This window comes from Rhopalosiphum padi, chromosome 3, assembly GCF_020882245.1.
Source record: "Rhopalosiphum padi isolate XX-2018 chromosome 3, ASM2088224v1, whole genome shotgun sequence".
NCBI classification, from domain to species: domain Eukaryota; kingdom Metazoa; phylum Arthropoda; class Insecta; order Hemiptera; family Aphididae; genus Rhopalosiphum; species Rhopalosiphum padi.
Window position 1 is genome coordinate 13,682,737 of NC_083599.1, and position 72,089 is coordinate 13,754,825.

A 72,089-nucleotide genomic window follows, 5' to 3' on the forward strand; every position below is an offset into this window, starting at 1 on the left:
CAAACAGATAACCTTTCTTAAAGCTAATAATTCAGCTATAATTATAATATTTTTATTAAAATACTTAACTTTTTTTATTCTTTTACAAATTATTTTCATAATTATTCTATTGAATTGACCGAAAGGTTTTGAGTCTAGAATAATTTTAAATTTCATATAAACATTTTACATTAACATTAATATTTATATATTTTACAAATAATTAATTATATTTATAATAATATTATTCTATTGAATTGACCGAAAGGTTTTGAGTCTAGAATAATTTTTAACTTTATATTAACATTTTACACTGAAATTAAAAAAAACTTGCTTATTAAATTATTATATTTAAATTTAAAATAAAATTTATAAATTAAAATATTTTTATAAATATTGGAACAATAAAGTGTTAATAAAATAATAAATAATTGTATATTAAATATAATTAAAGTATTAGAAAACTAAATTAAATTAATATTCGATGATACAAAATTTAATGTAAAACAATCAAACACCGAAATCAATTTAAATCCACAACATTTGCAGTCTTATAGGTGAGACTATAATGTAAATAATTTACATTTTTGTATATACAAACGTGTAAAAGGAAAAAATTGAAAGTTAATAACATATTAGTTTAATATTTAATTTTTATCCATAAAAAAACTAACAATTAATTATCAATGTAACTACTAATATATAATTTTAACTAACAAACATGATATTGAATAGTATTGGATAGAGGTCATTGCTGGTAGGAACGAGTTATGATGGAAAAAAGATAGAAAATAAAATATTGCGCAGACATCATCCATTTAAGTCTCTCGACTTTATCAACCACTGCTAATTTTTTCAATTTCGATAAACTAAAAATATTAACATTCAATAGACATACATAATAATCTGGCCGTATGATAATTCTGTAAAACTTTTGTCAAAATCTCAGTTCCAAAGAAAAATGTTATTATTCCAAAACCATTTCTCACAGTTCAAAAATGTATTTGATATATATTTTTCAACTACAGTGTCACAATATTCACAAAACATGTTTTCCAGTACAGTCGTTTAGAAAAAAAGTGTGTTATTCAATTTAAATACACTGATTTTTGTATTTTGTATGATGTAGAACTGTCATTGGTTTAGGCATGACCTTTCGATTCAAAGAGTTTTTCGAATAAAATAAAACACCCAACTCAATCATATACAAATGACTTTCCAACTCACAGAATCCAAAATCTACATAATTTTCTTCTTTTCAAATATCAAAATGAAACGGATTGGACGAAAGAGATTTTAAAATATATACAAAAGTAAAATTGTATGAACGCCAAAATCAATGGCGTATTTTGACGTGAGCTTTAGGGCAGTGGTAAAATGTATAAATTGATTAAAGTCACCCAAACAAATATATTAAAAAAAAAAAATTCCAAATCTAAAAATGTTCGGGAGAGTTGTATTCCTTTTTCTCCTCTACTTACACGATTAGTACGTCACTGGAGGCTTGGTATTTTTTTTTCTTCAAAAACCTATGTTCCTAACATTCTTGTACGCCACTAATCGTGGATATGGTTATTAATATATTAATTTAACGCTTGTCAAACACCGAAATTGTAAATGCCTTTTCGCTAAGTATTAATTTTGGTTAGGTAACCTGAATAAACTAATCTAGACATTTCTGAGCTTCGAACAGTCATTAAATTAAACGTGAATGTTGATAACATGGTGCAATATCCCTAGATTTCAGCCATTCATTACTTTTGGTAATTTCCTCATAATAGATCATCAAGCGCGTCTATAAATAGAGTGGTCGAGCATTTAATGACGTATAACTTGATCAATGCACGAAGCGCACGGACGCTGTTAATTACCAGTTACCACATTGATATTAATTTTGATCCCTTATATCTTTACAAGAGGTGTGTCGAATAATTTTCAATTAGTTCCTCACGGGATTAGAAATTAGTATGCATTTTTTATACTTTGATACCGAACATAAAACTAACTCCATAAGAAAATATTCACATGTTTTACAGAATATTATCATCATTTAATTGACTGAATTATAACTTACATATTTTATAACAATTTATTGTTATAAAAAAATCATTTGCTTCTAGTAGTTCAATAAACGTGTATGGTATTTATCGTTTGTGAACAAGTGAATTTATAAAATAGTAGATCCATGATGTTTAACGCAGATTTATAATCATCCAAGCACATTATTGTATACAACCACCGGAGATAATGAAAAACCGCATAAAATATATAATATATATATATATATATATATGTGTTGACTATTATTTTTGAGTATTTTTCTTTTTTAAATTTGAACACAAAATAAATATTATATATTTTTTAATTTTGTATTCCAAATTTTATTTCTGTGAATTATTATGTATCAAAATGCTCAAAATATTATTTTTAGTAATATATTGTTATGTTTATACTGATAACGGTTGCGTATAACTTATATTATATTATTATCATTTTAAGCACGATCACCAATTTATACGATTGACGCTGTGAACATCAACAAATATTTGTACATGATTTTCAAATGTGTTTACCAAATCATTGAAAAATGTACAAGTTAGTTTATAATTTGTTTTTCGGTTCAAAAAAAAAAAAACTACCTACTTTGTAGTATTTTTTTTGGTTAAGACGGCACAAAATCCAAAGAAATTCCCACCGGAGCTCCCTTTGGCAATAGTATAAACAGTTTTAGGAAATTGCTAGCTGTCACTAGGGATTAAACATGTACATTTCACGGTGAATACAAATAAAATAAAATCGAAAAATATATTAACGTCAGTATTTTCACTGAAAGGATTATTTTAATTCACTTTTTCTTTACACCAAACAACTTAAGTCAACTATTGCAATATTTCGGAGACTTTCACATATCAAACGGCCATAAGATAAAAAAAATATATATTATAGATTTTTCCTTTAAATATATATATAATATATTTCATATACGATATAGGTACATATAGGTTATCGGTAGTTTTATTTTTCTTAATAATAATAAAATATTAGCTCCAAAATGTAAAATTAAATTTAAATTATCGTCGATTATTGGAAACTACTCTAAAATACAAATATTTTAGTTAGTTAATACTATAATATGTACAATGTACATACAACATTGTACATATAATATTATAATACAAATAATTACCTATGGGTAATGGTAAGTAAAAGATTAAGCTAATTACTATGAAAATAAAATATTTTTATATTGTTTGATTTATTCTTGATTTAAAAATTCAAATCTTTTAAATTGACATTTAAATATTATTATTATTATTATTAGTAGTATAGTCAAAATACACGTAAGTAATATTATTTTAGCACATGATTTGGCAGAAAAATTATTCCTTGGATTGTCATCTCATTAATTTAAAAATTTTACATAGATTAAGTTGATTGCAGTTGATTGATCCGTAGATGTATAATACTTTAATAATAAGTATAAAAACAAATAATGTAAGAATGTAGCAAGGTGATCCGGTAAAATGTTATAGGTACAGCAATGTAGTTAGGTACCTAGTTTATGTTAACCATTTAATACCTACCAAAATTGAATTACTCAAACGTTAAAAATTTCAAATGCATCTCGTAATTTTGAAAATGGTCGCGAACTATTTCGCGCAGATACATATGTTTTGACCAAAGTCCTTTTTAGTCGCTTTAAAATTAAATTGACAATGGTTTTCAAATAATATAATATATCATTATTTTTTACTAGTCATAATAGTTTTTTTTTTTTAATACATTTCCAATTATAAATTATTTCATTTATAATATAAATTATTATTTATTTAAATTTCTCCACATGATTTTTACAAACTCATACATATAAGTGATTTTGATGGATCTATTTAAACGTACACGTTTTTGTTACATCCTTGTCTTCCTTCCTTTTTTTTTTAACTTTTGATTTTTTTGGGGAATTTCAACGCTAGTCATTTTGATATACTTTTAATCACATTAAAGTATTTTGAAGTTAAACCATTAGCAAATTGAATGTTTTCTGATGACTCTTTTAAAATAATTACTTTCGGCTGTAGGTACGAGTATGTACAGATTTCCAGTAGCTTTTCCTTTACATGAAACATTTGCTATTTGACGATTTAATTTTGTATTGCTACACTAATTATATAATTATATCAAAGCTGGTCAGTGTTTAATATATACTCTTCATTCACCACCTTAGAATTGGACGTGTATATAATGTAGCTGAGCACGTACGTTTCACGCATCGCCAATGAATTTCATCCATGCTTAAATTTTGTTGAAGCGAAATCGTATTTATATTTATTAAAAGCCACCATTTCTTTATCTCGCTCAATTTTTTTTTATAAACATAGCTATCGTTAAATATTCTTAATTAAAACTGTCTACAACTCGAAACTAGAAACTGCTAACTTATACGTCGTGTAGGCATAACTGTTGTATTAATGTGGAAACTCCTTCATAATAGCCGACTAGCATATCATTAATTTGATAGAGAAATAAAAAGGTATATATTATGTTATCAGAAGTTATAGTATGTGATCGCAACAACTATACGAGTCGGTATTATAAGTTTCACCCCCTTGAGTTTTTCTCCGGATAACGACGAACAAAACACAAATATTATTTTAAAACCATTGCCGACTTAATTTTAAAACAACTAAAATGGCAGCTCTGGTCTAAACGGATATCTGGCCAAAACGAGAAAGGTCGATTTTGGGCGAAACTGATACCGTCCTTGAAAATGACCATACTGATGTGTTAAATTTGAATTTAACGATAAATCATTGCACGAGAAAAATGATTCCAAGCGGGCGCTATGTGTCAGCCACCATTTCTAAAAATAATTTATAATATATTTGGGTATACATAATACCTATATAAGTACGTAATTTATTTTTCTAATATTAAATAACTATTATAATAATGATTATTGCAATTAAGTGTGTCGTTTTAGTTTTTCAATTGGGAGGCAAACATAACATTTTATTAGAAGCTAATTTTAAAAGTGGCGCTAAATGATGCATGACCGCTATGTAGAAATATTTAAGGCATATAATGTGTGTACCTAGAGGCCCATACAATGGTGGTGGAATCGTTCGCGGAACGCTTGTTTAGAGCTATCGCCTATCATACAGCACTTGCAATAAAGTTAATGGTAGATTTAATAATACTACCGTGGTATCATATAACAATTTTTTTTTCATTTTTGAGTTGAAAAGGTTTCAACGTCCGAGGTCATTAGCTATTAGTTTTTTTTATATAAGTACTAATCTTAATTCTACAAAAGTGCTTATTTTATAGCGAATAAGTTCTCAATAATTCGTTCGGAGTTGTTGAACTTTGGGCATTTTAGTACGACGTGTTTTATGGAAAGTACAAACAACGCGTTTGTTACAGAGTTCGCAGATTGGGCGTTCTTCTTTGATTATAAGATACAGATATGTTAACCGAGAGTCTAATCCGGGTCCTTGTAATAACTATACATTTTCGTGTCTGGTTGAAGTAGGGAGAGATTATTTCAATGGGGTGATTGATGTTTTGATTACTCCGAGTTTTTTTGTAACTGGTGTCTCCTCCAATATGTCTTTCCAGCATGTTTTGGTTAGATTATTAATTTTTTGAGTGCGTCTTGAAGTCATAATATTACTATTATATACAATCATAGCGGACATCAAAGTGTATATAGTCACATTACTACCAATACCATACCACGTATATTTTATAGTTCATTTAGACGTAAAAAGTATTTAATATAGATTGATACTCAATTACACCACAGTACTATTAGTGGTAAATAACTTGTTTATACAATTGTATCACTAGTTCCTGCCAAAAATGAATTTTCCATTTTGCACCAATACCCTTTTCCGACTAATCAGAAAAAACTGCATTCATTTTTGCGTCAGTTATAAATTGTATAGAATTTTAAAGTTGGGGAAACCTTACGTAAACATTTAATAATATTTAATAAATCGAGTGACTATAATGTGTATAATATTATGTACAGTATACATTGTACACATTATACAGTTAAATAGTGATTGTATACCTACAACTATTTAAATTATTACGCACTATTTTTTTCAAGTTATTGTATAATTACAATAATACTATAGAAATATTATTTAAATAATTTAAAAAATGACCAAGACAAAAGATATAAAAAAACACCAACAAAATTAGTCTTTCGAAAAACATTTTATTCCTATGAAATGAATTCTTTCGAGTAATCACTAATTTAAATCTAATTATTCAAAAATAATAAATAACCTACATTTACTATAATGTAGTTGTAAGAACTATTAAGTAGTATATATAAAAAAAAATAATAAATATATTAGATATAATATAATATTATTATTGTATTTACTTATTATTATACTGAATACAGTGTAATATTTGCACTATTTTCATTGGTTTGAATTGACATTTAAACATTTTACATTCTAAAAAACTGAAACATAGTCGTAAATCGTAACACAATATTAAATATAATATGTTACCTATATAGTTATATATATATTATATTTTAAATACCTATTGTATTTAAACCTTATTTAGCATAATGTTTAGATAAAAAAATTTACGAATTCGTATCTACTGATTTTATTAGGTTGGTATTTTAAAATTAATTCTTCATCTCGTTTACGTTTGTCATTCATATTTTTTCTCGGCGTTTTATATTCATTAATAATTTTTAAAGTAACATACACGTTGGTTTGAGTATTCTCTATAACTACAGTAATCGCCATGGTATTATACGTATACGGTTTTCGTTTATAAAAATAATCATTGAATATATAGTGTAATTATTATTCAGAAGCATTCGTTGTCCTAAATAAACTTGCCGACACAGCAGCCCATAGTGATGGAGATAGTGTGTGCAATCGTCTTCTAAATTATCTACCAAGTAGTCTGAGTATTTTCATTGACAGGGCAATCGTCCATAAAATCATATAAAAAGCAATCTTGCAATCAAAAAACCAAAGACCAAAATATATGTGTCGTGACCATTAACCGAAATCGGCATCATTTTTTCTTAGTGTTCGTTCAATAAACCAAAAGGTTGTATTTTCCTCCATCATGAATTATTAAAATAAAATAAAATTTACAACCAATGATATTACTTTTTGGCCAATCTTCAGTAAACCGCATTTATAATAGCTTTTGAGTACCTAATCAATAGCCACATTTTCCGGGGAAAAAAATCAAACAAATATCTCTGCTTTTTCGACAAATAGAACAATATAACGAAGTGGAAAAACATAATAGAAATAAATTAATTTATTCGATTACAAGCAAAATACGAATGGAACAGATAGTGGCCGTTTTGGAATACATGAATAGTAAACATTTTCATAAACAAAAGCGTGTATTATAATTAATAATCAAATGTTTCATCCGTATAAACAGTATCTAACGAAGTCAAAAATTTTAAATTTGTGTAATACAAAAACGTTATTATAATATTTTCTTTTTCATTTTTTAATAGTAAGAAATTTTTTTTCTTGTTTTGTTTCAATATTTAAAATATTTAAAGCTTAGAGTACTTCAGAAATGGATATTGGATTTTCTGAGAGAGTTTTGCATCTTTTTTCTTCATCTATTAATGTCGTTTTCTGTTATTTATTTAGCACACTCATTATGTCTTAATTCTTGTGAAACGATTTTTTTTTTTTTTTGGTCTTCTAGCGCTTTTCTTTTGCATAAAATATTAACCGATGGTGCCTATGGTACCTATTTTAATTTACAGCATCGTGATTGTGTTCATTTTACGTGTTTCTATATTTCACTATTGAAATTTGTTTTTGTGAATACTTTTGCCTTACATAATTTGTTAATACATCTCAAACGTACTTTATTTTTACCTTTGTACGCTTTACTGTATTTAAAATTATTAACTACAATTTGTGGATTTTTGCGTTTATTACTTATTATTTTTACTTAAAAACACATCACACACTGTTTGCGGATCGGTGATCCCTACTAAATACTTTAAGTTTAGACAAATTAAACAAGTTTCAGTATTGTATATGATATCAAAGACAGGTTAAATAATAAAATATAATATTTTCTACGTATAGATAAAGACGCGTGGATATTAAAACCTATTATATAAGATATATATTATATCTCAAAATAAACCATAATGAACTTAAGTGTATGAACAGTATAAAATAACTAATAATAGTGTTATGATAAAATTGTATTTTTTGACTTACTTTGTCGGTACAATAATATCTTTATAACATACTTATATTATAACTGGAAAAAATCATGCGTAATTATTTAAATAATAGTTGTTGTAAATGTACAATTATTATTTAACTGTATAATGTGTAGTGTGTAACTGGGTAAATTTTTACCGCGTAAATTTATCTATTATTTTTTACCGAAAAAATTAGCATGTGACACCTCAAATTAAACGTCTTAACGAGGTGAATATTCATAACATATCAATAGAACGGAATAGCTAATAATATTAAATTTAAAACGTAAAAGTTCAACATGCCCACAACTACTGATAGTGTATTACCATAATATATAATATATATCTACACCTATTATGCTATTAATGCATTTTTTTTTTATTATTAAATTATAATTGTAACTATTTATATAAGTATAACTAGGAAAAAAGACAAATAAAACTAAAAACTAGAATTTATTTTGTAGGTACATTTTTAATATTTATGTACATATAAAATAACTTAAAATAAAAATATAAATGTCAATAATACACTACAAGGTACTTATATAAAGTCATTCATTAAATTTATAGTACCATGAGCATCTTACTATTCAGCGAATAATAAAAATAAGCGGTACAATAATTATAAGTTCATGAAAGAGGCTGCAGTGAAGAGTTTCTAGGGATGTCCCTATCGTGATATATAAGAATTATCAAAATTTACCAAATTTACAGAATTATCAAAATTTACTAAATTTACAGAATTTACGGTAAATTTACGTAAAATTTTCTTGGTAAATTACCCCAAAAAAAATTTACGTAATTTTTAGATCTCTAACCTAGATAACCTTAATTGGTAATATTGATTACTTATTTTTAGTTTATAACTTAATGTCCTCAATTTTTTTTTTTGGTTAATTATTTTCATTAACTTATCAATCTTAGAAAATTAATTGGAATGAATGGTACTTAGATTGCTTATGTTTATTTAAAATTTAAATCCAATTACTTATTTAAGATTAGAGTAATATGTGACCTTCAAGCACATGAATATTTGAATAAAAAATAATTTGGACACTTTTTGTTAACAAAAGGCAGTATTCTAATTTCATTATATTCAAACACGTGCAACAATAATAATTGCTGTTATACCGGAATATTTGTATTATTGGTTTTTAGTATTTTTATCAATAAAGAATATCTAAAATTATTTTTAGCCCGTTGATCAATATTATTTAAACCAGATAATTAAAATCATGAATGTGTATTCACCTATACGAATATTTAAGCATATCAATAATTATAAATAGATGGCTATAGGTATAACATGATAACTAAAACATAAAAATACTAAAATAGAAAAGAAAACAGAAAAAAAGGAATATATGAACAATTTTGTTTGAAAGCTTAAAATAATAAGGAATTTCAAGAATTTTTAAAGTATTAAACAAAGATCATTTGTATTCATTCTGTTTTTTTTTTCAATTGATAAAAACACGTAGGTATATCTATTTTTTTTTTTTTATTACTAATGCAAATATTAACATTTAAATTATATAATTTTATTGAAAGTATAATATATAAATAATAATATGATATATTTATAGTATGGTATAAAAACAAATATACTTCGTTGAAGCGTGAGTTTTATTATATTATACTTATTTTATTTTCATGATGCGAGTGATTTATTTACTATTGAATAACATCGATAACGTTTTAGTATTTTACTTTAAATAAATAAACATAACGAGAGTAATGGATATTATTGGTTAATCAGAAATATGCCACTAATCAATGACGATGTTATGGATATTATTTCTTAACAGTGAGTTATCATAATGTTATGTTTACGCCAACGCGGTCAATACTGTAATATAAACATAGAGGAATAACAACACGATCGAATTTAGTGTCCCACTGATCATAGCCCAAAGCTATGTAGTGGTTATTATCATAATAGCGACACGGTGAAATTAATTAAAAGTACTTCCAACAAAAATAAAGCCGCAATTAATTTTATTCACAAACAGTAATAATTTATTGATAGGTAGATATATAACCTGCAGAGGAAGTGATTTTTATATTGGTTTTTATACATAAATATTCGCTATATTACTATAACCTATAGGTACGTATTAATGATATTTTAAAAAATATCGGTACATTCTACCGTATTACTTAAAAATATTTACGAAACTTCATTAGAAGTATATATATAGGCTGTCGACCGTCACCACTCAGAATCGTTTTTTGTGAACAACGATCACACAGCGATGTAGCTGGTACTCGATTATACCGCCGATGGCGTCTCATTATTATTACTCTTGAATATATGTATAGTAATGCGCAAACAGCTAAAATCTCTAGTTCGATAGTTTAATTACTTTTTCGGAAAAACGTGATCAAACTTCAATAATTGTTATTGTGTGTCCGAATTAATTTTTAAACCAATCTGTATAACGAAACGCCTATAGGTGTTTTCGGATTTTCGGTCTATCGGTTAATGTTGTTTCACAAGACAAACAAATACAAAATTAATAAATAAATAAATACGTTAAAATGTATAGAAGCTAAAATATCGTTTCTCGTTGGTAGGTACGCCATGTTTCAAACACTTTATTAACAAAACAAACAATTATAGAATACAAAAATGTATAATGGTATGTATAAACCGCAAAGTCCAATTTATTTTGATATAGTGTTTTAGATTTATTGAAATCTAATTTTATTGTCTCGTACTGTCGTACATATCAAAAGGATATGGACATGGTAATAAGTTAAAGCAATTTCCTTTAAAGACAAACATTATAAAGAACCTTAAATGTTTAATAAATGTACGAATTGTATTAGATTTTATACATTATTAGGAGTTAAAACAGACATGTCAATTATTTGGATAGAACACATGTCGAGTCTTTGATGCAATAAAGCAAAAGGCAGTTTTATCAAAGGAAATTGTTTCCTTTCTCAAATTAAACAAGTATCTAAAACTCTATTATTTACTGTAAACCACATTCGACTATAATTTAATTTAAATGCAAAATTTAACTTTAGAAAATATAACGTTATTTACTACAGACAGACATTAGATTTTTATTTTATTTTTATCTAAATGTCTTAAAACGTTGTATTATTGCTGTACAAAATATATAATACATACAGTATGTGTATCGTGATTAACGTAATTATTCCGTTTTATTTTTTATTTTTTCAGAACTTGTAAATGAAAAATTTAAGCGACATGAAATTTTAACACAGTTATATTATTCTTTTGCTTTCAATTAGGCCAAATATTTGTTTGAAATTATTACTAAAAAAAAAAAAATACATACTTCATGTTATAGGCAGATTATTTTTATAAATTAGCGTTTCAATTTACTTATGAGATCTTAGACCACGATACGTCAGTAACGTCACTCGTCTTCATTCGAAACACTATTCGGATGATATTCAATATTTAAATATTTGTACATACAATAATTCTTAAAAGAAACCATTATTTTTCAGTACAGATATACAGGCCAACAGAAAATATAAGAGAGAGAACGAAACAATGGTGATATTAAAGATTAGAATGGTATGCGATCTATGTATATATATAAAAATTATCAAAAAAATGCCATGCCATACATTTTTTATACATGACACGTTTTCTTATGGAAATAGTGCTCCAAAAAAAACATAAAACATTGCAATAAATTGAAAATTCGACGCAGGTGGTATTGTTCGAAAATCGAAAAGTACCTATTTATAGTAACTATATATAGTTTTGAAGTAAAATACGTCTCTTTTGAATATAAGTAAGAAAAACTTGACTGATTTTACAAAATGTAGTCATTTTAGATTTTGATCAAAGTTAATAAAAAAGTAATAGCTGTAAGGACTTTGATTATTTGATGTTTTTTGTTTGTTTTGTACAATAATATATAATGTATAATAAAGTGTTATCATAATTTTATGATAAAATAATTATTAAATTCATAAAATTTCAATAATTGATTGTTAACATTTTGATTTTCTGAATGAAATAGGATATGAGTATAATATGACGTAAAACGCAATGGTATTTACAAAGATTATTTTTTCTAAAATTTTTTCAGATTTTAAAAAGTACTATATACTTTAATATACTTATATACTCAACTACTATTTATAATTTTCACATAGCCTAATATTTCGATTGAAAATTAAATCTAATTATTTGAAATTGTTATTTTTCTCATTATGAGACAGTATTAACCATGATGAACTGAGGAAAAACGATCGAACATTTTCGATGTTAATTGTAAATAATATACAATATATTACAATAATAAATATGTAAATATTTTAGATTTTTGATGAAAGATCCTGGAGAAAAATTTCAAAATTATCAAGAAAAATAATTGTATAAAAACTAAAATATTTAAATAATACTTAATGTCCGTATTGTTAACATGTGTTCGAAAAAAAAACATAGACATTTTAAATGATTTTTTCGTTTGTAAATATTTATAGTATCATTTTGTAAACACGATATATCATTTTCAATATATTTTAGCTCTCTATTATGTTCTATTAAAAAATGTTTTTTCCAATTTGTGTATAATAATAATAAATATTACTTTAAAAGTCCAAAAGGATGTAGTTTATAAAATGGTAACTATTGTAAATATCGTGAGAAAACATTTTTTAATAGTATTGAAGTTCAAATTTAAATAAACTTTGTGAAAATCATGAAAATTCCTAAATTATTTTGTAAATAAAAATATGTAGTGCTCAATTTTTATAACTAAAGCTTAAAAATATAATACAAGGTTCCTACAATAAGTCCATACTAATATTAAAAATAAAAATATAAAAATATAATATAAGATTAATTTTTTTAATACATACTTGAAATTCAAATTTAAATGAAATTCAATATTTAAACAAATAATAACGATTTTATTTATTTAATCTTTCTTTCCATAAAATTTAGTTTAATATCATAATGTTGCATAGTTCATACTATATTACTAATAGTACCATATAATATCAGCATGTACTAGTTTAAAAGTATTAAAAATAAATACTTTTGAGAAATGAAAAGATAAACATACAAGAATATCAAAATATAATTTATAATAAACGTATTCGAAGTAATGTAATAAGAACTTTTTCCTTAAAAGCTTATAAATTATTGATTATACCTAGTTAACTTCTAATTTAAATTTCAGAAACTTTTTTAGCTTATAAATAAAAAATCAACGCAAGAACTCGTTCATCCATATATAATAGGTTTCGACTGCACCTTGATTTTGAGTAATGAAAACAAAATCGTTGTACGAAAAACGAAAAACGATTCCGATAGCGAAGGACACGATTATATCAGTACCAATAGTTTTCAAAAGATAGTTTATGTACCTAATATTATTATTATTAATTATTTCTCGATATGGATGGTTGAGCTAATTTTAAGCGAAAACATTGCAAAGGTACAAATGCTACAGTGGTATAATGTATACGCTATTATACCAACGTAGCGTAGAATAGTGTCAATAGCGCTTTGTGTTATAAATAGCTTAAGATATTAAACACATTTCATTGTTTGTAGAAAATAATAATAATATACCAACTTAGTGTCGAATCGCTACAATTAGTTTTTTTTAATAACAATAACATATAATATCTAAAACCAATAACCATTTAAATGGAAAATTAATCTTCATTTTCCATTTATAATAATATCCTATTTTGTCAAAAATATAATTTTAAATGTATTTAAAAACAATTTCACATACTGTGTAATTTTTACTTTTTGGAAATCATTTAAGATCAACTTCATAAAAACTTTGAAATAAATATTCAATCTTTAAAGCTATTAACATTGAAAATGTTATGAATTTTGAACTACAAAACCAATTGCAAAATGTAGTGATTTTGACGAGTTTGGTGAAACTTTAAGCTTAAGGAAATTTAAGAAAGGAAGAGGAAACTTCCTCTTTGATGTTGCGATAAGTTGAATTGAGTTTCTGTGTCTTACAGAAATGGATCTGTCTTCTATATACGATTTAAGTATGAAAGTTAATAATATGTAGTGGTTAAAAAGTATTTTAGTTTAAATAATAAGCAATCTTGCCATAGTACTATATTAAATGCTTTGGACACACGTCAAGTAAAATATCCTATAGCAATATTATTTTGTTACCAATGATGAGGAAATACAGTTTGTAATCCTACGCACTGGATAGATTGTAAAAAGAATCGTAAGCCCAATTTGATTGTCGGGTATTTTTTTATTTTCAAACCTAATATTATAAGATTTTAGTTAGAATATACAGACTTGCAGTAGATTAGTATGGACAGGTTTTTCATATAAGTAGCTTTAAATTAGTCAAAATATTTCAAAAATTCTGTTGTGTTTAGAAAATTTTAAGTATGTAAAAATTAATAATTGAATTGAATGATTCTAGTTTGTACAAATAGTATTTTTCAATTATTAACAGAACAAAAGATATAATAATTATTTTATGATTTTTAATTACAAAATAATTTACATATTTTTTTGAGTTTTATGAATAAATTTTGTAAAAATATTTAAATTTAAACACTTAGAAAAAAACTATGCCTATGAGTTTTCTGTATTTGGATATATATTTTTTTAATTTGAATTTTAAAATACTCAACAATACTACTTGATCAGAAGCTTGTAGTAATTTTTTTTATTTATTAATTTTCTGGGGTATTTATTTTTAACAATTTATGACAATGAACATTATTGATTAATAGTATATGCACAAAAACTAATATTACAAAATATTACGTGATTAATGAGATTAAAAAAATAATTAGGAAATTACTACTTTTGATCCTTTAAATTGTCGCTTATAGTATAGTTACTAAATTTGTCTTAAAAAACTTCACGTCGTCTGACAAATAAAATATTTAAAATTGTAACACCAATACATTTTTATAAAAGTAAAAATTGATAATTTTAAAGGTTAGGTTATTATTCTTTAGAATATATTATTTATAATCTAAAATTTAAACATTGTTATGATATGTTGATAATCATTTCCATTTGGACAAACTTAAATGTTTTATATTAAATTATATTATATTATATAATATAATTACATTACATATTTTGCAGAACCGTGACTTGTTTAAATAATGTTTTATAAATAAATAATAATCATAATTTGTTTATACACAGTAAACTAAATTTTATTTTCTGTGTATTTTGCTTAATAGTATAATAAATGACAATCCGTTTTTGAATTTCTTATCGATTCACAAATCGGTACTTAAAAAATTATATATTTAAATTTTATTTACATTAGATATCTATTCATATTTTTTAAATTATTTAAAATTATTTATAATTTTAATAACATTGAAATGGCCATTGGCCAACGTTTTGTTTTAATATTTTGCTGAATAATTTATTTAGAAACAATATTTGTTGTCGTGATAATTATTGATCTTATTGGGCAATATAACGAGTAAAGTATATGCTTAAATGATCTATAGTAGTTAATACATTTAGTTACAGAATATGTGTCGAGGGAATAATTCATGAGTACGGTTTTTGTCACGACGTAAAAAATACATTATTTATTTGAACTTGTTATAAAATCGTGTTTTCGTTTAAAGACATCGGACAAAACACTTGAAAAGTCAAAAGGAGATTTGTGTTTGAACGTAGGTTTTGTTTTTGAAAATTAATATAGCAAACTAAAGTAATATTATAAATTATGGAAATAATTGTTTTTATTTGCAATGATACGTACTCGTATAATTGATACACGTTTGTTCAAATGAATTCATCACCACTAGGTTTTGAGGAATATTATTTTATTAACGAATAACTTAGTACAATTTCACTAGTATCTATATATTCTCCAAGCACTGCAGTTTTTTGTTGTAAATAAAAAACGGTATTATAATTCAACATACTTATAGTGCACCTAATAATCTATCAAAGCAAACAAAATTGGATAGTCTACGAAGTATGAAATTCCATAATTATATTAGTCATATTATATTATACTGATTTGATCACGATACGTTTCGATATGGCCACATTGATAAATACACAATATTTTATCTTATTTGTCGAGTATAATTATCCAAACAATCGAGCATGTTTTTTTTCGAAATATTATTGACTGTTTTAAAAACAATTTTGGCAACGAAAATTGCGCATTTCCGGCTGTGTGTAGGTTGAAACTTTACCGCACAATACTTCTATAATGACGCGTTTTAAAACAATATGGTCGTGGGTGAAATATTGTAATAACAGTTTATAAAAATACGTCTAAACAGCGCACAAACGAAATATCTATAAGATCAATGTGACCGCATGGATGCTGTTTATATACATATAATATTGTATTGAAAACACACACACACACACACACGCATAATATACCATATTATCTGAAGAATAATATTATTCGAGTGAAAATAGTTCATTATTTCAGTTGACGCCTACGAATTGGTTCCCAAGTCCAAAATATCAAATTGGTACCCGAGTAGCTTATAATACATAGGTAACATACACATTGCTTCCAAAACATTTTAATGTTAATACGAAACTATGTTAAAATAAACTTTATCAATTATTATAGTTAAAAATTATTGTATATCCAATCGACAACAGTTTTTTTCCAGTTTCACCCAAATTTAAAAGTGCATAGGATATTAAGGTACGATTAACACGATTATGTTTTCAGTTAATTTACATAGAAGTATATAAGTATTATGTATTTAAATAAACCAAAAATCAGATTTTGGTAATTTTAAAGGTAACATCAATTTTCTTAAAAATGTTCAATTGTTTAAAAATATTATTTTTAAATAATTTGATATCATTCAAAATTAATGTTTTTTTTTAAATTGTTATATTTTTAAAATTATTTAATTTTATAGTAATAATTTTTTTAGATCTTCATTTTATTTTTTAACGATGGTGTAGTTTTTACTTTTTAGTATCACATCACAAAGTTGAATATTTTGTTGAAAATTTCAACACATTAAAATTTTGAATAACGCGTGGTCTACAATTAAGATATTTCACCAAATTTTCAGATTCTGAGTGAAGCAACAATAAATCTACTGATTTTATCATGATTTTATATTATGTGTATTTGTGTGTGTGTATAAAACAGAAATAGTTTAAAAATGCTCCGATTTTTAAGCAAATTGTAACTAGTTGTATTTGAGAGAAGTCAAAATAAAAAAATTTCCTTTAATTTACATTTTTTCGAAATATTTATGCTATTATTTCTTACACATAGAAATATGTAATATTATTAATTTTAAGAACGTTTTAACTCTTTTAAGGTTATTTATAGATATTATCAAAGTTAAAATTTTTTATAATATTACAATACATTTCGATTAGAATATTTTTGAAAAAAATCGTCAAAATCACAGGAATTTACAAATTTTTTGCAATTAAAAATTTATAGCATGTGCAATTTTTATAACTAAAGGCGAAAAAATTAATTTAAAGTTTTTCATAAAATCTAAATAAAATACATGAGCTTAATTTTTTTCAGACTTATAAATTTAAATTTGAACAAATTTACAAAATGACGGTACCTATTTAAATTTTGAATAACAATATTCATTCAAAACAAAGGCGTAATAAATTAAGGGGAATACGTGAGATAGATCTTCTCCAGATCCTTATTTTACTAATATTTTTCTATATTTTTTTATTTAATAGTAATCCAACTATAATATTATCTATGATTACGTTCTTAATAGAGTTTATGATTTTTTTCTTGGAAGTAATAAACTTAACAGTTTTCTACCAAAAATAATTCCTAATTATTACGCCACTGATTCAGAAACATTATAATGTGGGGCATAGAACTTTAACTCAATTTATTATACGTAATACGCATAATGATATTTTTAAACGAAATGTTTTTTGTTAAAAACGAATTCAACCTACTGTAGTTATATTATACTAATACGAGTAGTGAAATAAATTACTTTACCTATAATAACAATATCAAAAAACATAACATACATAAAATATACTTAGTGATACAGGCTGATCGCTGATAGACCGTTCAGAATCGTTTTTTGTAGGTATACAATGATTGATTATTATTAAATTCAAATTCAACACATCCATCACGGTGACCCACTCGACAACTACAGTACATCGGAGTGATATATCTAATGCCCACCTTTTGTTCTGGTACGTTACATAAGTCACCCGCAAATCCAAGTGTCGATGTACCATAAACTATGTGTTGTATTATGTGAACCTATAAATAGTTTGATTTAAATAAAACGTCAAATTTAAAACAGAAAGAACATACCTTCTACTCTACTATATATAGGTATATACTAATAGAACAAACTAAAAAGTATCCAATACACCCGTATAGAATAGGTAGTTAATAAACATTGTTCATAATGATTAATAATAATCATATTTAGTTTTGGAAGGTAAATATATTGTAAATGAGTTATTGAAAACAAAACAAAATAAATGTTCATCGTCGATCGTTGGGTATCACGGGAACGAATTATTTATTTCCGATTGGGTAATGATTTTCAAAAGTGTAAATTTATAAAAAAAAAAAAAAAAAGCTCCTTTGACGAGAACAAAATATATAGCCAATCGGTAGTACGCTGTAACAGTGCATTGTATTACATTTTTAATATTCCACCCTCTCCCCACACATTAACCTTGACGAAATCACATTTTAATATTTCAATAATTGGCAAACTGAATATAAAATTACGTACACTGTGTATACCTAAATTGTATAGTAATGTAGTAATTTTGTGTGATTCTACATATTATTATTATGATATTTATTTGCACAACAATAGGTCTTAGACATTGCATAATACGTATAACATTTTTGCACGCTTTTTTTATTTAAATTTTAGGATAAGGTCATCGTATTTTTTCGTTTTTTTTTTTTGTATTATATTTTCGAACTTCGATTTTTTTTAAGTTTAAAACAACTTTTGTTATCTTCGCTATTTTTCTGAAACAAACTGAAAACTGTTTTTTAAATTCATATCAGATCACATTATATCACGTTCCATTATTGGAAATAGAATTAGCGTTTTTCAATCGAAAACTTAAGACCTCATAGTCACGACGAGGATCCGTCATCCGTGCGTCATTTTCTTGTGTTTTCATAAAATACATTATAATAGTATTTTCAGCAAAAAAAAAAAAAAAAATGTTTTCGTGATTGTCACACAAAATTTTAGATGTTGTTAAAGTTTTGTTCACGCATGTGTTCCAGATCATGTACTTAAATAAAAAATCCATCATTTCTGATATTTTTTGGGATTTTTAATACTCAGGTAGGTAGGTGGGTACATTATATTTACTCGCAATATTTACTATTTATAATATATTCAATCAATGTCATACCATACACTCAGCTTTATTTAACTTACATTTTTTATTCTTATTCAAACACTTCGACTGCATGAGCTATTCGATTTACATTTGATTAATTATATACCTAATAATTTTTTATTTAAATCATATAACAACAATAATTTTCAATAATATTATTTTATTTTAGTTTTATAAAAATGGTCATAGTTGTAACACGGAGTCATTGAGATGGGTATATGTGTGTAAGTTTTTAACTCCATTGTATCCAGTCATCTTTACGCTTATCATACAGTGGGTCACAAGATAATTTTTTTAAAATTTAATTGGCACATTCACTCATAAATATGATTAAAGTTCGGAGACAATACGTTTTTACAGTTACGTTTAACATCACAGTGTTTGTTGTAACACACACACATACGTCGTATTGTAGAATCATAACTATTGTATTATTTTGATTATAAATAAGGTTTAAAATTTCAGCACATTTTGGGGAAAAAACGGCATTTTTCCAAGAACACTGCAGACAATTTGGAAAAATTAAAGAATATATTACAATACATTTTTGAAAAGTTTTTAACATTTGTTAAAATAATGTATTTTTTTTTTAATAATTTGAAAGTATAGAAAAATCACAATATCAAAAATAAATATAAGATTCATTTTCCTTTTCGGAGAGGGGCTGAAGTCAAAAATCAAAGCACTCTATTACTACTCCAAAACGTGATGACAAACACAAAAAAACACACACACACACGTCATTGTAATCAGTAAATTCATCATTTCGTTCAGAATTTAAAATACATGTTTGGAAAAAAATTCAAAGCAAAATTAAAAGTGCCAAGTAAAAATAATGTAGCTGTACTTTATATTATGTGCTATTGTTTCATTTGTTCCCAGTAAAATGCCTGAATATTACTATAAATACAAATATTTATTTTAGATGTCCTAAGTTTGTATTTACTTTTAAATTTTCAATTAATTATTAATACCATTTTGTTGATGAATATTTTTTCAATAAATCTTCTAAACCTTTCACAAAAAAAAAAATCGTTTTTTAATATATGCATTAGGAATGGGTTCACTGTCGGATAAATTAATAATTGCTAAAAATAATAATTATACTCTGGACGGTGCATATAGTATGATAGTGTACTTACAAATTAAATAATTATCATAATATTCGCCTTTTTGGCAAGTAATTAATTTTTTAAAAATGTAAACAATACAATTATAAGAATACCGATAGCAATGTAAAATAAAATATAAAATTTAAACGTACACAAATAATAAGCCATAACTCATAAATTATACATTTGTATGAATCACTTTTTACGATGGAAAATATTTGTATCCGAAATCTGAAAAAAAAAATCTCGAGGCGTAGGTAGTAAGTTTAAGTTTAATATTGGTCGTATAATGCGACCCATCGTTTCGTGAAATATTGTCAATTTGTATACCCGTTTTATTATATATCATATTATATTTATATATATATATTACACTATTTTATGTCAAATCACCAAGTGAATGTAAAGAGTTTTATTTGGTTGAAATAAAATGGGTAAAAATTATTGCTCATAAAATGTTTTGGGGTTCATAATCAAACTTTATTTTCACAATATGTATTCATTTCATGCGTTCGTATAATAATATAATACGTTCAGTCACTGAGAAAGTCAATGAGTTTTTCAAATCTATATGTTGTTATTATACTGCAGGCATTGGCAATCTTACGCAACGGCACAGTTATTTTCGAAGCCATCCATTATATTATAGTGCATAGGTTATATTTTTTTATTAAGATTTTAATTAAATAATTGTTTTCGATGGTATCGAATCTAAGTCCAGAAATTGTATTCGACGAATCGCTATTAAATTTTATGGATTTAAAAAAAATAATCCATCAAGATTATAAGTATTATAGGTACACCGATTCATTATATTATGATCGGACTTCGGATGACTTATGTATAATATATAAATAATATTAATTAAAACAAAACAAAATCAATACAAATAACCATCTCTAAAAACAATTATTTTAAAACTTTGAAATTGGCAGTGGAGCCTATAACCTTATCTAACCACCCCTTAGGGATTGGTTAATTCCTTTTAATATATCAATAAAAAAAAAAATAATAATAATAATAATAATAATTTACGGCGATTATTGCCAGTAAATGCCATAAAAGTTTTAAAAAAAATGACAATTCATTATAAAAAGATAAGTACGCTAGAACGATAATTTTCTGCAACAACAAGATAACAATTTTTTTTTGTTCCATAGTACTGTATTCCATCCTCCTTCGCCACGTTAACATGTTGCCAAAATTACCACTGGTAATTCACGCTATACATTCTCATGCTTGCAAGCCAATGAATTTAGAAATCAATGTCGTTATCGAAGGTATTGGTTTTTTACGTTTAACACATAATATTAACCAAATGAACTAATTATGTGCCTTTAAAATTAAAAACCAACATTTTTCGTAATTCGCTATAAATTTACGATAATTGTAAACTATTTCGAAGTTTTTGGCGATGAAAACAACTATTCGACATAATATTATCTTATTATAATCTACTGACTACAATACGTTCAGCTTGATGCATACTGAGTTAAGATCATTTAAACTATTATTTTCACGAAATCAACTCACAAACGCGTACTTACATTTTAATTGGTCGTTCGTGATAGGTACTTGTGAATTGAAAATAATTCGTGTCCACTGCGTTATATTTTATCCCGTTGTCAATACCCAATAAATCCTAACCATATTATACAGATTCCAACTGAATATCGTAAGAGTTCAGCAGATCGTTATTGCTATAATAATTTTCGTTATGATTTGCTCTATCATACTTCTGAATGCGCCATAATGACATACTATGTGTTGAATGTAATTTGTACGTATATATATATATTTTTTTTTTCAAAACGCATGTTAATTTTTAACGAGTTAATTTAAACAAAATTATAATTATCGATATAAATTCGCTGCGTGTGGGATATGCTTTTACGCGCAACTCAGTCGGTCGAAGAATTGAAAAATATACGATCATAGTGATATGTTGCACTCTGGAAATTTAATTTTTAAGACATTTCCGTGAAGAAGCTTCTAGTAAAAATATTCTTGGAATTTTTAAATGTGCGTAATTTAAAAATGTACTTTTTTTCTCAAAAAAATTACCCAAATTTATTAAATATGTTCAATGGTATTGTAAAAATTGTTTCAGATTTAGAAATTCATATTTTTGGTGGTTAGACTTTATTCTTAATCTTTTTAAAGTTAAGCTCAATAGTTGTTATATATTCATTACTTTCAATTGGAATCCGGTGATTAGAGATAAGGCAGTATCGCCCTTTTATCTAAACGTTTATGTTGACAAAAATCAATGATTTTAAGGTTTTTATAGATGACGCGAAATGTGCAGTTTAGAATTTTTTTTTATTTTCTCCCTAAAATCAGATGTGCGTGCAACGACGAATTGCTGAGCTTTTATTTTCAGAACTATAATTATTACAAGTTACGACAATCGCATACCGGTGTCGCATCGTCAATATAATAACACATAAATTAAGTATATACGTTTTGGCGTTAATAGGCTTATTAATTAATCTTTTATTATTTTGAACGCGCCGTCCCGTTTCGCCGAAGTGTGTTCCGCTACACTTTAATAATAGATGTTTAGGTATAGGTATTATAATCGCTGTGCCGTGACGACATTGTACCGACTACGTATGTATTGTAATTTCAATTTATAACAACAATAGCTGATGTTTTAGCGTTGTTAACCAAATGCTTTAATGTAATGCTCATAAATACTTAAATTTTCAACTTTGATGACTGAGGAGGACCTGAGAAAACGTATTTTCTCTGCGGTGTCGCACAAACGAGCTTTAATAACTCCGAAGAGCCGCTCCGCAGTATTATAGGTACATATAGGTATAATAATGATATAGTAATAATATGTAATGCGTAACATATTGTATTATTACGGCACCACATAATAGTATTAGATATATTATGTATATGATCGTACTTTGCACCTACGCCGATCCTGAAAATTCGATAAATACATTATACGTTACACTCGATGCTTTTTAACCGAGTAATGTAAAATACATTCCGTTTTGGAACGTTTCTTCGTTTGATATTTCGCCTATTCCCGCCATTGCAGGTGAAACTCTCGGGGCTTGGAAATTATTTGCATAACGTATAATCTCCCTGCGTACGGTAAAGACATTACGGTGTCACAAAAATACGTACGAATAGAGTGGGAAAAAAATTGAAACACCCCTATACACTCACACACTGAATTATTGTTATTATACAACGTCTCCAATTCTACGCTATCTAAATTGTAATGTTATGAACCGTCTTGAGTTGTATTCAATTGTTTACAATAATTTAAAGCAGAAATTAAAATATCGACGTATATATACCGTAACCATGCGTTGGTATATTTAACATTTTAAGTATTAATGTTTTTTCAAAATTTTTAATTTAATCGTCTTTCAAAAATTTATTGTATATATTTTGAATTTTTTCAACTTCGTATTCATCGGTTAATCGCCTTTTAATTTTCAACCTACAACTAAAAATGTGGTCGATCAATTAAATTATTCTTTCGTGACTTTTTAAGTCAGTTCGTTTGCGAGATATAACACTTCGAAGCCAAGTATTTTTTGGAGGCACTAGAGTATTTTTCGTTTGTAAATATCAGAGATCGATATCGATCGATTGAAGGTACTGAAAAAGTAGTTATATAAATTCTTTAATGCTATGGTACTTATCTACACCAATTTATTATCAATAAATTATTACCACTGTAACTATTACTACTGTTTTACACATAATGCCCACTGCTCACTGAATACCAACGCATAATGGTAAAACACGTATAGGTACTGAATACAAATAATCGATAATGATATGTACGTTTAGGACAATACAATATTTATGTTACAGCTAATTTATAATATAAATATTCAAAATAAAATACAATGTGTAATACGAATGTTTTTTTTTGTTTTTAGAAAAATTTAAAATGATTTGTAAATAGGTTGAATTTTTAAAATCAAATAGAAACTTAATTTTTTCGCAAACATAACTTAAAAACCTTCACTTATATCAACTTAAAAATATTTATAATATTAACTTATTTTACATACTACTAATGTGTTTTTAATACCTATATCGGCTAAATTATATTTCTCCGAGTTTAATGCATTTATTATTTTGTTTTGTTAGATTGTCATTTAAATAAGATATTATTTGGATTCGAAAAATTCAAAATAAAAATAAAAATGTGAAGTTCGGACCGATCGAGGAAACTTCAAACGCCGTAGTTCATCCGTCTAGATTCTCGAATATCGATGGTGTGGACTGTGGAAGATGGATGTAAAAGGAGAAATCATATCTACAAAGCTGTAGTCAACATAACCGCATAACCAAAAAACGGATCAATCAGAAACAAAATCTCAACGAGATGCACAGAGTTCGAGTCAATAAAGATTATTTGATATAAATTATGTAACTACCAAAATATGATATTTTATATATAATATAAGTAAAAGATATTCGAATAACAGATTATGACGGTTAGGCATATATTATTGTATTGTAATCTAAATATTGAATTTAAAATAATATTTTCATATTTTTTTCAGTGGGACCAGAATAAATCGTAAAAATACCAATAAAATGTAATACCACTATCTCCATAATATCCGATATCAGTCGTATCCAGTGGTGGACGAATCGGTCAATGATGGACAATACACAGACCTACATTTTAGGAGATGCTCAAATTGTTTTTAACCAGAAACCGGTGGAATGACGGGAGGAAGAACTCCGTAACAACATCTCAAATAATTTTAATTTCAGGCTCCTTTAACAATTTTTAAATCACATAAGATATTTAGTCAAAAATTATGAATTTTCACATAAGTATTTATGTTATTAAATTTTTGGTAATTTTAACACTTTTAAATCTATTTTCCTACAATACAAATAGAATAGGTATGTTAAATAACAAAAAAAAAATGTGAAAACACACATATATATTTTTTTTTATTTTTGCTATGTATCTACTCATTCAGAACTGATTATTTAAATTATTTATAATATCTCGTTGAATATTTAAAATAGATATATTGAGGAATCTTTATTGTAACTGTAACATATTATATTTATCTTTATCCAATTGTTTGGCACATATATTACTGTATATATCAACTTGAACAACTGCGCTCGCATGTTAGCTTACTTTAGTAGAAATTTCAAGTAATTTAAACGAGTTTTAGAAAAAAATCACTTTTTGTATGGGCATACCAAAAGCATATTATTTCGTTAATGAAATTTTATTATGATAATCAATGTTTTTATCAATCCTTTCTACAAATCTAAGATGAATTCTTTCAAAACATAAATACTAAAATGTTTTATTAAAATAATTGATTAATAATATTTATCGGAAAACATAAGATTAAAACTGACTTGGATTTTTGGGAGTTCAGATTAAATTTTCCTTTTCAAATTCACGACTATGACAAACTATGATATATATATATATAATATGTACATTTATTTGTTATTAGTAAACACAGTTGAGCAAATATTTATCTAAATAAGTATTCGAATAATTGTCTTTGAAAATTATAGTAGGAAAATATATTTTAATGTAAATAGTGTTTAACGTCTGTGATGTTACTTTTTTTTTGGCATGACATTACTTGTTATTCAGAATAAGTACAGTCTTATGCATATGGATGTTTGTTGACAGTATGTGGAAACTTTTAGGGGGTATGTTTTATTTGGAAATATTTCATCAGTGCCATATTTTAGCCGAACAATGTATTAGATGTATGAAAAGTTTGATGTTTTGTATTTTCGTCAGAACCGTATTTATTCCGTAAAATATTTCATAAGAACGGTATTCCTACCGAGGATAATAAACACCGAGATTAAAGCATTTTAAAATATATCACATGAAGGTATTTTCCAAAAATAATCTTGGATAAATCTTTTAGTAGGTAGCTAATAAGTTATAACTAAATAACCATAAGGAAAATAAATTTTCAAACTATACTGACACAGAAATGTGAGAATGTGCTAAAATACGTTCATTAAAAGGAAAACACACACTGAAAGTTACAAAATACCTATCTATTATAAAATATTTTTAGAATAAAAAAGCATACAATAACTTTGCTGTAAATTAAAGAATTTTTTTTTTTTTAACACAATATTTGGATGAAGTAGTATGAAATAATAATGATATAATTAAGTTTAAATGTATTAATATTATATTCGATCATTTCCCCCTCAACAGCATAAATAAGTACGCAACGCCAGTGGCGTGCTCAGCTTTTTAATAGGGGGGGGGGGATATTCATTTTTGACTTGTTATAAACCCTACATTTTTTTTTCATATATATAGATAATAAGTCATTACGAAATCCAAAGGGGGGAGATATGACACCCTGATCACCTCCGTGAGCACGCCACTGCGCAACGCGGGTGTCATTGTATATAATTAAATAGTACTTTAATACTAACCTAGGATATATGTAAAATAAAATATTTTGAAGATCACAAAAGTGTTAATTAAATATGATTTTTAAGTTATTTTTAATCGTATACAAAATTATGTATGAAAAAACGCTTCTATTCAATTAAAAATTAACTGAATCGTGGGCATTACTAAACTAAATAAGTAGATATAGCGATCTGTTCATAAAATATTTATAATAGTATTATGTTGATACGTAAATACAGTTACTTATTACTACGATATACAATTTTGTCAACCGAAATTACTGGGTATTGTAATTAATTTTATTTTTATTTTTAAAAGGCCTTTTCACACTCAAAAAACAAGCGTAAAAGATTAAATGTTAAAACAAAATAAAATTTAGTTAATTTAGTCAGATTTTAATTTCTAAGAAAGATTTAAATTCAATAAAAATGAAATACTACCGATTGCGTAAATACAAAATATATATATTTTTTTTATATAAACGATAATAAATTATTATTGTAAACTTTGCAATCAAGTATAATATAAAAAATAAACTAGAAATTAAACTAAGAAAGTTATTTTTAAATTTTATGAATATAATACATAATACTATTTAATACATCATTATATTTTGTAGTTTTACATTTAAATGTATTTAAGTTTAATACGTTTTGTTCAAATATAAACTACTTCGTATTGGTTAATATTAATTTGATAAAAATATATTTTTACTTTTTTTCTTTGTTTTGATTACATATTTAGTTTTATTTAAATTAAATTCGATTTTAGTGACCATGCAAAAAAATGTATAACAAAATATTTTTATTTTGAAATAAAACCTCGTCAACGAAAACATTAATATACCATCTCTATTTTGTTTAGTACTTGTCTATACTGGTAAAATATATTAAAAATATTTTGCTTTTTACTGAATAATAATAATAAAAATATTTTCAAAATAATTTGAATCAAAACATTTTGATTAAAGTGCTGTAGGCTACTATTCGGTATTATTACCATTTGTTATTCTAATAGTTTATAAAATATAATAATAATAAAATGATTGGAAAAATTATTTATTCGCGAAAGTGAAACGACAAAAGGTAATATCCATATTATTACTAAATATTGTCGATCATTTTTTTGCAGTCATAAACAAAAAAAAAAAAAAAAACCAATTATTTTTATAACGTGAAATAAATAACGATATTACGGGTACTTGTTAAGTTTCGTAAAATAACGAAACGTGTACACCGCTGGAAGTTTCTTGGAATAATTGGATACAAGCGTGAACAAAAATAAAAAATAATATTATACAAACACAATATAATGTTACAGTTTGACTTATTGTATTGTATAAATTATCAAAGGCAGGATGTTGTGAACTTAAGAACGTACACATAACTATTTGTTGTACAATAAAATGGAAACGAACAAACCCATTAACTAATGTCGTTTTCTTTTCTTTTTTTTCAGATAACAACGTTGACCGTTTTCAGACGATTTGCTTCGGAAGTCGTTTTCGCCACAACGTAAAATCGTCAAACAAAGGCGTGTTATTTCAGAGGACCAGAAACCTGATTCGACTTCAAATAATATGGTTTAATATTTTAAAAAAACCTCTGTTATTGCTTTAAGACACATTTCGTGCCGAATGACGACAATGATACACAATGATGAACGCTAATTACGTATAATAATTATTAACCTGTCTGCATGGAACGTCCATATAATAACCGACAATATTACAACAACTGTGCATTAGGATGACATTGTTATAATATTATAACATTAATATAGGTAGAATGATAAATGATTTTGTACTTTACAATTAGTAAAAAAATATTAAGGTCTATCCATGTTTGCTTCAAAGTCCCATCTTGTTTATATCGTTCCATTGCCCACTCCAATGCACCCCGTGACACCACCAACTATACGCATAACGAACCTGTAAGGCCTCTAATTTCGATTGCCAATGCAAATCCTATACCTTAAACGATTTTTTTTATGGATCTATAATTGTAAATAATTTCTTCATTATAAATTATTGTAATTGTATATTATATGTTATCTTAAATTATTGTGTATGTTATAAACTCTAAAGGGACCAGCTGATAAAATTAAAATTGAAATACTGATACTTTAAACTTTTTACATTTTTTCCCAACTTTTAAATCAACAAAACCAATTTTTTCCAATAAAATATAAATGAAAATGTTATCTTACATTATTATCTCTGTATAGAATTTTATATCGTATCTCATTTGATGTAATTATAAATTCTTCATCAAAGTATTTGAACTTTCGATTGGGTATAACTGTGTGTATTGTATAAGACACGCAGAAAAAATAGGTTTATTATTTATTATCATATGCGCTCCATTCTCCATTAGTATACTAATAATATTTCTGATGCATTTTTTACGATAAAATAGAAAATATTATATGATCTAAAAATAAAGATTATTCGAAAATTAATACTTAAATGTTTTTAGATAGTTTGAGAAATAATTTAAAATTCGTATTTAATCATTCAAAAAGTATTCGAATACTTTTACTCTTTTTCACTAGGTACATTATTGAAAATATGCAATACTACAGTAGTATTGTTTAACTGCAATGCTCACCTCTGATTAATATTATTATTATAAAAACCATTAATGACTTGAATTTTTATTCGAACAAAATTTTTGTAAATACTAAGTACTAACATGATGTATACCGAAGTCTCGTTTTAGTTATTTATCATAGTTATAATTGTAATATACACATTACACGCGTAAATCATACGATGTGGTAAAATATTAAGTGCGCACCATGATAATCAATAGAGTTTTAATTATAGTTGTATACAATAACGCTAATGGTTTAATCAAATTGAATTTTGCACCTCAAACTTGATGACGACAGTCTATTTTCGATGAAAAAAAAATAAACTTATTTTTTGCTTAACCGAATCTTATAGTGTTATTTACTCATCGTATATAGTGTAATTCAGTCACGTTTTTCAACGTTTACGCTTTCGTTTTTACTTATCTGTACTTTTGAATCTATTAATGTTACTTTCGAAAAATCAATAATGTCAATGTTTATAAAAATACTTGTTATAAACCTATAAAAATTGTTTTCTTATATAATTTTATATTTTAAACAATGCGAGTGTATGCGAAGTATGACGTATTGGTTTTACAACTATGTGAAATGCTATTTTCTTTTTTTTAATTATAAAATTTTGTAGTAAAAAGAACAGTAAATTCTCAAGTTAAAAATTGAACTTTAAAACCATTTTTTCCTGATAATTTTCTCTAAGCGTAAATAAAGAGCACGCCTAATGTAAAAAGTGCGATGTGAGGAAAAATGTCAGTATGTAAGCCTAATTTGAAGCTTAATTCATATTTCTTATTCATTTTAATATTTATACAATTCGAAATATATTGTTTTTGTTACAATATTTTTATGCTTTTCATGGACAAAATAACATTTTTTCAAATGCGGTTTCTCGCGTTGTTTCAAAGTTGTTTGAAAATTGTTCAAAAAAAAAATAATAAAAATAATAATAATGAATTAAACTTGATAGAAAATATCAAGTTAGCACAAGTTCTACTCATAGTCGAAAAATATATTAACTAAAGTGGTAATTTCTGTGTGATGGCCTTACTATTAGATGTATCAAATTATTAGATAGTAAAACAATAAGTATTTATTTATTATTTATTTTTTTGTATGACTTCAAATATATATATAATTACTATCGACTAATATGTAATATGAATAATTAAAAAATATTTAATCATTACTAAACATGTTCTTAACTCAAGAAATATGCACTAAAAACACGGTAAAATAATTTAAGTATGTACTTAATATTTTAATAAAATGTTTTCAATAGGTATACAAATATATAAACATGTTTAATATTTTATTAGTCGTGAAATTAACTTGTACACGAAATACTTTTATACCGGATATCCGCAAGGAAAACATCCTTGTATTATAATTAAGTATGTATCAAAAATATTAACAATTTTGTGGTAACAAAACATAATGATTTTGTGATTCCGTTAAATTTTAAACATAATTTGTAACAGAATAAGTCTAGTAACAATAATCGAAAATTAAACGACAGTCGTTTGGTTTTATAACTCTGAGTAAAACTGTAACCGAATATAATTTTTAAGATCATGGTTTGGATTACTTCTATTATATTACCTACACAAAAGTACTTAACAAATGGCCAATGGGAAAAATACATTTTAAGGGTATATGAGTATATAGTATATTTTGTAAACACAGAATGAACTTAATTTCTTGTTACATCAATTTCGCATTAAACATACGAAAAAGAAAGAAATATATCGCCCTAAAACGTAATTAGCTTGACGTTTCTCTTGTCTTTCACATCGAAAATTAATTTTTCACGTGTGTCCATGTCGAACAAATTCCGAGTAAAGGTGAACAAATTCAAACTAATCACATACTAAATATTTGTAAAATCAGTTTTGATTTTAATGAGCAGTAGAAACAGGCTTCAATAAAACACAATAATCTGAAATACTTGAAAAATGTTTTTCCGACTTCCGTTTAAGAGTAGTTACAATGCTAAACATTTGATAATTAATTAATGTTAATGCATAGATTATACACAATAATAACTAAAGACATTTGTATGCATCTAAGATCACCAAAAACATATTTTTGAAGAAAAACTATTTCCTTGGTAATATTTTAAAGCTTTTTAAAATTTATCTTACACCAGCCTCCATAAAGATCAATGTTATATAATGCCTAATTTCAGTATTATAATTACAATAATCTACAATATCATAATTTAAAAATATTATATAGTATATAGACAGATAAAAAAAGTTTGTTGTTGTAGTACACAGTTAATAAATAAATTAAATAATGACAGAATATTTTCTATTTTTTCGTTACTTGTTAGTTTAGATTTAGTTATTCATAATGGTAAATTATTACTAATAATATTATACTTTTAATTTCAATATACTCAAGTAGGTACTTAGTTTAATTTATATTTATTTTGGAATGATGTAAATGTAATAATAATTAATATAATTTAAGTGTAAAAATTATCATGTTATATAATTATTATTATGGTATTGAATTTTAGTTGAATTAATAGTACAATTTGTAAATATTTTTAATTTTTTTATGTTGTATATTGATTTGTTATGTTTAGTTTTATATTATGTGTATTTGTAATATTATTCACTTAGTAGGTACTTGCCTGAATAATACTCACATATAAGTTTCTTTAAATTAAGTTAAATATTTATAGAATATTTTAAGTTTAAATGTGCCTTCAATGTCATATTTTAATATTTATAATTAGGGCTGGAATTTATATGTAATAAAAAACCAAAAATATGTAAAATATATGTAATTAAAATGGACAAAATATATAGTATAAAATAAAAGATATGTAATAAGAAAAATTTAAAATTATGTTAACGTCTAAAATGAAAATGAAATTCTAAATAGTTTTTGAATAATATACAATTAATTGTTTTTAATTTCTAATCAATTTAATTTAAAAAATATAAAAATAAAGATATTTTCATAACCACGCGAACACCAGTACTGACACTATTGAAAATTCGTAAATATATTTTGTCTAATAATTTTTGAATATAAAGTATAATCTAATATCATGAATGTATAGTTATCGAACAGAAACAAATAAGATAAACTATAAACAAGTTATTAATATTTAACTAATACTTTCATATACTTATTTCCTATATGCATTGTACACTACACTTACAATTTTTACGAGTACTATTATCGAAGTATAAATGTATAATACTACTAAATCACCAAAATTTTCAAAATTTACGAAATATGTAAAAACATGTAAAATAAAATATGTTTTATTTTATTACAAATCACGTGAAATGAATTTGTCATTTGCAATACTTAATAATTTATCATGTTTTAGTAAAAATATGTATTTACATACAAATTCCAGACCTATTTATAATTATTCAGTAAGTTTAACACCCAAATAGGCTATATTTATCGTAGTAAATTTTACTATTATTTCATTTTTAGCTTTGGTTATATAATTTAATTTATGTAAAGTATACATTGTAAATGTTATAAAAAGTGCAAAAAATAAGGATTTCTAAGTATACCTAACTTTGTAATATTAATTTTAATTATTCTTGATATTTAATTTAACCGACTTAAGAAATTTTAGATCAATAATCTGTTGTACTTATATGTTCTGATTACAGATTTAATTAGTTAGGTAATGATGTTTTTTATCGATATTAGGTATTGTCTTAATGCCTTATGCGTATAAGATTTAACCTTATTTTTTATTCTAGTAGTATCTTATAGTAGTTAACAAACAAATTAATTAAAATAGTTAATATTAGCTATATATTTTAAGTAAAACGTTTTTTAGTAATTTAATAAAATACAAGTACATAAATACCCAGCCAAATACATTATTCTAATTAATTCCTGATTTTGTATAGCTATGATAATTATTAAAACGTTATAATGGATATAGATACTTTGTTTATAGAAGAAAAAAGAAAATATTTTTTTAAATTTATTAGAATATTTATGTAGATATTATAATTAAATATTATTTTAAAGTTCGACAAATTTCGAAATATAAGTATTATATTTATAAAATTGTTGTATTAGATTTGTATTACTTTTATAAATGCATACAACTGATTTTAGATTCATAATAGTTAAATTTTTTTTTTTTTAAGTATAATACAAAAAAAAAACATAAATTTGAGTATTTTTGATATTGTTTTAAGTGTTATAACTTTATAAGAATTAAATAGTATATCCACGATAAAGCATGTATTAGATTTTTAAGCTTTTTGACCTTATGAACCTAAATCGAAATAAAACTATGAAAAATTTAAAAATTTAAATGTCCATAAATACCTACTAACTCTAATGAGCTCAGAAGGAGCGAAAACAATTTTATAAATCTATCACGTGCTAAATAATAACATAATATTTAGTAAAAATTTCAATTATCTATGGTTATTCGTTCTTGAAAAAAAATCTTTTTTGTAAAAAACTGGTATTGTGGGAGATATTCTTGTTTTCCATAATTTTTTTTTTTGTTCTTCCTGATAATTTTAAAAAAAATCTTGTTATTTTGAACTATCTAAAGTAATAAGTAGGTATATCTAATGATAGTTTTTCACTAGAAAACATTTTTATGCATTATGGCCACACATAAAATCTAAAATGAAAAACTTTTTTTTTTATTATTTATTTGAAGAAATCTACAATCTATACATGTTCTTAGTAGAATAAGAAGGTTTGATAAGTGACAAGTAAGAATGATATGAATAATGAGATTAGGGAAGATACCCAGTGGTAACACCCTATAAAATGAAAAACTAATGGAATAAATTGAAGAGTTTTCTAAAAGTAACTGTCATATAGTAGAACTTAATAAATAATTATCACGGTACTGAATGTCTGTCTGTCTTGGTGATCCAATTTGTGGCTCTCGAAGCCTTTTTTTTGGGACCAAAAATTCATAAAATTACAAAACTTTACTCATGAAATGTTGTCATTATTTGGTAGTACGTATACCTGTAAATCGGTATTTTTTACTATACATTTAATAAAGTCTAAATCATGAAACCGTATTTACGATTTGTCTAAAAATCGAGTTTTAGATTAACCACCACAAAGTGTTCAATTGATATTGAAAAATAAGCTTCTGAAAAACAATGTCAATCATCAAATTAATTATCTAAAGTATAAATATAAATAAACTGATCACCATATTATATGTAAATATTATATTATATAATGTAATCAAGAAGTTCCATCGCTGGATGGATTCTTCGCTCAAGTCATCAGTCCCTTTTATTTTATTTTATTTTTATTATATTCCTATCTTATCAACACTTATACTCATTGTAAAAAAATAATATATTTACAGATTGTATAATAAAACAAATTAAAAACAAAAAAAAAATATAATGTAATAGTTTGTGCGTTATAATATAATATGTTTGTAATAAAATAAAATATAAATAATATCTTTATTTTTAGCGGCTCCAATGATTTTATGAAATTTTAAATTGGTCCACCAACTACAAAAGCATGGACCACATTGCACAAAATAACCAATATTTGTGTGTATAATTGTAGCTATAAATTCTAATATCACATTATTAATACCTAAACTCTGAAATTTTATGTCACAATAGCAAAGCCTCATTGTACTTGTATTTTTTAATTTTATATTGGAAATATAATTAAAATAATAGTTAGTAATTTAATAAGTTCCAAATTCTTATAGTTTTAATATTATATTTAACAAATTGTGTGTTATATAATTGTATTATTATTATTGTATCAAATTATTCTATATTTATATAACTAGAGGTTTTGGATTTTGGCACATACTTACACCACTCAACAACCTCCATATTTATCTTATAAAATGTTATTTATATCAGTTCTAAATCACATTATTTTTACATCAGTTTTTTTTAGGAAGTAAGTCACTGTAATGTATGTATTCAATTTGGATTCAATCATTGCATAAAAAAAAGGTTCTCAGTGAAAAAAATCTGTCAATCTATAATACTTTGTAACATATATTACTTATTTTATGATAAATGTGTGTATATATATATTAATTAATATTAATATTATGTATTCGTACATAATACAGCTAGTTCACTTTCAGTAAATTAGTGCAAATTTGAAATTAAAATATTTGTAAAAAAAGCTTTGTATATATATTATATATAATATGTTTTAGACGTTTTGGTTATAGTATTAATTACTTATGAGAAACCTTGTATTGTATTTTCAACCCTAAGCTATAGAAATCGAGTTTTAAAATATTTTAAGTACAAAAATATTCAAAAAATTGTATGACTTTATCTATATATTTTCAAAATTGTTTTTTTGAACATAAATATTTAGTTTCGTCAAAATTTAAACTTCACTTGCTCATAAAAAAATATTTCTGAAGTAAAGCTCATATTTTTCTTAATTTAAATCATAAAATGTATAAAAAAGCTCTTGTATTGTTGTATTAAATCTAACTTTAGGTATGAATTTTAGTATTTTTAAGAATAATATGAATTTTCAACTATAAAATAATTAGAATATTACCGCCATTTTTTTTCACAAATTATTTTATCAATAATTATAGAAAAAAAAAATGAATAAGTTGTTATAACTCTTCTGTACCTTATTGTATTTAGGTGTTTAGTTAATGTACCTATTAAATTTGAATTAAATATCGTTATGTACGAATAACTGGTCTGGGCGGAGACGGTCTACGAGCCTAAGTCATTTTCTAATCGTTTATTTCCTCGAAGTTTTATTTGAATTCTATTTTTATGGTATATTATAAATAATACCCACAATGCTTTGTGTTATCGAGTATCACCTTACTATCAAAATTAATGATTTCGTATTTGAATCTACCTTTAATTTATAAATTAATGATCAAATTTTAGGTTATTTACACACAATGATATGTCATTAACTTACCTGATACTAAGTTTTTACGATTATTTATAAATTATCATTTTACTTTTATAATATTTTTAGTCAAATTTTTCACAATATATTTTTGATGAATAGGATATTATACTTTATTCTTCAAATGTTCAACCAAAGACTTTTTAAGAGAATATAATTTCCTTATTAAGTTGTCATTTAAGTAACGATATATTATACCTTATAAAATTTTTTAATTTCGAGATCCAGGATTTTAGGAATTTTGAAGTAGGTTAATATATAATTATATAGTGTATAAAAACAATAATAAATTGAATATATTATGTGCGTTTATTTTAAATTTCGTGCTCTCAGAATAATGTTAGTAATTATGATTATTATAGCAACACTAATAATACTACATACTACATAGTTTTTTCAAAAAGTATTTAAAAAATGTAGATATACATTGATATTTTTAGAATAAAACAATATTTGTTTATAAATAAATGTGTATTAATTGTATAACATGAAATCAGAAAACAGTTCAAACAGTGTAGGTATGTCATAGCATACCTATTATAATATATAATATTATATTTTAAGATAACAATACTTTTTTAATAAACACTATGTATTTTTAACAGATTACTTTTTGAATTAAACTGTAAAGAAATAACTGTTAAACTATTAATAATAATAACAATATTATAACAGTTCAAAGGAAAATTACAATAAAGAATTAGGCTACAGCCGGTACATTTGGGTGCGCGTTTGAATATAATAGATTTGTGTAAATTTATAATGATTACAATGAATTAAATAAATTTAAAATATTGAACAATAAATAATAAATATAATTGAAACAGTATTGACATTATTTATGCAATATATATTTTTTTTTTTAAGCAACAATTCTTTGACTTATTAAACTATACTTTATAAATATGATAATAAGTATATATTGAATATTAAATTAGACTATATAGATAATTAATTAATGAAACTACAAGTTTATATATTTTGTAACATATTAATTTATATGTCTTTCTAATTTCTATGTTGAATATTTTTTTTTTTTTTTATCTTTGATCTACATCTATAGTCACGAATGACTAATTTATTATTATACAACATGTTACGTGACGTTTGCTTAAATTATCAAGTGGTCCACCTATTCCAAAACCAGCATATTATTTGACTTTAAATAGTTAAAAGCCTCTTAACTTTCACATCGCAAAAGACGTGATTTCATTCATCAAAACATGTTATTAAAAGTGATAATATCTTACGTTTTATATATTATTATTATATTAAGTATACCTAAAAAATGTACTCGTATATAAGTGAATTATTTTTAATTATCTATATAATTTTATAGTGACTACGATAAATTGAATAACCATATGTTTAAAATGTTATTTAGCCTACAAAATAACAATAACTTATGTTTACAGTGTTATTCAAATACTTAAATTAAACCTTAATATAAGTCGTAAATCTAAAACAAAATTATCATATTTTTTAAGATAATTATACATTAATATAATATTATTCAAATAATTTAAACATTATATTATTATCGTTGTACATCATCGACAGAGTTTTGAGTACCTTTGCGATATTATCAAGTTGTTAGTTGATTAATGACCCCAAACTTAGTCGTATTGAAATACATCGATAAATAATTTAATGCCCAAATGTTTAAAATATGTGTACGATCGAATTTTGAATGTTTTATGAATATTCTATACTTAAATCTAAACTTTTATGATTAAAAACTACACTTATACTTAAATCTAAACTTTTATGATTAAAAACTACACTTATACTAATTTCTTAATTATTATGATTATAAACTACACTTATACTAGTATCTTAATTGTTATGATTATAAACTACACTTATACTAGTATCTTAATTGTTATGATTATAAACTACACTTAAACTATTATCTTAATTATTATGATTAGTGATTACAAACTAAACTTATATCTTAATTTTTATGATTAAATAAAATACGATATAATATCTATTAATTATAAAGTAAAATTAAGTACGATATTTACATTATTATGTGTCAGGTGATTTATTTTGAAGTATTTTTTTAGATGTTGTTTACGTTTTGTTGTTGAGCGTGGCATGACAAATGTGAATCACCCAAACATAATAGAGAACCATTTAGCATTACCCGGGGGACACCACGTGGAGGCGGTTCTCGTTGTCCCCCAAAAATATTTTACCCTAATAACCAAGACGAGTGCGCAACAGTAACGATGATAGTATTTGTTCTAATTTCCTATATTCCGCCGAAAATTCGTGACAAATATTGAAATTAAATGACTAGGCAATAGATGAGACGAAAAGTTTGTTTTTTTTCTTTTTACAGATTTGTGTCTGACAATCAAAAGTATTATTATGTCTGAATCACGTTTGAATTTATAATGTATTTTATTAAAGATTTTAAAAATGTACGATATTGAGATAAAAATAATCCACTGTCTATAGGAAATAAGGTTCAACTCTTCACGTTAATATTATCTAATGGGAAAATTAGCATTTGTACTGTAAACGCAACACAAAATAAACACAAATAATACGAAATAAACTTAAAATAGCTCGATTTTTGTTACTGTTGCGATCGCACTATATTAAATATTATTATTATAATAATTTATACATGAACACATTACAGTACAAACGTTTTGAATATTGATTATTTTTCGATTTATGTAAGTAGCAAAATTGTTTTGAATGAAATGAATTACCTAATGTCATTAAAAATGTATTTAATTATATTTGTTTTTTATTTTCAAAGAGAAAGTTATAAAACAATAATTATTAACTATTCGATGATAATGTAATATTAATTATTACAATAATAAATATTGCATCATTACAATTTGTAAGTGATAATATGATAGTACTAAGCTCCTACACGGATATGTATCACTTTTGCCTATACGAGACGCCGTGCTAAATTTATAAATGCAATACGCAACCGAAGTGTTACAACTTAAACGCTACGTCGATTGACTAATTTTACAATTTATGACATGCAAATTCGGTACAGCGAACTTCAAATCTCCACCAAAGCATAATAAGCAATAAAGTGGTCAATAGTCGATCACTACTAACAGTTCCTGTATTCTAATGAGGAGTTTTTTTTTTTATTTTTATTTTGTATCTGATAATGTTATAGTATTATAGGAATGTTTTTCTTTGAGTTGAAATATTTTTTATCATAATAATGTAAACTGCGTAGAAAAATTTTACTTTAGTTCTTAAAAAATAGCTAACTGCGTGTACTTAACAACTTTATGTCTTAAATTAGTTGAAACATTCATATTTTATGATATATCCGCGCGTTAACGTAGGACAGTAGATATACTAGCTAGTAGCTGTGCTATTCCTAACTGTATGTTGTGTACACATTGTTGCGAATTTGCATGTGACTCTGAGAATGGTCTTAAATCTCTATCGCATAACACAAACATCAAACATATAACAACTCGAGCTATTTATTCGCGTTGATCTAGATAATATGAAAAATAAATAATTTAGTATATCAAGAGAGCTATGTGTTGATGATATTTATTAACGGGGTCGAAAGCAGCGCAAATTTTTCATGGGGTACTCGAGAATAGCCGGTTTTATATTGCACGTGATCGCGTGCTGTAGTTGTGTGAGTACTATCAACTAAACGATAATAATGTGAGAGTGTATCTCCAGCACAGCTACATATCCGACAAATGTTATTGCATTCGATAAAATAAAATCTATTTTTTCTTTACGAGAAAATAAATTTAAACAATTTGGTCCTAAACTCTTGACAAAATTACGCGTACCTAACATAATCGGATTTGAATTATCTAAATATTTTTGAAATCGTCATTTTTTTATTCCCAAGTTGTTGTGAGAATTGATTTTTGAATAACCGTTTTATTTTCCTTAAAAAATACACATTGTCATAAATACTCAAAATCTGAAAATCTAAAAAAAAGTTTTCAACACAATTTGAACTGAAATATCTAATCGATTTCCTAGAGGATGATAAACTCAAATCTGTTTTTTTTTTTTTTACAAAATTTAAATCCGAATATTCTACGAGTAAATAGGCGTTATTATTCCATATGTTTAGGTCTAAAATATCACAATTAAATACGCAATTTTGACAATTTAATTGATTCACAATTTATAGTTGATGAGTGCGAATATCGTTTTTTACTAATATATACCGTATTAATATCAGTCTTATAGAGATTTATTTATTTTTTTATCAGTATTCAATTATCAGTGAAACATTTAAATATACGTATAAATAAGTGATTAAAGTGGTTCAACATTTTTAGTTTGAAATAATTAATTTTGTATTCACGTGTTTAACTTAGTTTTGTGTATTTTTATAAATTTTATATTTTTCTATATAAATTGTATATCAATTATATTATTGAATATTACATATATTTATTTTATATATTTTAACTAAAAATTCTATAATTTAACTATAATTTAGATTCATGCAAAGAAAAATGTTTCATTTCAATAATATCTTATATAATATATTTTTACGTTATTATACTAACTCACTAATTAGCATTATAATGAAAAAAAAGTTTCATATCCGAATCAGATAAATCAGAACAATATCATTCAGTTTTTAGACAAGTGAAAGAGTGGAAAGTTAACATAATAATAATGTTACAACAATGGTATTTAATTTATTGTTTTCCTCTATCCATCAACAGAACACTATTGCATCATTTTTTTCTTGAATTAATTTATCACGATATATTCGAGCCCCTATTTTTATGTTTAAAATTATATGTTTTATTATAAACTCTGACGTTTTAATTTAACAACAAATTGGTTAACATTAATTGTATCGCTACGACTACTAAACTCACGTCTATACGTACTCAGCAACAACCGCGCCTTTTAAAAACAATATAATATACCTAACCTAACTACCCAATCTACATGAAGATTAAAAATAAATATAAATATTTTAATATTATCCTTAAAAAATAATTTTTTTTGTGTAAGTCTAATTATACGTTTATTATATAATACCATTAAGATTATATAATATATAATATTGGTACCTTTCAATTTATAATAAACGTTGAATACTGTTCTGTTTATTTGAAAACATCCATATTATCGCTATGACCTATCATTTTTGAGAAGATTCGAGCGATGAAATAATGCATGGTTATTGCCTATTGGTCTATACATCCTTATTAAATATTATCGATATCATATTTAATACAGTTATATTAGTTTATATTAAAGCACATAATACAATAATTTAAATTCAAGGCTATCATAGCAAAATTCCACTCGTTGAACTAACGTTAATCTGGGACTTCAACTACTACACATAAAATGGTGCAATTCATATTATATAATAATATATAATCGGGTGTTTATCTATTATACGAGATCGTGATGACGGTGATGACGGTGACGACGTGGTGGAAACGCCGTGTGTATCGAACTTGACGTTAGCAGTTGTATGATAAGGGTCGTCTTATAAAATTAATTTGACCTCTTATTGAACAACACCAACGCCGCCATCGAGCGATGTCCGTCTCTTCGTGTTCAACCACTATTGTCCTAATATTTTCAATCCATACGTTAATATGACTGTCGTCTCCCGCGGCACATCACTATAGATTACCAGGCTGTAATAGGGAGATTCCGCTCTTCGCGACTTTCTGTCACCCGCAGTAACGGCGCCAGAACCGTTTCAACCTCTGTGTTACACGCGGGAGGTCATTCGAGAGCGGAGAAAACCCCTTTTTTAATGGGTCTTTACATTATAAAACGAAACTGATGACCGAATTTCATACCCATAGCTTCTGCGGTTCCGGCTAGGCGATATGACGAATCATAGAGTCTTTATTTTATACACATACATTAATTAATATACTAAGAGATACTCTTATAGTATATTCAAAGTTGTGATCTTTGATGATGATGTATTGATTTAAATTTGATTTATACACTGCCGTTTATATATTATGTTGTAGGTGATCCGTGTTGACGTAATGCACACAATATAACCACCGTGCAATCGTTGTAAATTGAGATAGATAGGTTTTTATTATTTTATAATGTTTTCATTTTTTTTTTACATTCTGTATTATTAAGTGCCTTCCAGTGGCGGTGCCAGGATTTTTTCTAGGTAGGGCCAATAGGAGGACAACAATTATAAGAAAGGGCCACAAAAAATTAAAAATGAGTTTATTATAATGTCCAACTGTCTAACCTTAGGCCAGTGGTAGGGCCAGTGGTAAGGCCAAGCATTTTTAAGTAGGGCCATGGCCCTACCTTTCCCGTTCCTGGCGCCGCCACTGGTGCCTACGACTCGTTTGGATTTGAAATTTGACAGTCTAATAATTTTATTGCACTCTACACTCTACAGTCGGTATAAATACAAAGTTATTAATTTATAAGCCTTAGATTGCAATAAACAAGAAAAAGGAATACCTACTAAAATAAAGGCATTCGTCTGTTATGTATTACATTTTGTATTGTTGGTTATTAAGAGTTTCAAATGTGTTTTCAAGTGGTATGAAAAATTGGATAAAATATGCTTCAAACTCTACAAATTTTTATGTATTTCTTATTAATTAAGTTGATTTTTAAATAAATAATAAAAAGGATTTTAACTGTCTTGGTGTTAGTATTGTTAACTATTTCTGAAGTTTTATTTGAAAATTAATTTTTGACAGGAAAAGATTTTCAATCAGTTGGATAATAATAAATAATTATTATTATTTTAACTTTAAGTGTTTTTTTCCATATTATGTAAAATCGGAGTATATTATAATAAAATTACGAATCCTTACGACTTAATATATAAATTATATAGGTAATTATATGATATCTATATTTCTAACATAACCTAGGAAATATAGACACTAGATTATCTGAATCTAAGCTATTCAAACGCACTTTCAGAGTTTAAGTTGAAACATTCATGTTATCTTGTCATCAATATCATCATGTGATTATATTTTGTCATATTAAATACGCTGACTCGAAATCAACTGGTGTCTTGTATACATATTCTCGTATCAATATATTATCTCCTTTATTCGTCGGGCGTTTCATATGTAATTGCTTTCACCGGCAAATTGACAAAAATCATAATAATAACTACTAGGCATTACCCGTAATAATAATATATACATATTACATATAGTATCATTCAACCGTCAGTTTATCCATGTAATGTGATTTTTTACTTAATTCTTATAGTATAATTATTTTTGTATAGGCTGATGACACTATTTCAAATGTTGGTGTACACTGAGAGAAAATAGCCGTAATTTTGATTCATTGCACACTATACAATATTCTTACTGTTCTTGTTTTTATTAAACTTTAAACTAAATACTTAATTCCAATGCTCAAGCGTAGTTAACAAAGTATAATAATTTAAATCTTACATTTTTCTAATACAATATTTTTCAGACCATTTTGGCTATAGGTATTATTACCAATTTTAAACACTACCTTGGGTAATAAGTTATAAATACCTAAACTAAAATAGACAGTCTCTTAAAAAGGTAATAATTATTTGTTTCGATTACGATACTCTGTGATCCTCTGTATATATATATAGTAGATGGAGAGTGTACCTCTTATTTGGGGAATGGATGAATTCAATTTGAATTCAATGATAAATAATTGCATAAGAATAAACAGATTTTCTATCTCTATTTCTAAGGATATTTTATAATTTAATTTTACACCTAGCTGTGAGTAATTTATTTAACTGTTTTTATCCACGTTAAAGCCTAATAATGTGTGAGCTATTTTTTTCAAACATATTGTATAATCTATCATATAATAATATTACATCATTAATTCTAACTAATAATTCAATAACACATACCGAAGCATGGGTTTGTATTGCACTATACTTAAAATGGATCTAAATATTTTAGACTCAAAGCGAAAAGATGAATATTACTATTGATATAATTTGTGTTCTTATAAATTTGTATTGTTGTATTTTTCATCACGTTTTGGGTCACTAAAAATGTTTCGATTGTGTACGTTAAGAGTGGTTTTTGATGGAAAATTGTATCTAGTTGGTATTTTGGGAGGCTCAACAATATAAAATCCTTGTAATTTTTAATATTTTTATAAATATATCCTAAAATATAATACTTAGTAACATATTCTGACAGACAATATTCGCTTAAAATATTTTTTTTGTATGCAATGATTTATAATTGAATTCAAAGTTGACACGTACATTACATTGACTTACTTCTAAATTATAAGATTCGCTCAATACATCCTACACAATATATATCAAAGTAGTAACCTACCTTTCCCGATTTTAATTATTTATTTAAAATAATATACGAAATTGTGGACATTTTTAAGTTCTTACATTTTTGGATAGGTAATAATATTATAAAACCATTATTAAATTCTGATCGGAGCAATGAATATATTAATTTATAAATTATACCTATGTGTGATTGAACATATTTTTAGTAGATAAAAAAACCATGATCTTCAATTTTAAGCGTGATTTCTGATAAAAAATTGAATATATTTTTTACTTTATGGAAAGAGTCATGCCAAATACAAAAAACCAACATTTTAGCGCAAAACCAATTTTCAATTTATTCGATTTTTGGTTTTTATTTTGTTTGTTTATGATTTTCAAAAATATTTTTGTATTATTTATTAAATTTATAGGTACATAAAAAAAAAACAATTTCTTCGTCTCTATAAACAAAAATTTAAAAAAATGCCTGCTGTATATTAATTTTTAAGAATATTTTCTCATTGCAGAACAGCACAATATTGAAATTTGTGAACGAAAATTTGCTATGTTGTACATACAGAATAAAATGGTGACAACACAGCAGGTAATACGTCCTCTTAATACCAAAATTTGAATACTGGTAAAAACCATTAAATTAAAAACAAGGAATATCGAAATCGATACAGAAATGTAAAAAAAAACCCACTACTGGTGATAAAAAATGAAATACCGGTATTTCAAATAGATATTGTAATCGGAAAATTAAAACCGGTATTCAGAAAAATTTCAGTATTAAACCTTGCTAAAAAAAAAACTGGAAAATTAAAAAAAAAAATTATTGAAATAAAATTTTTATTATCAAAAATTTGATAATCTAATAAATGCTGAACATTTTAAGAGGACGCAAAACCCACATATAACTTCTCCGCTTTTATTACGTAAAACATACAAAATTTGAATTCAGCAGAACCTTTTTATTGTAACTGTAAATAAAAACATTTTATTCAATTGACGTATAATTTAACTTAAAGACAAGAGCGTTACCGGTCATTGTTTTTTTTTTATAATTATTTTCTTTTCTAAGCAGATTATAAATATCTTGAATAGTAATAAAATTAACTGCAGGGAAATTTATTTTTTTACCCAAACATCTGTATGTATCAAATAAATCCAATTTTCTACCAGAAATCATTCTCAAAATCGAGTATTAACTGCTCCAAAATTGACTCAAAAATAGGCACTAACACACATCAATACATCATTAAAAAATGATAGTCTTGTCACTTTCAAAAATCATATGAAATTTAGACCGATTCAAATTTAATAGGTATATAGACAAATAACGTTTAAAAACTGTTGATTACACATTTAAATCGTGTTAAATAGATTAGTTTATTTTGACAATAAATCAATACAACAATACAACATCAACATAAAACTTATTATATTATATATATATATTATGTCACACAAATTTCGAAATTATAATGGATCTGAGATATTATAAACAAAAGTAGTTCTCAAATTCTTTTAAAGGTAAACACTCATTTTTACAAAGATTATTTAAGTTTTAGAAAACGTATTTTTCGCATAAAGTAAAGGAGTGACGTGAGGATATACCACAAAATATTGATTTACTATTCCACTAATCTAAACTTTAAAATACTAATTTACTATTACTATTTTTTCAAGATTAAATTTTTATATGATAAAATTCTTGGAAAAATATTTCATTAATTAATATGAAATTAAAAATGTATGCTTACATTAAACAATTAAAAACTATTGAAATTATGGATAATTTATTTTTTTTTTTAAAAAACAGTAAAAGCTATAGTGGCTTGTTTTTAATATATAAATTATAAGTGCTATACTTTATTATGTTAATAGAATTGTACGAATCATTCTTTGCTAGGGATAGATTTTCAAAAATTCTGATTAAATAATATTAATAACAAGGAATAGTCATACATAAAATTTGTAACAAGAAGAAAAAATGTATCCAGCCCAAAACATGTATAATGTTTATAAAAATTATCCAAAAAAACTAATATAATTTAAGATAATGAGAGTTTTACCTTTAAAAGAACCGCCTTACTTGTTTATATTATATACTATAATATAACAAAAAGGTTGCATAAAATTTTACATTATTTTAATTTAATTTAGTATAATATAACCGACTGAGCATATTTTAAATGTATAATGGACGTTTACTTGTACTGAAATAATAGGAATGAGCGATTTTAAAGTTGATTAAAAAACAAATTTTATTTTTCATTTTAATTCTTAGATTTGCAAATATTATATTTATATTAATTTGTTTGGTCCTTTGGTATTGTATATTTATATGAACTGATGAAGATCGTATACTTATTGATCTTATATTTTATGATATATTATACATAACAATACAATTAAAATTATGCAGAAAAACGGTAATAACATTTTTAAATATTTGTATATTATAAATATGTATCTATATTTTTATTTTAAAGTTGTTAAACAAATTTTATTTTGTATCTATGCAAGGCCAGCAAGTTAATAATTCTAATAATTTCAACGAATTTTTTTTTTCCAATGTAATGATAGATTCACCAAGATGTCGAAGTCAAAATTTCAAAAGTTTTTAAAATTAATAAGATTAAAACTATTATCTAAATTTTATTATTTAAATTTTTAGTATAATAACGTTCGTTTTCAATCAAAATACTATACTAAGTAAACCAAGTAAAATATGAATATTTATAATTTATATGAGTATATCCTAAAACAGGGATGACAAATTTGTGGCACACGAAAAATCAAAATATTTACTATGTATTTTATATTTTATTTTGAATAATAAATAATAACTTATATATATATATATATATATATATATATATGTATTTCAGAAAATTAAATATTGTAGATCCGTTGAGAACATTGATAATATATTAAACGTAAAATGACGCAATCTTCTTAAATAATTACCATTATAGATTATTATAGTGAATGGACAGAAAAACTTTTTGCGATAGAGAATATTATATTAACGATTTAATACTAGAGACTGTACTTTTATTATTTTAAGAATTTTCAAATAAAGAAAAAATTATTTTACGCATAAAGTTATTTTAATTATAGGTTGGTATCTATAAATAATATTTTTCATAATATAAAATTAAAATCAGAAAAAAACATCTTGTTAATTTTGTCACCCCCGGCCTACAACATTATAATAATAATATATAATACGATTTATAAATAGCTTATAAGCTATAAATATCTAGATAATTTTTCAATTGAAATTTAAACGAACTACGCGAAGCAATCTAAATTTTGACTAATATCCTATATTATAACTATTAAAAGTACCCATAGTATTCTCAAAGCATCACTAAAAGCAGATTTAAGATCCTAAAGAAATAATATAATTATTATTAATTATAATCTATAGGGGTACCTACTAAATTTTATTATTATTATTTTTTTTTTTTAATCAACTTGTTAAAAAATGATTGATGGGTAGTTCTTGAGAACAGATTATCATCAGTGGTTATTTAAAATAATAAAAAAGTGCAAATAGTTTAGAATTTTTAACAAGTCGACCACGTGAACGCAATCTGGTGAACGTATATCGCACATACATTTCTTTGTATAATATATCGATATTATAACGCAAAAAATCCATTAATTTACTAACTTTAAAAAAGCGGCTGCGTTTGATCTTTTTAAGTGGAAGTGTCTTATTTTTTCGGGACTTCCGTCTCCTGTGGCGACGACGTCTTGCGCGGATCTTGAAGCGACGCAGCACAACGTTCATAACGCAAAGTGACTGAAAAAATACACAAAATCATCAGTTCACCGAAGTTTTCAAAAAAAAGATTGTTATTAAATGTATACCATTATTCTCGTCTAAATCTATTGAATTCTTTTTCGCTTAACACGACTAAGAAAAATAATAAAAAGACGACGAAGCCGTTAATCGTTTTATATTCATTTTTAAATTCTTAATTCTAGGTGTTTTGATCAATTTTTTTTTTAATTTTTCAATAACGGTGTTGCGATAACTTTTATAATTTATAATAATTTTATAATGATAAGATTTAATACAGAAAATTTTAATATTCTATTTATTTATTAATTATTTCCAAGACCTGAATTAAGATTTTTTTTTACAGTATCGCTGCCCTCCTAAGCCAAAAGGCAGTAAGCGACAATGTAGTATAGTCTTGAGAAAAATAACTTTTTATGAATCATTTTGTTATTTTTATCACAATATCAAAATAAAATAATAAATTAAAGGCTCTTAGATAACATTTTCTGTAGAATCCAATAATAACACTCATAAATAAATTCTAAGATGCCTCTTAACGCTTCAAATTGCAAATACACACTTTTAACTCAGTGGTGTTAAAACATGTTACGTGTACAACAATGGAAGATTAAAGATAATTATTTTAATACTTCATGGCCGATGGGCTAAATCACAATCACAGGATTAATAACAATCCCTGTTATTTTAACAGTATCTTTATAAATTATAATCATGTATGATAATATAACATTGTGTGATAGGTGCGGCTAGAAAATTATTATCTATATTGAACGAAGATAGTGTATTTGAGTGAGTACTACCGTATAATATGTACCTAGTCAGTTGCTGCTTTTTTGCTTAGTATCATTTATATATTTATAAATACGTATATGTTTACCAGTGCTTTTCAAACTGAGGGCGCCGGCCCCCTCGGGAAGCCGTGAAATATTTATTTTATCTAAAATATTTTCGGTTATTTAGTTATTAAATGACCGACCATGTGATTAATCATTATCGATAAAGTCTAATGTTAAATAACTGTTATTTAATAACAATAAAATTGTTTTGATTTCACATTATTAAGGAATAAAAAATGCTCCTAAAAATAACGAATATTTTGATATAATTAACTCATTTTTCAAATTGTATCGCTTACTGCCTTTCAATTTTGGCTTAGAAAAAACGTAAACACATACAAAATTGTCAATTGTATACCTAGTAAGTTAATAAATAAAATTTGATTATTACCTACATTAACAACAAGTTTGGAAATATACTTATTAGTTATTTCTAAATTAAGTTATATTTCCCTATCTATTATCTTAAACATTATATTATATTATTGATTATTATTGTAGCTAGGATTTTATAGCAAATGCTTTGTTGGCAAGGAATGTAATAAAAAGGCACAATTCTTATATATTATATTATATAGATTCCGTATCGTGTATCATTCTAATCATAATGAAGACCAAGACATTTAGTGAACTTTATTTTGCTTACTTTTATTTTTTTCCTCTAAATATTTTTTTTAATTTTTCCATTACACGTATTTTCTTGAATAATTTTTTTTAATTATTTCCACGAAAAATTTCAATTGTTTCAATAAGGCTGTTGAAAGCGAACCATTTTTAAGGAGTTGTAATTAGGCAATATTCGATATCTATCGTGAGTTATGTGTAACTGTGTGTGTTGTGACTGATCACTAATGTGCGTGAGTTCCCCGAACGTTTTATGTATCAATGATAAACTACGGCTTAGATTCTTGGAAATCAGTAACGTACATACGCGCAGTCACACGCCACTAAATTTTGCGATAAAAAAAATAGTTTTTACATGAAAATCACAAAAAGAGGAAGAAAAATTCACCCAGTACCATGGGCGCAACTAGGGGGGAGCTTGGGAGTGCTTAGCACTCCCAATATCAAAATTAGCACTCCCAAATTTTCTATATTGGTTTTTTACAATATTTGTAAAATTTCTGATTTGCTAATTAATAATTTATGAGTATTGACCTGTAAAATTATTAATATATCAAAATATTATAAATGGAAACTTCAAATACGTATAGTCTATAAGGCGTACAGTATAGGTACATAAATACGTAGAATCAGTAGGTTTTATTTTTAAGAGGACGTAGTACCCGCATGTGTTGTCTCCGTCTTACACACGTACGACATGGCAAATTTTCGTTCACCAGTTTCAGTAGGTACTGTTAGTTTTGATATTAAAGTGAATTGAACTATTATAAAATTTAAAGGTAAGATTATCCAGGGCCTCACGTAGCTTTTTAATGTTATTATTACTTTTAAGTAAGTTATGATCTTTTTGAAACTGCGCATTTTAAAATTATCATAAATTCATAACTGTTAGATTCTTGCAGTTAACGATTAATTGTGAAGGATCTTTTTCTGTAATGCGAAGAGTGAAGAATTGGCTTCAAACAAGCATGCAACAAAAACGTTTTAAAAATCTAGCTTCGATATATTATATTGAAAGAGAAATTACCAATAACATAAATACTGAAAACATATTAAACAAGTTTGCATTAACTAATAAAAGAAAAATTAATTTGTTATAACAATATAATATGAGTATTATTATATTATATACTATAGGTACTATATTATGTTAAAATTTTTTTTATGTATAATAATTTTGCTTATCATAAATAATGGGGGGAGGGCTCTTATATTGTACTATAGGTTTTAGTACTCCCATACATTTTAGCCTAGTTGTGCCCATGTCCAGTACCAAAAGTTTGATTTTAATTTTTAAAACATATTTTAATTCCTTATTCTCTTTTCTAGGTTATGTGGCAAATGGATTTTCGATTTTTTTATTGTTTAATTAGTTTAGACAGAATAGTAACAAATGAATTATATTTCTAAATAATTTTTTTTCAAAATTCACCTTACTTTAGTGTTACTAAATTTTAAATCCATTTCCTACATAACCTAGAAAAGAAAATAAGGAATTTAAATATGTTTACAAAATTAATATCGGAATTTTGTTACTTGGTAAATTGTTCTTTCGCTTATTTATCTAAATGCACGAAAAACGAAAAAAAAACGACCCGCTTTCAACAGCTGTATTCTATTAGACATTAGTCAGATTATTTTCTATTTTCAACGATAGGTTCAATTTTCACCGTGAAAACTATTTAGTTAATAGTTATTTAATACATGGTTGATAAAATAATTAAAAGAATACATGTTACAGTATTATCAAAGTGACAGTTTTAGCAACTTAATTTGGTAAATATATTTTTATAAATTATTTAAATGCTTTTTTAACGATTTATCTTGCTACAAAATCTGCTTCCCAGTAATTGAAAAAAGCAAATAAAAATATTTTTGTCCAATTTTTAGCAATAAATTGGAAAAATAGCTTCGTAATAGTAAATATATTATATTATATTACATTGACCGTCAAATCAGAAATACAATTGATTCGTTCTTATATATTATGAAAACTTGTAATTTTTGGTACTTATACTAATTTTATCAAAACGAATTTCTAAATATTTGATTACGCATTTCTCATACCCGTGCATCATATAATATATTATACTCGAAAATTTTTTTTTTTATTGAAGGGTGGGCAAGCATGAGTATAATATGATATTACATATTTTAATTTTTTTAAAACCGCTACAATATGCTTACGAGACTCAGTTTACTGTATAAAATAATATTTTCGACGACAAGAATATATTATTATTCGCTGCGATCTGAGCCGGGAACCTGACCTGTACAACGCGCATAACGATCATCACAAAATCATAATAATATCATCATTATCGTTGCCATTATTTATTATTATTATTATTATTATTGTTATTATTATTATTATTGCAGGTACAAGTATAATACTTACGAGCGAGTATATAACATGATCTTTTTGAACAACTGATACGAGTAAGTTGTACTCAGTGTTGGGAATTCTTACGTAGATCACAATCACATCGGTAACGCGACAATCCAAACTAACCAGTGGCGCACCCATGATAATATACGTAGAGATGTAGTCTTAGACTTGTGTCTCCAATAAAGGGGCCGTAGCGGCTGCAAAGTCGTCGTCGTCGTCCTCGTCGTCCTTTTCGTTGATGTCGCCGGTTATACTCGATTCGTCTGTGCCTCTGTCACGCTCCTCGTCGTCGTCGTCGTCGTCGTCGTCTGCTGCTGTAGCCGCTCTCCTAGTCGTCGTCCGGTGCTGTTCGACGGTGTTGTCGCGCGCCCGATGATCGCCGCGGTGCTTTCGCTTATCGGCTGCGGCGGTGGCGGCGAAGGTCAGCCGGAGTTGGCCGACCCGTCGTTTCTATTCCTTTGTACGGCGGTCCCACAGGTTTCTCTCCCGGCACACCGGCGATAGCCAAGACGCGTGCTGCAGCCGCTGCAATATGTCCCGTTCCGGATGTACGGGCCCCGCTCGCATCCGGTGGTAAGCTTCGGTCAAGCGCTCGTACAGATTAGCGATGCGCAACACCAGCCTCCTCAAGTGTTCCGAAGGCGTACGTGATCTGCGGTTCCGGCGTCCGGACGGCATGCCCTCAGGAATCTACGATTGGCGCGGCCTGCGTAAGACGGACGACTAGCTGCAGTACCGCGCGAAACGTCGAGAGATTTTACGCGATTGACGATAATAATAAAATTGTTATTTTCGCTATAATATTGTAATAATATTTATCGTACCGCAATATACTATACTGCGGTGCGTAATTATTTATGTGTGCGGTGTGCGATGTCCGGGCGGAACGCGACGAGATGGACGTGAGAGCGTATGCTGCACAAAGGCGGCGGACGGGCTCGGCAGACGAATGTCGCTGCAGGAGCGTTACGCCTGTCGCGCGAGACGTTTCGCGTATACGCGAAGGCGGCTCGGCATACGGTTTATATAGCCGCGCGCGGTCGTCGGGTGGCCTTGTCGCGGAGCCCGCTCGGACCGACGCCGCGCGCCAGTAACACGCTGCGCCGCCACCGTCACCGCGCGAATCCTGCGCACATTAAATTCGTGTGCGTGTGTGCGTGCGACGTCCGCTTGTAGGAGGCGTATACCTATATACGATGTGTCACACAGGATTCGTTCGACGCGAAACTGTCGTATATATATATATTATATACAATTATTATATTATAGCGTGTTGTACCTATATATTATATATATATGTATGTATATATTTTTTTGGCAAACATTTTAAGCGCACTTGGAAATAGACCTCGACGGGGACGAGCGGGCAGCCGTTTCGAGGGGATAAAACGCGTTGACGTAAATCGGCTATATAACTCATCCCAGAACAATATTATTATGACGTATATAGAGACAAAACGCTTATTGTGAAAATTATAGAGATATCGACGTCTATTTTTACGGACATTTTTTCGACATTTTATATATTTGCGAAGAAAACATAATTATAAGCACATCATATATTATAATATTATGAAGTGCGCTGAAAATATGAAGTCGTTTAGTTGTATATATTATTAATTATACATATATATTTATATTAGCTCTAAAAGTAGCTCTAGAGGTCTAGAAGTAAAGCGATGTCCAGTCCGCGCGTCGACATAATATTATTTTACAAGTTATAACGAATATTCGACATCATTTCGTTATTATACGTGACAGCCATCGACAGTAACTGTATGAGATCGCCTATAATAGTCGTTTTGAATATATTTTTTATGACAAATTCGTTACATTTCCTAGGTACTTGAGCCACCTTAAATCAAAATAGTCCTCTTAATGAATATGAGAATATAATGGAATAAAATTATTATAATTATTAATCTTAAAAATCGTTTCTACGTCGACTGCTTCCTCAAGTGTCTTCTCAGCCATTATACAGTATGACAATCAAACATCAACATTCTATAATTCTTTGAAAATTATTTTAAAAAAACACTTATTCTTTTTTTAATGTTTAGATTTTTTCATGTACTGCGTGTACGTATACTATCCACTCATTGGTGTTTGATATACATTCAGTGCAATATATAGTGCACGTGATGTGTGTGTTGGGATAGGAGGGAGGGAAAATAGACCACCGCCGAATTGGATTTTAACTTTTTTGCTGAATATCTATACCTACACCGCTCCGCCCGCCCGATATAGATAGCCAATCACAGCCTGGGGCTTCGGCATTATGCCGCCGTCATCGCATACACACATATACATATACCAATAACAAATCCAGCCAAATCTTCCGCCCGCGTTTTTAATAGATTTAATTTCCCGGAAAATCTCTGAAGTCTGAACTCGAAAAACATATGCGATATTATACCTATATACGTATATACTATACATAACATACGGTTGTGTTTTACTTAACCCAAATCGAAAACATTGTCCCCGCTCGTGTACATGTATTACACACGAATATTTATTGCGTCGTACGTTTAATCAAGTACACCATATTATATGGCGTATTGAGTATTGACATGTTTCATTCACTTACCCCATATAATAGATATATACATACCTATCACCTTTTACTGTTTCTTAAAAATAATCATCGATTATAGTTTTGGTTTTTTTTTTTGTGATATTTATTGATTTTAAAAATAGACTTTACATATACCTACAAGTAACAATAACAACTTATAAATTAATTTTTAAAAACATATTAGTATAATATTATATGCCTATGTATTCCACAATGGTAATATCCAAACAGACGTATTGGTGACACATCAAAATATCCCAAAAACAAAATATTTCCGCAAAAACATTCCACATGACAAAATATCCTATGTAAATATTAATTCAAAATTTAAATCTTTTTATAAAAATTACATAAATATTAATACAATACAATTATTATTAACATTTATAGAATACAAAAAATATTTAAAAAAATATTAAAATAATGTTTTTTGCTAAAACAAATATACTTATTAATTATTATAATACCAAGTTATATGATATTGATTTTAAATATTTATTTTTATGAATTTTATCGTATCCTCTAACAAAGGAAGCAAATAGTAAAAATAGGTAATAGTAAATGTATAAATATATTACGGTAAAAGTACGAATACCTACCGATAAAATTGTAAATCCTATGAACAAGGCTGTGAATTTAATGCATTTGCATGTTTTTTTTTTTTTGCTACACCGTATAATAAAACAGATTCGGACAAAATTTGTTTTGACTTATTTGTAGTTCAAATACCAAATCTCATTTTGCATATTTTTGCATATTTCATGGGTCAGGTCATATAAATGCATGTTTTAATAATGCTTTTTTCGTACTATTTTATTTTTAGTCAGGTATTTAACGTGTATTATTGACTATTGGACTATTGTACTATTGAAGTCGAGATTAAATTAATTTAATAATATAATGATTTTTATTCTTAATAATAATAATAATAATATTATTTTTATTATTTATTTAATAATTTGTTTAATTGTAAAATTAATAAAAACAAAAGTTAAATTTTAATAGTTTTTTTTGCATATTTTGAGTAATTTTAGAGTATATTTTGTCAGTTTTTAGTGCATATATGCATGCATATTTAATAGTTTTTAATTGCATTAAATTAACAGCCTTGATTATTAAGTATTACCTATATACTGCGATCAACTTTAGGAATTTTCATTTCAACATTAATATAAACCATGATAATGAAAGATAGTCTTCAAATATTAGTAATTTATTGCCTTTTTTGCTTTAGATAAAATTTTTAATTTAAAATTATAAAAATTGTTGATTAAATAATTTAATTTAAGACTGCAGTTAGCTCACGACACGCGTTGTATAGCGTATGGCAATGATATAAAACAACATAATATACCATTATCAAAATAACGAACAACGCCATTCACTATAAACTATAAAGTGCAATTATTATTACTTCTAAGTTCAAATCGAAATTTTTATAATAATGGTTAACATTTTAAATGATTATTTATGCGGGATATATAATAGGCATATTATTGCAGAAATATTTTGGTTTAGGGATGTCTTATTGGGAATATTGTGATCGAGGTATTTTTTCATGAAACCATAAAAAATAAGTATTAAAAATGATAAATAGGTAATCACTTTAGGAATAAATAGTACTTGAATATTTCGAAAGCAGTTCCCACGGCGCCGTTGGTTCAAACAAGGAAAAAAAAAGGTACTTGCATGTATTTCTATGATTATATTAGTTGTTGACATAATAATATTATATTTTAAACATTTGCATAATATTATAACCAGTAACTACCTATTACAAAAAATAAAATATTGTTGAAAATCAAATAAATATTTAGTTGACTATGATAATGAACTGACGTTTTAAATTAAATGCAGTATATTAGAAAGTTAAATAAAGGAATATTAAAAAGCAGTTAACATTATTTTTTACCATTATGTATATTATTATCATATCGAATTAATAATACTTTCATAATTACAGTTGAAAAAAATTATAATAAATTATACATCATATATTAATATATTATTATTAAATCAAAATAATTATGAATATGTCTAAATTTTCAGTAGATTAGTCTTACAAAATGAATTTTTCATTATTTCATATTTTCTATCATTTTAACTGTGGAAAATGTGTATTTTCATTTATAATAGATTTGAAACAAAGAACATCCAACTATTATAATATGACGTACGAAAATGTAATTTTAACTATAGATTATTATGACATCACAATGAACATTTTTATAACTAAATATTTGTACACTAAAACAAAAATCAAAATAAGTAGCTTTTGTTCATTGCATATAAGAGAGTAAACAATGTCATTTTGAAATAAATAACATTTATATTAATATCTATTCTACGGTGTTGAACAACGTTTAAATTCTCCCATTTTGTTCTAACTTAATAGTTCGGGATTAAAGCAAACTTTTCGTTATTGTATTTTATAATCTACAAACATAGTTTTAGAATTGTCATTTTTATTGTTATTGATAAAACCTTTGAACTTTTTACACGCGTGTCTGAATGAATTTCGAACTTATATTAAAGTTTATGATTAAAAATACTGCTAAGTCTCATACAAATTCATCAACTAAACATTTATAACGAATCAAACGTGAGCTATAATGGTTATATAGGTACCTAGTTATGATTGATCCATTACTAGGCGTAGGGACTTGTAGCGTTTGCATACTTTTTTAATTATTGTTAAATATAGCAGAGTGCGAAATAAATTAATTTCTCGATGCCATGATATCAAATCTAAAATTTTAATGTGCATATTTTGAAAATTTTTTCAAATTTAAAATTAAAAACTATAGATAATTAACTATATTTTATACATATTTTACCCAAATCCATAACATTTTTAGAAGAGAAAGGATACGATATTATCCGATTCATTTAAAACGGTCGAAGAGTCGAAAAATAAAATTGTTAACTTAAAATGTACAAAAGGCAAAACAGTCGTACTAAAGCTAAATTACGTTTAAGAAAAAAATCCTGGTTACAAAGCTTTATGGAAAAATTCAAAAATTTTAAGTGTCGAAGTTGATGATTTAGAAGGTTCTGGTTTATTTTATGTATATGCTCCAATGTCGTCTATAGATGTCGAAAGAAGTTATTCCATGTATAAAAATTAACTATCAAGTAATCGTCGTAGATTCACGTTTAAAAACATCAGGAAATATCTTATTGCGCAGTATTATTAGAAAACAAGAATATTATAAAGGTTATATTCTAATATAATAAAATATAAATTCTAATAAAATAAATATTTAATTTTACCACATATTTGTTATACCTAATTATTGTATTATTTGGGCCATATCTTAGTGCATAAACGGTTATTTTTAGGTGCGTATTTTAGAACGTATATTTTGGTGCATACCCATGACATTTTATTGAACTATTAAATTAATTAATTATTATTTATGCAACTCGACGTTACCATAGAAATACATATTACTCAAGCTGTAAAAATATATATATATATATATATGTGTATTTTCAAATTATTTTAGTGTATATTTAGGAGTACCTATCTATGATACTTCTATTTATGACGGTTCTCATTTAGGTCTAATCTTGTTTATTTAATTTATCAATGATTTATTTGCTGTTTTTAATTCTTCAGAAAACGTGCTATAATTTGCTAATGATGTTAAAATATTTTAATCTAATTCTGATCCATTACAATTGCAGCCTAACTTAGATACATTTATTATTTGGAGTCAACATAATAGCTTACCATTAAATATAAACAAATGTAGTGCCATAACTTTTTCTCGCATACAAAATCATATTTTATATAATTACTTAATTAATTATACATTCTTACCGTAAGTCAATTCTGTTAGAGAACTAGGGATCTTATTTCAAAGTAATATGTCTTTCGCATTAAACATAAGTTCGTTTACAAATAAATGTTTTAAAATTTTAGATTTTATCTATATGAGCCATGAGGGCTAAAAATTTCAAAAATATTGAAACTGAAACTATATTGTACTTCACACTTGTTAAGTCTTACTTATAGTTTGACTCAGTTTGATCCCCAAATTATGCTGTTTATATAAATCAGGTTTAAAATTTTCAGTTAAGGTTTCGGAAATTAATTTGTATCAAGATTAATAAAATTTGTATATTGATATAAAATCGTATAATCTGCAAGTTAGTAATTTAGAGATGACTTTTTATGCGAATTAAGAAGAAAGTTGCTGATTTAATGTTCTTGTACGATTTATTAAATGATAATAAAGATTCAACTGAACTGCTGACAATGGTTGGATTTAATTTCTATAATAATTACTTTACGAAGTCAAAAATTTGTTTAACATTCCATTTTATTATAGTAATAACATATTTCCATAACATTTTTTCCCCGATGTTCTTTCTTTAGTTAACAAAATTGTTTATCGTGATGATTTATATTTCATATCAAGAGACATTTTCAAACACAATGTCATCTATATATTATATATAGTTAATGATTACCTACTTTTTATAACTTTTATAAAAATTGATCGTTCAATATTCAAGTATTCCATCTTAGATTAAGCAATTATTAATTAAGAATATAAGTTTCCAATTATTTAAATTAATGATTATAATAATTTGATACTTTGATTTCATCAAATAGCATACGCAAATAAAACAAAAGAACAATAACAAAAAAAAAAAATGCTAGAGTTATGTTGACATTTTCAAAATAAAAAATTTTTGAATTCACTGTCAGCCTCTCAGCCTGTAAATTATTTTGTGACTTTAAATATAAGTAGTCCTAGTCTTAAAATAATCGAACTTATTAAAATAACTGAAAAAATAGCCTGATAAAATAATTTTTTTTTTTAATTAATTAAATAAAAAGGTTGTTGTATTTTCTTTGTTCATATTTGTCTTTAGAATTTCCGTTTGTTATTCTTAAGATCATTTATTTATTATTAACAGGTTGAAGATAATTGTATACAAATTTGATGTAGTAATTCACTAAGGCTGATATTTTTTTTGCGTTGGGACAAAAAATATATATATATTATATATAATATATATACAATTATACAATCACGTTAATTAATTTTACTTTAAATTTTATCTATCATTGCATTTAATAGATTTTAAGTTCAAATTTTTACCTTATTATAGCTTATTACTAAAGAACAGATTTATATGTAATAAAAATACAAAAACGTCAAAAATATGTAAATAAATATGGAAATATAATTTATAAAATATGTGCTAACAGCGTCCAAATATGTGGGAAAATTTTGTTTTGTTTCTGTAGTACAATGCATCTAAGGAAAAAAATACATCAAATAAAGTTATAAAAATATCAAAATGATGTATTGCATTGAATAATTACAATTTTTTTAAATTTATTGAATGTTTATGTATGTCGCCTATTAGGTCTCAAAATATTTTTAAGACGGCTAAACGATCATTCCACATCAACCGGTGTAATTGGAGCATATTTATTGATATGTATCGCAAATCATCGATTGTTAATCATAAAATAAATATATTATACTATATTAAAAACAAGATTAAGGCCGTAAAAACATGAACAAGATAACGTCTAAAATATAAATCACGATAATATAATACCGATAAATGACTGTTTTCGTTCACTACAATATCGCTTAAAAACGTATGAATAATGAAATGATAAAATATGTTTAAAAATAATTATAAATTAATGAAATATATAAAAATATGTTATTATAGTATTATACCAAAATATGTAAAAATATGTAAAATAAAATATTAGACGTAATTTTAATAAGAATAGTTTAAATCGTGAAAATTATACCTAAATTCTATGACAATTGACAATATTAGTTTTTTTTGTTGATATAAATTAATTTAAACTATATTATAATAACTTAAACTAATCAACGATATTTAGATACGTAATACGTAAATACGCTAAGGATATTTCTGTTTTGTGTATTTAATTTATTCTGGTATTGATTGCTTTTTATTACCTACTAATAGAATGATAAATATATTAGACTCTAATATCTAATAATTAGAGCATACAAATTATAAATACAATTACTATAGTCAGTAAAGGCCGGGTGTTGTGTAACGCCGAAACTCGGTTGAGAACAACAGTAATTATTATCAATAAATTACTAGATTTTGCAGTAATATTTTTCATAATCAAATTAAATTATTTTATTCACGCACTACACACGAGTACACAAATAGCTATCGTTATTATTACTCAGTTTCATAAAAATAAAAATAAAAATGTACAGACTTTGTAATTTTAAATTATGAAAACATACCTCAGAGGCTCAGACTTCCCTTATCTACTCTATCAAAATGTTGATTATTGGGTGGATGAGAGTGACATCTCACTGTACGGCCATACCCAATTTCATTATATATATATATATATATCACTCAATTACCAGTGTAATACAAATTATGATGTTAGTCATAGAATTTCTAACGAATGATGTAGTCAATGTTGAATGTTGCATAGGTACCAAAATCTACTTATTTTTCATATAAGGTGGGCCGTGTAACATATAATTTCGTGATATGACATGGTGTGACAACTAATTATACCTTATAACTAGTACATACGTATAATAGTATACGAGTATAACTTACTATTACAATATTATATTATTCTATTAGTATAAATACGTATATATACATTATTTTTTACCGATAAAATGTCCAAGTTTTGAAAATATATCAACATCTAGGTCATTAGTATAAAGTTTTTAAGTTAGGCTAGATGTTATTTACATTTATTATTTTTTTTTAATTCAGTTCTGTTTTTTTTTTTTTAGAATAGAATTAAGTTGTACATGTCCTGTGGGTTTGGTCCAAGTGCTTGATATATTTGTTCGAAGATGTGAAATCGATTGCGATCTGGTTGTGTTTGTGGGATTCGGTGATGATGTGGTTGACCGTTAAAGGACGCTGCATGTACTACCATTTTTTTAGATTTCGTGAAGACGATTGAAAATTATTTACGTTTAATTATTTTGCTGTAAGCCTAATTTAAAAATATTAATGGTGGGTACTTGAAACATTTTTGTACATTATTATATTTTACACAATGACATTTTTAAATACTAATGAAAATGCTAAGGAATTGTTATCGAATTATTTATACTAGTTTTCGGTAAGTGTACCTATTTACTTAAAATGTAACATGAATACAACTTAAAATAAATACATACTATTTAGTACTTCACTATAATATCAATATTTTCGGCTAACATTAATTCTACTCACTGAATTAGGTACTACCTATTAGTAAAACACATTACTATTATAAAACCAATTAATATTTATATGTATATATATTATATATAATAAAATATACTATTAGTAACACAGATCATCTCTGCTCAGAATCGTTTTTCGTATGCAATAATAGTTTATTAACAAATTTAAATTTAACCCATTTATTATAATATATGTGACATTCTCAATGTTGAAATATACTCGATAGTCGACACATGTCACATACTATAGGTACCTACAGCAAATCTACTTGTCATTTTTTGTTTCTATACAATTAACATTTGAAAAATATTTTTGATTTTTAAAGTGTGTAAGAATTTCAAAAAAAAGTGGAAGTCGTTTTTAAATAAACTATTCATGAAAAATTGACAAATAAAAATGCGTTTACAGAATTCTTATCGAATAAATAGGATAGTTTGTTACCTATATGTTTGTACAATAAGCATAAAATATTTTGGTAAAAAACTCAAAACACAACCGATATCGAGTGTAATTCCTAAACCTAAATAATAATAATACGTGATCATTAGTGTTAGACGTTAGTGATTATGTAAAAGAAATATATGAGCGCTCCCACTCGTGCACTTATAAGTCACAATCACAGCTTCGCGCGCTTGATCAGTAAGTAATGTAGTAATATATTTATTTAGGTAGGTATTAATTATTTGTGTTGGTAATAGGTATTATACCTAGGTGTTATGCACTTTTGAAAGACTTCAAATCGTTAATATGCCTATCTGCTTAGGATCGTTCATGACAAATTTTAAGATTTTTTATTTCAATGTAAAATAGTGACAGTGGCGGCTCGAGGATTTTTTTTTTAAGTAGGGCCAATGGGAGCCCGACAATTATAAGGTAGGGCCACAAAAAATTAAGAATGAGTATATTATAATGTCTAAGGTTAGGCTAGTGGTAGGGCCACTGATAGGTCCAGGCATTTTCAAGTTGGGCCATGGTCCCTGGTGCCGCCACTGAATAGGTGGGTAGTCAACATTTAAATTTTTAAACATTTTAAATAAAGGTACTTACTTACCCATTCAAAATATCTTTGAAAGAACCAATAGGCATTAGTGCTTGTGGAAAACTGGCTGATCCGTTTCAATAATAAACTCATAACAACTTTTAAAAGTATAATCACATTATTAAGACAAAATATGTATGCTTGACAAACCACCGATACCTAGATACTTACCTTAATTTTGGTTGAAATCTTGAAATAACACCGTTTGAAATCCATAGTGTTTTACGATTTTTTATCCCAAACATTAATATTAAATTAAAATTATCGTTATTATAATTATGACCACCGTCAGATTAGGAGTTACTCAGATTAAACTTAGAAATTAGAAAAAAAACATTTCATTTGAAGGCGTAAGTATGGTACAAAAAATTATTACGTTGCTGTTGATATTTACCTCCGTCGTAGATAAATCTACCTCCACCCGTTATCAACTTACAATATTATCAGTATTTTACGTTTTGTATGTTTGAAAATTCAAAATATTTATTGTTTACTTTTTAACATACCTAATACATAACACAATATCTAAATCTTGTGATCAAAAATTAATAACAAACTTCATTTTAATGTAATTAAATATAAATCATTTTATTACCTACAGCCGCAATTTAATGTTTAGAGACTTGTAAAATGAAAGACCGGATGTTGCGAGTGAACATTATACCAGTAGAAGATAGTTTTGTGCATTTATCTTCAAAATTGATTCGTGAACTCAACGACTTGAGACACAACAAACAAACTGTACATATTCTGTATATACATTTCCTGTAGAAACTAATCTAGTAAATTTATGTTGTAAAATAGGTTTGTCTTAAAGTAACAGCCATCGATGGTGTGCAACAAGAGTTTTATGCGTCTTATTGTCAAACTCCATGCAATTCAAATGGAGCTGATGCATTTAATATCAGTTATGAGCTATCTACAACAATAGGACTTAATGCATCACAGTATGTGTTGATTTCATTAATTGATCAAATTTATCCATTAGATCGAGTCTTTGTTACCCCAGTCACTAATGAAGATTGGGACTTATTAGTAAGTACTAACATAATAAGTAATAGCTTGTTGACTATCAAATTTATGAAATTGTATTTATTATTATACAAATATTATCAAATGTGTAACAATGTTTCTGTTGATAATCGTAAATATTATAGATACCTTTTTGTGTTGTTAGCTTAAATATTAGAGTGAAGTGACCTATTATCAAACTACAGAGATAAGAAAATTATTTGTATTCTCTCGTTTGCTTTTTGTAATATTTTAATATTTAATTAAATTATGTGTATGTAAAATAATGTTTAAAAGCTCTAATATTTCACTTAACAATTAAAATATTGATCATAATAAGATGAAAATAACACATATAGTTACAACATCTCTTAATTTATTTATTCATTGATATCATATCAACATTTTCAATAGTTTCTCCCTTAACCAGTATTTTAGAGAACTAAGGGTTCCCTTTTTTAGCAAAATTATTTCAGTAATTATCATAGCTCGGGACGCTCGGGTGTAAACCATTAAATTATCTGTAAATAGTGTAAATGTATCTAATTCTAATACCCTTACAAAGCAAAACTATTTTACCTAACGCAGTCCAACATTACAAAATGTATTTTAATTATTATAACATGATTTAATACACATTTAAGTTATTTTACAAAATATAAAGTTATAGTTATATATGTATATGGAGATATATAATTTCCTTTAATGTTATATAATAAATGGCATAACGTGTAAAATGTTAATTATATTAAAATAATGGAATGTCAAAATGAAATTTATCTATTTATTTTTAAGATGCTAAATAATTATTCGCTTCAAGATAGAATATTACAACAACTACAAATAGTTCATAAAAATCAAATTTTTCCAATATGGGTTTCAAAGTTTGTACATTTAAAAATTTGTATAGGTAATAATACTTTCAAAATTCATGAACATAATGTTTTTTATAATATTGTACATTTTATTTTTTCAGATGATTTAGAAAATGGTTTACAAGTTGGATCATTAAAAGAATCAACTGAAATAGTTGTAAAACCTAATGTAAAGACTTCAGACAGAAACATTAATATCAATCAAAATATAGATAGTGTTCAAACAGATGCTATTAATCAAAATTGTTGTATTCCTATAACAAAATATCATAATCGTTTTATTTATCGTACTATTTTAGTTGAAAAAACATTGTTAGAATCTGATTATATATATGATTATTGTGCTCTTATTTCTAAAGAACATATGTCAATAATGTTTAAAAATAATGACGCCAATTCTACTGAGAATAGTTTTGTTAAAATATCACTCATTCATGAATTTGATAAAAACAAATCAGAAGACTCAGAAAACAAATCAAAAATTAAAAACCCATCTATAATTATACGTTTATGTCCGCTGGACCCATTTATGAATAATATTGAGAAAATGGAAGTTATTACTTGGCCAACTATTTATGTTACCAATATCTTAAGCAAAATGTTGGGTTTAAAAATGAACTCAAAGGTTATACTGGAACCGGTAAGCCGAATTGAAAATGAAATCTGTGATGTTCAGAATATTCAAATTTCCCCTTCAAATAACATAGTAAGTTAACATTTTAACTACAGTAAAACGTTTATTATTATTCATTATTTTTTATTTTAGAAAATAGTTGAGGAAGAAACACTTATTGAATGCACAATAAAAAGATTAAAAGATGAAATCACACTTCGAGAAATTTTGGTTTTAAATAATTCAACTTTACTACGAGTGGTATACAATAAAATATCAGCAATAGATGTATTTGTGACATTTTCTCCATCAAATATTCCTTTTGTCTTTCTCAATGAATTTAATTTTGGAATGCTCTCATTTACAAGTAAAACTGATAAAAACTATCACAATAATCATGTGAATTCCATAAAAAACACTGACCTTAAGCAGATAACAGAAAGTATATTATCTAACATTTCAAAGCTGGAACATTATGAATTAAAGTATGTTTCACAAATCAAGTATACACGTGAAAATTATATTATTTAATTTTAATAATTATATTTTTAACTGCTAAATAATTTTAAGTGTTTATTTAATTAAGTACAAACTAAAATTATTTTGATAGAAACATTTCACTACAACTACTTTAATCATAAAAAGCTAATTAAAACTCTTCATTATTGGAATTTTAAATATAAACTATTTTTAGATTTGTATTTAAAACATTATCTTGTGATTTCAGAATAAACTTTATTGCAATATTCAGAATTTCCATAATTTACTATTTTAAAGACAATGAACCTTTTTTGTTGCATAAAATCAATTGGATCTGATTGATACATTTGAATAATTATGTTTCTAATTTTATTTTATTTTAACTTTATTAATTTATTATTATTAAATTGAATATTTCATATTTAATGCAAATAATTAATAAAATATAAACAATTTTTTTTTAGATGTTTTAAAGAAATGAATAAGACTGGATCTCTATGCTTAAAACCTGGTTTACAATGTTACACTACTTTACCACAAACATTTTTTGCATTTGATAATTTATTGATAACAGGTAAATACAAATTAAAATATTATTTATCTATAATACTTAATTTATAAATTTTATTTAAGGAGCGATTGCATCTGGAAAAACATCAGCAGCTAAATTATTTTGCAATAAGCTTTCTAAGTGTCCGTATTTTGTAAAAATTATTTGGATTCACGGGAGGTTTTTAGCAGGTTGTTTTTACATATAAATCAATATTGTTGTTTAAACATCATTAATAAATATTTAATATTTTTATAGGTAAATTATGGGAAACAGTTCAAAAACAAATAAATAGTGATTTTCAAGAATGTTTGTATTATCAGCCAGCTATTATTGTTATTGATGATTTTGATGATTTATGTCATTTAAATTCTGAACCTAATGAGCATGCTGATATGTCTAAAATTTATATGCGGTAATAAATTCTTTTTAACAAATTTTAAATGAAATTAAAATTAATTAAGAAAACTCTTAATTATTCTTAGGTTTTTGTCACTGTCTAACAAATGTAAAACATAGCAAAAACTTTTTTGTGCGGGAAAGAACCAAGAAGGCTACAGTCATAAACTCATAACTAAAAAACAAAATTTTCACCACATAAACACAGGAGAAGTACGGTTATAAAATATCATTTTTATTTGTTTGATATCGGAATTACAAAAAAAGTTATTGAAGTTCAAAAATAATAGATTTTGAAACAATAAGAATATTTTTTTGTATATGTTCCTATATTAAAAAAATAAAATCAATATTTCACAGATAATTTTATAGTTGTATGTTGATTTGGAGTTTTAACTATCACTACAACTTGAGTGGCTCTATTCCATACAAAACACTTTTGCTATGTTTTATATTTGTAAGACGGAGACAACACATGCGGATGTAGTGTCCTCTTAATATTATTTGAAAATTTGTATCATTTTAATATCATGTTTGTAAGAAATAAGTGTTTTATCAAATAATATTAATATTTAATATACAATTTATTATTTTAGACCTCTTCATTTGTTAATGCGATTGATTGAAAACTACACTAATAATCAGTATTGTATCAGAGTTGTTTGTACTGCCAAACCATTAAATCAAGAAAATGAAAATTTATTTTCAAAACAGTTTAAACATGTATTTAAAACTGTGATACATGTACCATTAATTGACAAGGTATTAATTAAACCTGTTTATGATAATGGTATAATTATTTTACCTATTTTGTTAAACTATTAAACAATATTTACTGAAATTTACAGGAAAACAGGAAAATAATTATTTCAAAACGCCTCAATAAAATTCAATTTAATAATGATGTAGATGATGACTTTTTAATGTCTATTTGTGACAAAATGGATAACTATGTAATTCAAGATATTATTGATTATTGTGATAAAGTTTTATTTGAAATATTTAAGGGTAAATATAAAATCATTTTATTTGATAGTATCTAATATTATTGTAAAAATGTGTTTATTTTAATAGGTGGGTGTGATAAAACATTGAATAAAACTATATTAACTGACGTTTTTGAAAAAACTGTTCCACTTTCATTGCATAATGTAAAATTATTCAAAGAAAAAAATGTCAATTTTTCATCAGTGGGTGGTCTAAAAGAAGCCAAACAATCAATTACTGAAACAATTATTTGGCCATCTTTAGTAAGTTTAAATTGTAGTCTCCTATTATAATTGTATAGTAATTTTATTTATTTACTATATTTTAGTACTCTGATGTATTTAGCAAGTGTCCACTTAAACTTCAGTCAGGAGTTTTATTATATGGTGCACCGGGTACAGGCAAAACATTGTTGGCAAGAGCAATTGTTGGAGAAAGTAACTTAAACTTTATTTCAGTCAATGTAAGAAAAAATGTTTGATTAAGAGGAGGTCATACCTGCATATGTTATCTCTAACTTACAAACGTACATCATAACAAATTTGCGTTCAGCAGAATACATTCTGTGATGTTAACTTTAATTTTAAAGTAAATTTACCTATTATCAAATTTAAAAGTAAGAATATTATCTAGAAAATGACATATGCTTTTATTGATATTATCATTTTAAATTGAGACAAGTGAGTTATAGCTATGTAAAATATTACAACTTTAAAATGGTCATAACTCGCTTTAAAATGATATCAATAAAAGCATATGTAATTTTCTAGATAATGTTCTTACCTTTAAATTTGATAATAGGTAAATTTACTCTAACATTTAAGTTAACATCACAATATGTGTTCTGTGAAGTGTTGAACGCAAATGTGTTATGATGTACATTAGTAAGACAGACAACACATGCGGGTACGGCGTCTTCTTAAGTATAATTTGTTAATAATAATAATAAAAAAAATATATTGTTTATATTTTAGGGTCCTGAATTACTTTCTAAATATGTTGGTGAAAGTGAAGAAAGTGTTAGAAAAGTATTTCAAAGGTAAATTATCCAAATAATTTTTAAAATATGTGTTATTATATGGATTTTTATCTTATGATAATGTTGACAGAGCTCAGAACGCAAAGCCATGTATTATATTCTTTGACGAGTTTGAAAGTATTGCACCCAAGTCAGTTTTATTAATTAAAATATTTTAATAATGTAAATTATTTTATATATTTATTATTTTGTTTACAAATATTATGCAATGGAATTTGTAGTCGTGGTTCAGATCAAACGGGAGTAACAGACAGAGTTGTTAATCAATTCCTAACTCAGTTAGACGGTGTTGACACATTTGAAGGCGTGTGGGTGATTGCGGCCACTTCTCGTCCAGATCTTGTTGATCAAGCATTGTTAAGACCTGGTAGAATTGGTGTCAAATTACATTGTCCAATTCCGACAGTGGTAAGATTATTTTCTATTTCACTAGGTGTATATCTATAACTGATTATTTCATGATATAAAGCATTCCATCCTTAAATGAAAAATTGTTGTTCAACTATAAATGTATAACTGTATTGACTGCATTATCCAAATTTAATAGATTTTTCCTATATATAATTTTGGTTGCTTACTGTTATCCTTAAACGTATCTATGATAATGTAATGATTATTATGTAAAAATTGTTTACTATTTCCGTAAAACTAAGTTATTTATCTCCATAATGGAACAAGATTATATTTTATTTTTTTCCCAGGATGATAGAGAAGATATATTACGAGTACTTTGTAATAAAGTTACTTTGTCTTCAGATATTGACTTACGTATTGTTGCTACTGAAACAATCAACTATACAGGTGCAGATTTAAATGGACTATTATACACAACACTTTCAATTGCAGAAAAAAGATTACTGAGAGGTATGTAAAGTATATTTATTGCTATACAATATATTATATAAAAAGAATACAACTAGTAATAAAAAAAAATATCAAACAAGTAGTTATTTTGTTAGTCCAGATTTCACTACATCTATAACCTACTAGTATATATGTATATATATTTTTTAAAGCAAACATTATTATTTATAAATATTTATAAAATCTTACTTTTTCATTTTTAATGTATTTGCAATATGCTTTGTTTTTTATTTAATTTAGAATTATCATTTAAATATTAATTTTTTTTTGTTTTGCAATTAGTTCAAGTATAATATAAAGTATATACAATATTACCATGGCTTAATATACTAAGACACTAGTATTTTAAACATAGTACAGATACAAAGCTAATAGCCGCAAAATATATTAAATTACAAAATCCATTGTCTCCATCTTGCAAATTATTATATGTAACATAGCAAATTTGTATTTAGTAGAACTCATTATCATTAATGTGTTGTTGACTGTAATATTATTAGAGTGAATTTACCTCTTATTAAAGTTAAAGGTTAGAACATTATCAGTGTAGTAGCTTTAATTTTTTTCGATTTTTAAATTTTTAAGCAAAAAGAATATATAAACTATTACAAATTAAAAATGCTCATATCTAGCATAAAAATTAAAATATTTGAAAAAAAACTAACACTACAACACTGATAATGTTAGAACCTTTAATTTTGATAAGTAGTGGATATTTTAAGATTTTAACTAATTTATTATGTTTTGTTTATTTAATACTGAAATGTTCTTTTTTCAGGCTTTTATATTTATGTTGATTTTGATTATGGCGTGTAATTTTTTTTAGTGTCGCCTTGTGATAATTTCTTAAAATATCAACAGCTTTTAAAAAGATTGCAAGCAAAAATTTTTAAAAGAGTTCGATTTTAACATTTTTCTAAATGCATTCGTGCTACCGTGCTGGTCTTGTAAATATGTGCATAGTAAGAGATTAATGACAATTAGTGTGGCGTGACTGTAGTATATAGCGCTCTCACACGCGCACTTGCAAGTTACCAACACGGCATCTCGCGCATGGACATTATTAGGTATATATTATGTTAATTAGTATGTACTTTTTATCAATCGTTCCGATGGACCTTATAATATGATAAGATTTCTGAAAACTGATTTGAATTCTTTAATATATGTCTATTTTAGCTAATTTTAAGATTTTTGATTTAAATTTCGAATAATCAACATTAAAAAATTATGAAAATTTAAATATTTGAACCAAAGCTGTAGGAGTTTGATGAAATGACCTGGATCGATCACTATTTAGACAACATAAATGATATATACCTACCTATCAGTTTTCAAAAGTATAATTACATGGTTAGATCCATCAGTATGATTGACAAGAAGATTGGTACATTTTAGTCAAAATAACTAACCTTGGCATTCCCCAAAGAGATACTTTTAAGTATCTACAAGATAACTACAAATTGTATTAAGTACATTGATTATGTGTATAATATGTAAAAAGTATTAAGCAATGTACTATAACACTTGAAAAATGTTTTGCCATTTTAAAGTAATAGTAAAAACAAAATAATAAAAACACATTCTAACTAATAAAAAATAAACCAGCATAGTACACGTACCATTGTCAGTATGTGTTGCTTAAAGTCCAGCGTTTTTCAACCAGGGAGTCGCAATCACCTTGACCTGTAGGGGATCGCGTAGGTCCAAAATAATAAAACACTGATCTACAAAATTAACCTTATCATTGAAAATTTTTTATTTTTCATTCAAAATCGTTTTATAACACAAAAATAATCAGTCGATTAAATGTGGATTGTGGATATCTCATCAATACATACGGGCACTCCACTTCTAATGGTTTCCTAACGAAATGATAGTTTTATTGTT

General features: G+C 25.7%; 1 protein-coding gene and 1 long non-coding RNA gene across 3 annotated transcripts in view; both read left to right on the forward strand.

Moving 5' to 3' along the window:
- The first annotated feature begins 362 nt into the window (after positions 1–362).
- On the forward strand, positions 363–26,258 carry LOC132927546 (uncharacterized). The gene is made up of 3 exons (XR_009661760.1): positions 363–536; positions 24,812–25,093; positions 25,231–26,258. It is a non-coding gene; the product is annotated as an uncharacterized LOC132927546 (long non-coding RNA).
- Positions 26,259–63,847: 37,589 nt separating this feature from the next.
- Positions 63,848–72,089, forward strand: part of LOC132926777 (peroxisomal ATPase PEX1) — a 16,136-nt gene continuing 7,894 nt past the window's right edge. Inside the window, exons 1-16 of one of the 2 annotated variants that reach the window (XR_009661525.1) lie at positions 63,848–64,122; positions 64,186–64,416; positions 65,188–65,302; positions 65,369–65,973; positions 66,034–66,365; positions 66,825–66,934; positions 66,994–67,101; positions 67,169–67,325; positions 67,906–68,071; positions 68,158–68,317; positions 68,384–68,559; positions 68,625–68,759; positions 69,271–69,335; positions 69,406–69,465; positions 69,557–69,743; positions 70,092–70,199. Coding sequence is in view for 1 of the 2 variants with exons in the window: in XM_060991172.1 (XP_060847155.1) it covers positions 64,012–64,122; positions 64,186–64,416; positions 65,188–65,302; positions 65,369–65,973; positions 66,034–66,365; positions 66,825–66,934; positions 66,994–67,101; positions 67,169–67,325; positions 67,906–68,071; positions 68,158–68,317; positions 68,384–68,559; positions 68,625–68,759; positions 69,271–69,335; positions 69,406–69,465; positions 69,557–69,743; positions 70,037–70,199 (2,881 nt within the window). In the remaining variant the exon portion in view is untranslated. Of the gene's footprint in view, positions 64,123–64,185; positions 64,417–65,187; positions 65,303–65,368; positions 65,974–66,033; positions 66,366–66,824; positions 66,935–66,993; positions 67,102–67,168; positions 67,326–67,905; positions 68,072–68,157; positions 68,318–68,383; positions 68,560–68,624; positions 68,760–69,270; positions 69,336–69,405; positions 69,466–69,556; positions 69,744–70,036; positions 70,200–72,089 lie in introns of both variants that reach the window. The other variant, XM_060991172.1, reaches the window with a different exon arrangement.